Here is a 72,089-nt window from a genome sequence, read left to right as displayed (position 1 = left end):
AAATTGGTAAACTAATCTTGCTAAAAGGTTGGCTTTCAAGCACTTGATGATTTTGTGTCATATTTAATTCTGATAAAAAAGATTTGATTACTTTACTGGATTAAATTAGTAGGGGAATTGTTGCTCCCATAACATGAACAAGGTCTGTTGAGCACTAGATTAATTAATATAGAATCAAAGCAACTGCATGAAAGCAGTATGCTGGAATCCTTTTTTTATGCTTATGGAAAAAGGCAGATTCGAATTCACCATTTAGTTCTAGCTCCATACCCTACAAAATGTTATATCATCAAACTATTAGTTGAGCTAAATTTTCTAAATAAAAATTTGTCTAATCAGTAATTCTACATCAACAATATAACATAGTTTGCTCTTTAGGGTTTAGCAAACCTATATTTTATGCTGGAATCATTCTTATTATCAAGAAAATTTGGTAGAGAGGGGACAAGCTGGGAGTTTCAGGGTGTAATAGTTATTTTTCTTTTGAGGATAGGATAGGTGTGTATAGCACACGCCGATCAATGAATAGCTAACCTCATTTAATTCTTCATTATTTTTATCAAAAAGTGATATTATATATGTAAGAATACTATATAGCTCGAGTAATGCTCTTTGTTAGACTTGAAAATTACATATTTAAGAAGAAAAAAAACCCAGTTGATTAAGAGGCCATATCAAGTGTTGAAAGTTTGTCAAGATTTTCATCGGGTATATGTTCGTTTTCTGTTAGAAATTTAGTTTGTGACAATTAAGGATATGTGGTGTCTAATAGTCCATGTCACTAGGAGGGGCTTTTTAGTAGGAATTATTGCTTTGTAGGATATAAAATTGGGAAAAGAAAATTGCACTCCACAAAAATATTTTTTTTCTTGGTTTAGGTTCTGATGTGACAATGAAGCCAATTAGTAGGCTAATATATAACAATATGCTTCTTTACGTGAGCCTCCACTTACAGAGAACAACAATACGAGGAAGGGGTTGGTTAGTAGGTTACTGTCTTTTGGAGAAAGAGAAAACAAATGTATAAGGTATATGATTCGTTCCTGCTGCTTCTTTCTTCGAATTTTGTTACTAATTAAAGTATAGTTTACAATATTTGGTATAGGTTGACTAACTAAATATTCATTATTCACAATCACGTAGAAAGACAGGAAAGAGGGGTCCAGCTCAGCTAGCATTTTGTAGGAAACACAAGCAAGCATGCACTACTTTTTTTTCCACTTTATATTTTGACAATATATACTTATATATATATATATATATATATATATCGTTTAAACTTTAAAATTAGGCAATGTTTAGAGGTCGACTTTTACTAAAGCCTCTTTGGTTGAAGGGTCTCCCATATGCAATAGTAAAGTAACAAACTCATTATTTAATTACTGGCTAGGTAAGATCTACAATATCTAACTGGAAAGCTTTTGCCAAGTTCAATATATAGTGTAACAAAATAACTTGACAACCTTAATGAGGCTTACACTGGCTCTTGAATAGTATCCTTCACAAAACACAGCATGGAATGAAGTTTAGAACCTAAACCCAGACTGATTTTATAACCATGACCAACCAAATAAGATAAGTTTTGCTCGTGGATCTGTATTACATCCTAGTCCAAATCAACCCTAATGACATTCTAATAATAAATTCCAAATTTCAATCGGTATAAAATCCAAATCAACCAGCAAACAACTTAATAGTTAGCAATTTAATACGACGTTAACTACTCGTTTAAGTCAACTATATTAGTTTAATCTCTCAATTTGAACCATTCATACTTTGAATCTTCATTCAAATATCACTCTTGTAAATTTACCCATACTGAAAATCTGTTAACAGTTCATATATTGTTTGGTCATGGCTATGAAACTTAGAAAGGGTTGTTTAATAACTATTTCATTTTCAGTTTTCACATTATTTTAAAACTGAAAACTATTTCTTGAGTTTTCAAAATTTGGACTTGAGTTTTACTTTTCTTTTCTTTTTCTTTTTTTTTTAAATGAAAACTAAAAGTAGTTACGAAACAAGATTTCAATTTTCAGTTTAAAAAGAAAATGAAAACTGAAACCCAAAAACTAAAAACTAAAAACTGAAACTAAAAACGAAATGGTTATCAAATGACTCCTAACATTTTTTTATCAAAGTGAATTTGTGTAGTAATGACCTTTTTTTGAAAACCTAATAACTTATCGATTTAAATTATAAAAAATATGGTGGAGTGCTTAAAACAACTCCATACTAAGTCATGAGTTAGTTACAGATTGAACGCTTGTTCGTGCCTGAAATAACATCTTAGGCCGAGATAGGTTGGCTCGAGGACCAGGATTCTCAACCGAGTATGCGTCCTTTAGGCCAATGGGTTTTTATCCCATAAATAAGATCAACCGAGTCCTTATGAAGGAAGGACTATGAAGAGATCGAGCATGGGTAGTTCGGCTGAGTCCTATATAAACTGAAATTGCTCGGATGACTCAACGAATGTTGACCTGGTTGCCTTCACCCCTGATTTTTAATTATATGCTTTAGCCCGTGGAGTTTTGAAGAAAAGAATGTTGCAAGATGAGGGAGGCTGAACTTACATGTTAGGATGTGACCTCTTGGTCTAAGGTGCCAATTTTGACAGCTTGGGGATGAAGTCTTCACTCCTCAGCCATGACTGGTTCATTTAGATTAGCGGTCAGAAGAGATTTTCTAATGGGAAGATGAGCAGCACCAATCTTATCTTTCCCTTTATCTTGATGTGGTGGGAGAACATGCTCAAGTCTAACATTTTCTGCTTCACCTTATAGCAAAGATGCAGTTTCGAGCCAAGCACAATTTACTTTATCCTGTGGCAATGAGGCCTTCCCTGGTTGGACATTTTTAGCCTTGTCCTGCTATAGATGAATGTCTTTCGAAACAGCTTGGGTTTCTTTCCCTTTGACTTGCAGTGAAAGGAAATTTCTAGCCAAGTGCCCCTGGCCTCATTTTGCAACTAAGAAGCACCTTTTAACCAACCCTTCGACATTAGCACAGACCTTAGTAGAGGCTTGGCCAGGCTGTTTTTATCTTTTTAAGGAACAAACAAGTTACAGGAGTAAATGGCGAAGAATTAACAAAGAAAGGGTAAAGATTACCTCTACACTCACTCATCTCTCTCCCATAACCTGAACAAAAGAAAGTATAACAACGCCACTCTAGCGAAATGCTTCGATGTCGCAGTCGACTTCATTGACTGGGATGATAAAGCTCAAAAGGGAACTACTGATTTAGATTATGCCAAAAAGGCCGACCAAAAAAGAGGCGACCAAGATACCCCTCCCTCTTCCCAACATCAAACAGATAGAAGAAGCTACTAAGACAAGCAGACTCTACACACCACCATCGACAACATCATCAAAATAAAAGACAAACCATACCTCCGACATCCAAAGCCACTCCCTGAGCATTTAGTGAAGAAGAATCTGAATGAGTATTGCTTCTTCCACAAGAGTATCGACCACGCTACTAAGAGCTGCCGTAGGCTAAAAAATCACATTGAATAACTACTGGATCAAGAACATTGATGAGACTTTGTCAGGGGCAAAGTAAGAAAAGAAGACTTGGTTAAATCAAAGGACAAGGATAAGTTTGATAACCATACCGACAATGAGGACGGTGCCCAGCAAAAAAGCCCACTCTTAACATCAACTGTATCTATGAAAGACACAAGGCCCAAAGAAGTAAGGAAATGGGTGAACAAATTGCAAGAAAAGGAATCCCCATCACCCTAAGATAAACCCCTAGCAGACGCCTTCAGACCCATTAGAAAAGTCATCATCCGAACTACACACAATTTGATTCTCTTTCCAGGATATGTAAGTCATCCATTCCAGACTCCATCGCAAAGCCGCCGTCTGCACAAAGACAAGTCTATGGAGAACTCAAATCTTCAACGCCACACCATAAGTTATTCGTCAAAGATGGTCACTAATGTAATACTTATATTATATCATCTTTTCTTAGAACTACACCAATTATTTGATTCTCCTTCCCAGAGATATGTACGCATCATTCTCGATTCAATTACACCTCATTATCAAAACAACCCTATTTCCTTTATCAATAAAGAAATTATGAAATTTGTTTATCTTATGATCAATGTTTATTTCTTTCTTTTTTTTGGTGATGCAAGGAATACCTTAGTCATTTAAGTGAAACATAAACTTTAAAACTTCACATGATTGCAAGTTTAATAATTCAGAGTAACACTATTAGAGAAGTGTATTTTAGCTCATTCCTTATTATTCGGTTAGCAGCTTGAGAAGCTCGAGGCATAATAAGTGCGGTTACGACTAGCGGGCATATGGTGCCCTGACTGGAAGTTCAGTGCATCATCTGACGAAACGTTATGCAACCAGAAAGGTTGTGGGTTATAACATTCATACTTGGGCTTTACACCATTCGAGGGAATAGTCGAAAGGGCAATTCGAAAATCATCCGAAGGTGGCTCTAAACTCAAACCCTGAGTACAAGTAACAATCCTCTTTGGCGATGACTTTCCTTTGAGCGGAAGTTGAAGGATCTACAGGCGCAGTAGTTGACACATCATCCCTGGAATCACACTTCTCTTCTCGCTCCACTTCCAAATTATAAACCTCGTTCAACAAGTCTTCTGGGATGGGAAAATCAATGTTTCATATTTCTTCCAGAACTTGTAGACATCCCAGCCTTCTCGGTGACCTTACCGTGCATAACCTGAGAGATATCCGAAGTTGTACCCTTCTATGTATTCCTCTTCAGATGTTTTCTTGTGAAAAGCATACATGCCTGCTAACTCCAACTCGTGCACATCCGTGAGTTGCTAAAGATTTAAGACTGAGCCCTATTTTTTTTGCTCGATCTTCTAACGGTGTTTTTCCATCTTTGGTTGAAGGCCAGTATGTTCCACTTCCCAAGCATTCCGCTTCGAAGACATTACTCGCTCTATTTCAATTGTGTCATGGCTTGCTCTACCGCAATTTTGGCATTGCGCTCCAACTCCAACTCTTCCCACACCTTAGCAAGATCCTTCTTGTACTCATTCGCTTTAATCTCTTTGAAGGTAGTTGCGTCAATGTACTTCTCTACCTCTTTCTCATAAGCCTCCTTTATAGCCTGTTAATTTGCCTACATCCTCTTAAGCTCCAATACTTAAGCTTGCAATAGTTGCTTGAGCTACAACTTAGCTTCCAATTCAGGTGAAGAAGATCGCTCGAGATGACAGATTCGTTCCTCTTGGGGGAAGAGAGCCGACTCTGTCCAGATGTGAGCCTGATCAACGTAAGTAAGGAAAAAGGAAGGGCAAAAGTTACTAAAGTTATTCTGTAACAGAAAAATGAAGGATTGCCTCACAGTGGATCTCAGGACATCATGATGTCTTCATAGGTCATGTAAACTTCCTTCTAGTCAACAGAGGGAATCATGGTGCCAAGAAGAGCCTGAGCAAAGTCCGTGTTTTAGAGACTGCAAACATCTGAATGAGGGGCATCATGATTTATTAAAGGCCTAATCACAAGCAAAGGCTACATTCTCTATTCAGGTATAGTTAAAGCTTTCAATGGAGGAATGTCAACCTTAGAGGGCCCCTTAACAATTTTAGTTGAATTCCTTGTTATTAAATGAGTCAAAATTGAAGTAGTTGAAGATTTAAGGATTTGAGCTTTACTCGAACACAGGGACTGAGATTCATGTTCTTGCGAGGCTGGTGATTCAAGTTTTTGAATTTTGGTGGTTGTGTTGGTTCTTGGAGTAAAAATGGAGGAGACTGAGGTCCACCAATGAGTAGCAGCAGAGCAGTTGTCTCTGGGTTTGTAGTTGTCGGAGCAGTGAAACGTCTCTTTATCCTCCGCAACGGGAATTCCTCCTCATCATCGGGATTCTCTGATGACGCCTCTATTATTGGTAACTAAGCTTGAGAATAGGCACCTAATAACATTGAAGAGGTGCCCTCAAACCGATTTCGTTTCTTTTTTGTTGGAATCGGAGAAACTTTGGGTCTAAGGAAGTAAGTATCTTTATTAACCACATCTGCTTCAACCTATTCAGGGTTTGGAACAGGAAACTTAGAACAATGTTCGACGACTACATTTTCCCGCAATATGAGAATTGAACTAAGGAAGTCAGCCAGTTCTCAAAAGGGATTTACATTGCCCAATTGATCAATTCCTATTAACATACACCAATGTCCTCCATATCATTATTGAGATGAAGGTTAGAAGAAGGGGTGCATTTAACACTAACCCCTGAGATGTCTCATTCCTAGTGCCATTAACCACCCAGACATCCTTGAACCAATATTTATCTTGTGACGAGACATCCAAGATGTAAGGCTCCCAGATAAGGCTAGGTCTTGGGGTGAAATATTAATATCCATCAAAGTTTTCTCGTGCATTGAACAAGATTCTAAATCTTAGAGATCATGGTCAGCCCCATACCATTGATTTAGAAGCTTAAAGTAGGTAATGAACTTGAAGGCAGTCGGGGCTAAGTCACAGATAGCCATGCTGTAACTAATCATGATTCATTTCAAGAGATCAGTCAAAGGAAACCTTAGGCCTAAGTCCAATAACCACGGATGGATCCTTGTGCAAGGTCGTTGAGGATCAAACGAAACAGGGAGAACGATCTGAACATCATGCTTGGGTTCCCACCAAACCCTACGTTAGTGTTAGAGATCCAGATGACTCTCGACGAAGGCTTGGCCTTCTACTTGGCAACAAACCCTTGTTAGTGGAAGATTGTATCGTGAAATCTTGGGCGATTTGGAAGTTCTGCTCAAAGAAGCCATTGAAGAAGATTGAAGAAATTGGGGAAAATATTTTAATGAATAAGTGAAGAAAGTTGGAGCCTTTTTCCTTGAATGATTATGGGATTTTTGAAAGATGAAGATAAAAGATTGAGATTATATAAATGGCACGTAGCAGAGTCATCTCGCCATTGAATACAATCGATTTCTTGCACGATCAATGAATCTAACGGTTAAAATTAGTGTAGAATATCATAGGTAATTTCTTGTTTTTCGTGCACACACAACAAGGGCAAACTTCATCATTACAAGCTTTATGGCACGATGTCCGAGACCACATATCTCTATCCAAAACATCTCCACTACACCATAAGAGTCGAATCACAAGTAGAAGATAGAAGACTAAGCAATACAAGTGCCTTTGAGATATATAGTTAGGGGCAATTGTGGGACTATGATTTTCTTGGGTCAGAGTAAGTGGATCGAAATACAGTTACCTTAGAAGTCTGGTCAGGGACTCAACAGGAACAAGTGGAGCTGGATTAACGAAGCAGTGGGCCACTATCATCTTGTTCCACAGCAGTGGGCTAAGTCTAAGCAACGTCATTGAGATTGACCATGCTTATCCCCCAAAAGTCAGGGTCTGATCCAGTATGGAATCAACCTGATCCTCTATATATCTTGAAATTCCTACAATCTAGGAATTAGCGTTCACTGCAAGTAATCACTCCTAAAGTGGATACAGTATCTACTTCTAGATATTCTCTAAGATTCTCCATCTCTGGTAATGCATTCATCACACTCTACTTCTCTTGCTAACTTCTTAAGTCTTATACTTAATTACTAACTTGACTGTCGAAGAAGCTTTGGCCAGCACACATCCCTTATCTCAGTATTAGGCTTGGTCACGGTTGTTTACTATCATACAAGCTACTCAAATTTGTGTCTCCACCACTCACGACGATGCATGAATTTGGTTCTAACAGTATTTAAATTTGTTAACATACAAATTTTGAGTGTTAGCATCAACAATCGACTACATATTCAATTTGGACTAATAGCACTAGAGTCGTTGAATCAAGCGATCAAGGAGCATCTTCAATTTGGACTAACAACATTGCTTCTAGTTGGTTGGTTATCTATTCAAGTCTCGGTTGATGAAGAGGTTTTTTAACTTATTCACTGTAAGAGGCCACTGCATTAGCTTCCCAGCGAAGTGGAATGTTCTATGATTGATTAGTCTCAGGTGCATTTTGCAGTTCAACATTCAAAAGGCCGAACCACATTCATCATCAAAACGTTCATCTCCTTTGAGTACCTATGTTCATGCAGCCTAATACCGATTCGACGCACCTATATCCTCGCGAATATAATCGAGGTGGCAGAACCTGGTGCAAAAGATCTTGAACTTCACAGTGATCTAGGTAACCTTGTCTTCAGGTTCTAGAGCCCAAGGTCGAAACATGTTCTTTCCTTGGTCATAATCACTTGAGTACAGAAGTCAACAGTGTATTCGACACCACCACCACCACCAGATCTATTCTACTTGCCCGACTGAACTCGGTTACGAGTTGGCACGCCCGCATTCGCAAGAAGGGTGTAATTAGCTTATATTTATTAGATATGCGCGTCATGTAAGCTTTGTAACTTTTAGAATTAACAATGTTCTTATTTGAGAACCTGAATATAATTCAACAGATAGTACCTCAACAAAATAAAATTCTACTTTTTTGCGTTAATTAATTGTTCTTATTGGATGCGAATCCGTAGTTTAGAATTGAAACAAATTCTTCTAAACACCACCTCTCAAAGTTGGGTTCTTTTCAATTTCAACCGAACTTATCACTTCGTTTTTTAAAGTAAAATACCAAATTATCCACAGACCGACTTGTTACAGGGATGCCAATCTCCTCTGGCTCTCACGATTCCACACTTCACGTGTTAGGGTTTTGTGGAGTGGGAAGCCATCGGACAAAGTCATTACATGGTGGGGGCTCGGAATTCCGTACGTGGGACACTGTTGTCAAAGCATGCGGTCAAAAGGAATAAACGAGACCTAGCTGGAAACACGTGCAGGCCAAGTAAAAGTGCACGTGAAATGAGAGACAGAGAGGGAGAGAGCACCGAAAATAGTAAAAATTGAGGGGTGGCATGGGGCCAAACCGGCAAGCTGGTTGTGCCCGGTTGACCGGGGACAGGAGGGTCACCACCAACTCACTCACAAAAATTTACAATGGGGCATGGCTCGTGGTCCGCGCTGTCTCTTAACCCAGCCGTGTGTTGGCTAAACGACGCCGTGCTTAATATGCCTCTGCTGCTGCTGCTGCTGTTCATCTCTGACTCAAGTTGGATCTTTATCTCGGATTTATCCGGCAGCAGGTAAAACCGAAACTGAAAACAGTACTTTTCTTTTTCTTTTTTTTATTTTTGTTTGCGTTTGTGTTCCCACCTGGTTCCCATTTTCCACGAGGTTGCCAAGGGTATGCTGTACTGGAATTTTTTTTGTCCCAAAAAAGGAGGAGCTCTTTTGGTAAAGGGGAAAAAGCGAAGGTAAAAATTGGAATAGTGGCACAGTGGATGCGTTAGTTGAGGAAGGACTGCCTTTATCCAAAGTGTTGTATTGGTGGTCATTGCGGTTTTGTATTAAGAGTATGAATCTCACATTAGTAGAAAAAAATAAACTTTACTTGTGTTTTTTAGTTTCCTTATTTTCTTAACAAAACATAAAGAGTGCTGTGAAGGTAATAAAAGTAGTAAGGAAGGAACTCGGTGATCCCTTACTCATTTGGTTTGTGACCTATTTAAGAGAATTGCCCAGAGCTTGCTACATGTGAACGTTTTTTTAAATCGATTTTGCTAAAGTGACGTTGTTTTGAATTGGGTCTTTAAATCCCTTGAATTATAGCGATTGTAATGGAAGATATATAAAGCAAAACAAATTGTAGCATTAGTGTAAAGCAGTTGATGTTATACTCTCTCATTCTCTCATGCGAACTTTTTGTTTAAATGACTTTGCTAAAACGACATTTATTTGAGCTTAGTCTTTAAATCTTTTGATTTATAGAGGTTGTAATGGGAAGATATATAAAGCAAAAAAAAAAATATATATATATATAGGCCCTTTACGTAAAGGAATCCTCATTTAAAAAAAAAAATGGGCATTAGGTGTGGGCCACTCTACATAGAATTTTAACGATCCGAATCATTTATTTTGTTAGTCTCGATTCATAGATCATTCTTGCAAAAATTCAATTCAATCCGAAATCATTTGCCTATTTAATTATCAAGATCAAATTTCATTGTTTCTTATATAACGAAGTATTCGTTCATTTCTTTGAACCCAATTAGATGTTTTAAATATTTCCGATTTGCAAGGATGATCTATGATGTACAACTTAAAACATAGACAATTTGGATAATTAAAGTTCGATGTGGTATGGACCCCATAACTAATCCTCATTTTTATAGAAGAATAAGAATGCATTTCCTTAAAGGCTTCCTATATATATATATAAAAATTAAAAATTGAAATGTGTAGTTGTTTATATTAATGAGATTTTAAATTAGAACCATAATTTGTGGGATTAAAAATATTAAAATATAAATATACTATTGTGTGTGTGTGTGTGCGCGCGTGTGTGTGTGTAAACATGGCTACATTCATCAAAATTAACAAAGAAATTATTGTACCAAAACATGGGTACATTCTTCAAAATCACAAAAAAATTAAAAATTAAAAATAAATAAAATAAAAGAAGAAGAAGATATTTGACTTAATAATATTAGTAAATTTCTTCAATTAAACTTGACATGAATAGATTCTCAAATCAAAGAAAAAAGAATGTACACATATTGTAACATCCCACATCGCCCAGGGGAGTGATCCTTAAATGTATATTCTTATCTCTACCTAGCACGAGACCTTTTGGGAGCTCACTGGCTTCGGATTCTGTAAGAACTCCGAAGTTAAGCGAGAAGGGGGCTAAAGCAATCCCATGATGGGTGACCCACTAGGAAGTTGCTCGTGAGTTCCCAAAAACAAAACCGTGAGGGCATGGTGGGGGCCCAAAGCGGACAATATCGTGCTACAGTGGTGGAGTGGGCCGGGGAAGTAATCCGCCCTGGGCCGGGATGTGACACATATAAGTTTAAAAATGGATTAGAAAATAGTTGAATAGATTTTATATATAAAAAAAAAAATGGTACATTTTACATATAACAAATTTGTATATTTAAGAATGAGTACATTTTAAGATTAAAAATTTGAAAACATTTTTATAAAAAGCTAATGAGTACAAACTTATTCTTATTTTTTTTATTTATTTTGGAAATGTTTTTAATTGAAAATTAGTTAGGAGTTTAATAAAGGTGTGAGTATTAAAATTCTAAATCAATTATTAATTTGTATTTTAAAAAATTATGTAATTGACATGTAAATTCATTATTACATCAATGCTAGGGACTTGGATCAAAATCTGAAAACTAATAAAGTTTTAGTCAATGAATATTAGTTACTAGGAATTGGATACTAATTTTTCCTATATATATATATATATATATACACACACACATATATATATGTATGTATGTATATGTATATGTTTATATATATATATATATATATATATATATACAAGCTTAATTTCAGTTACAGAATTTCATTAAAGTTAAATCTAATGATCAAGAGGTTGTCCCCATTTCTTTTGAAAAATGGGAATCCCTTCCCTTAAAGGTTTCCTACATACATACATACATACATACATACATACATACATACATATATATACATATATATATATATATATATATATATCATTGACGTAAAGCAGTTGATGTTATACTTTCTCATTCTCTCATGCGGCCTAATAAAGAAACTGGAGACCAATCCAATCGTATATACAACGTCTCTTGATCTCATCATGTAATCAAATAATTCATTCTCTTAAGTTGACCCGTAAATTCCATTGCTTCTTGAATTATTTCTTTCTTTTTTCCTTCAACCCTACATTTTTGTTAAGAAATGTACGACATTCATTGATATGATTTAGCAAATAAGTACAAATTAGAGGATATGATGTAATTAAGTGGACCTCAATAACAATTTTGCCGATAATTTCAATTCAGTCGAAGAGAAAAAGAGCATTCTACACTAACAACTATAAAATCATACTATTCTCAATTGAAAAATCAGTGATTACATCGAGGGTTCCATAGATAGCCCAACTCTTGCCAATTTGTGAGCCACCCTATTAGCTTCTTGTCGTGTGCAGAGAATTTTGGTATGAGGGAAGGAAACAATGGAGAAAAGTTTGAGCATATTAAGATTTGATTTTCTTCTTCTTCTTTTCATAATCTCACCTTTGAGTATATAATGAATATATATTATGAGATTTGTTTATTTTTTGACATTGCTGGCCTTAGCGTGCGCAGTTGATTGAGTAGTAGTAGAAGTTAGAAATAAGATCCTACAATTCCAATTTCCAGCAATTTGTGTGTGGTCCACTTAATCAAACAAACAAAAACATCGTTTCTTTCTCTTTCTAATTTCTCTTGTTTGTATTGGAGTCTTGAGTGTTGTCTGTTCAATTTTGACCTTTGACTGCCCCCACTGCCACTACCCACGCTAATATCACAACTATTTACGAACCTAATTATAGTTTATCCACACCACCTATTTTATATATGCTTCTATTATTCTACCGTTATTATAACTATTATCTAATTGTGATTGTTTAAATTCCAAAAAGATTTGATTTCTAAATTATTCATTATTTTAATAATTCTTTTTCTATATGATTATCCTTACTTGGAGGGTAAGTTAATCATTTCCTCTTGGTTTATTATAATTTATAAATAAAGGCACTGATATAGACAAAATCATAATAATCCCAAAGCATTCTACCATTTCTTGTCTCTCTCTATATTGCCGCACCCTCTCTTTCCCTCAGATAAAATAGACCACAACACGTTATCAGCACGCTCCTACGCTGTGTTACAGAATCTGAAAGGAAATTTTTGCTATAAACCAGTTCACCAATATTATCACGCAATTCAAGTTCTTAAACATGGTCTTAGTTGTCAATATTTTCTCAGCCTGACTGCATGAACATCCACCATAATCTATGAACCCAACTTTACGTTTTTTGATTCTGCATAAATTGTGTTTGCATTATATTAAAATATTTTATTTCGTAAATTGATATTGTGACAAAAAAATTAAACAAAATTTAGGGTTTTGAAAAAATTCCTGAGCGAGCCGTGACTTCGAGTCGTATCGTAGAGCTATGCAAGCCGCCAGCACCAGGCAAGCAGCCTACATTGAGCCCAATCGTCGAGCCACGAGCCAAAAAGCCATCTTCTCCAACTAAGAACCAAAACAACGTCATTTTTGGCATCGTCCCCAAAACCCAAACTTGCTTGCTTGAAGCCAAGCCACAACTTTACCATCTTTCTACAAATCACAACATGCGATCATGTTTTTTGTGACTGAATTCATTGTCTCCGATGATGTTCTTCGAAATCTAGAAGAATTTCGTTGATTTTCGCGAGATTCCAATCTAAGCCATACGATTCTTCACACATCCGACGTCGAAATTAATTTTTCGTCGAAAACCAAGGGTTCCAGGTGAACTTGTTGCTTACCCGAATGGACCTGACTTAGAACCAGGTTGCCTGAAGCAACGCCGTTGATTTTTTCGGCAATAACACACATGCAATACAACTTGGGTGGTCTAGATCGAACCTGAGCCCAAATGGGCCTCGATTTTTCCTTTGGGCTGCAAAGTAGCATCACTTATCTTGGGCCTCTGCCTATGCCATAACAACTCAACCATAAGAACAAAGCAACCTTCTATTCTATCTCGGCCCTCATCAAAATCCAGCCTAGTTTTAGGCTTGGATCTTATTTCTGTCCACCCAGCCTGTGTGGGCTTAGGTCCAGTTTCAAACCACCAAAATTTCAACACCTGTTTTTTTAAGCATTATTTATTAGGTTTACACTTTGGCCTGTGTCACATCCCCGCCAGGGCCCCCACCACATCCCGAGCTCGACTCCACCGTAGCACGATATTGTCCGCTTTGGGCCCCAACCACGCCCTCACGGTTTTGTATCTGGGAACTCACACGAGAACTTCCTAGTGGGTTACCCATCCTGGGATAACTCTCATGCGCTACTTGTTTAACTTCGGAGTTCCCATGGAACCCGCAGCCAATGAGTCCCCAAAAGGCCTCGTGCTAAGTAGAGATGAGAATATACATATAAGGCTTACAGGATCCTCACCCCTGGTGATGTGGGATCTTACAGCCTGTTTCTTCTTTGTTGCTCAGCAATCGAAAACAACCAATTATCAATTTATCGTAGGCCTTGAAGACCTACATGCATTTATCTGTTGCATACTTCTGGTATATGTTGCATTTTCTTACAAGAACTAATAAACTTGAAGTTTATAAAATTCAAACTGAAGTTTTTGAAAAACGTAACACGAAAACCCACAATTTTTCATGAAAATGTAAACCAATACATGCCTAATAGAACCCAAATGTTCTACTCCTTGTGTATGGATTGATAATTTTTTGTCTATATTGCACTAACGACACTCTTGTCTATTTTTTCTTTGACAAAGATATATTGTATTTGAATAAACTCGATTTTACTACTTTGGAAACCTCCAATAGAAACTATTTAAAGTGGGTCCAAGATGTGAAGCTCCATTGTACTGCTAAAAGCCTTAAAGCTACCTAGAAGCTGAGACGGATGTTTCAGTTGGCAAAGCTGACAAAGCCACCACCATGGTTTTCATACTAAGGCATATGCATAACGTATTGCAAACTAAGTACCTCACTCAGGAGGAACCATGAGCTTTATGGATCTCTTTGAAGGATTACTTTTATCACAAAAGAGATATATTCTTGCCTGAAGCAAGACAAGACTGGCAACACTTACCCTTCCATGACTTTAAGTTTGTGACTAAGTACAATTATGAAGTTTGTCGAATCTAGTCACTTCTTAAGTTCTGTAAGGAGGATTTAACTTAAGAGGATCTCTTGGAGGATTTAACATAAGTTCACTCTATAAAGAATATATCAAAGGAGACAACACCAAGCATATTGCGCTGAAATTCTTTTTCTCTCATTAGTAACAAGAACATCAGAACATTGAAGTCAAGCAAATTCGTTCCTATGACAATCTGGCCAACCTTTTCACCAAGTCACTGCCGAAGTCTACTTTTCAGAAACTTGTTCAAGAAATTGGTATGCGTAAACTTTATGAGTTGTAACATTATTAGCTCTTTGGAACTATGTCAAACTCAAGGGTGTATCCTGAAGTATACTCACTTAGCCTTATGTACTATTTTCTCCTACGATTAGGAGCATTTTTTTTCCTTTAGGTTTTTGCTACCTGATTAGGTTTTAATGAGGATGTGCACGAATTATGAGCTGGTCATACCGTTGTGTACGTCCTTAGGCGTTTAAATTGGCTTTGCATCCAACTCACCATTTTCCTTAAACTATTGGGTTTTATCATAGTTGGGTTTTGTGAGGCTTATTTCCATATGCAAGTTCTATGTTTGAGGCTAGCGTTTTCCTAGATCAGTGCCGACAACTTGACTTCCTCAATTTTTCCGAACCTGATGTTACACCTAAACCCTTGTTATAAATATTACCTAATTATGATTGTGTAAATCCTAGATAGATTTGATATTTAGATTATCCATTATTCTAATGATTCCTTTCCTATAGGATTGTACTTACTTGGAGAACAACTAATTATCTCCTATAGGGAGAATCACAACAATTCTTAAGCATTCTACAATCTCTCTCTCTCTCTCTCTCTCTCTCTCTCTCTCTCTCTCTATATATATATATATTTTTTTTTTTTTTTTTTTTCCGCATCCTTTCTTTCTCTCAGATAAAATAGGCCACAACAACCCTATTATTTTTCTCTTATTTCTATTATTCACTACATAAATCCATATCCTTTATGCCCTTGCTTATGTTGTCAACTTCACCAATTTACCAATATAAGTTTGGAAAAAAAAAAAATCATTTTGGCACATTGTTTCTTCTTATGTAATTACACACCTCGACCGGAGTCGAGGCATGCTGGCCATCATCCAAAGGTGACATAACCAAAAGTATGAGTGATGCAAAAATGCGAATAAACTAAGGGAATTGTTATTGGCACTCCAAAAATCTCATTCTACACTCCAAACTTTCTATATTTGGAAAGAAAAATACACTTGTGAAGAGTGTAGAATGAGATTTTTAGAGTGCCAATAATACTCCCTAAACTAAAACCGGAACTAGAACTTATTTAACTAATAAAGTGAGTGCGCAGTAATGGGTAGAACCCATAAAATACAAATGTTCAGAGCATAGATAGCATAAAAGTAATGCAATCGAGACTAGAAAAGTGTTGAATACACAACCAGGAAAAGTTCCTACATTAAACAGAGATATGTCAGAATCGCCAGATATTCCTCGAATGCCACAGAGAATTCAGCTGACAAGGACCTGGATGGGCAAAAAACAGAAGGGTGAGTGGGCACAAAAATAAAGGTTTACAAAATTCATTTATTTTCTGAACATACTAACCCCTCGCTGTAAAACATGTATAGTTTCCAAAAAATCATACTATGTAGGTATGAAATCAAATGCAAATTAGCAATAAATCCAGAAGTATCCCCTTTTACACTCATCGAAATGACGGTTATTGCATCTGTGACAGTGCGGAGTGTTGGAAATGTGCCCTAAAACCAATCATATGATGATACTTTATGGACATTTCACATGTTAAACTAATCTAGTTTAATATTAAGGGCAAACATTATTGTTTGAACCGTCTCATATAAATGTTATATGCTTAAACGATAAGTCCAAGGAATATGTGATTGGAAGAATGCGATCTAAAGAAGTTAGATTCATAAGACCATTCTTTCGTTGACACATCCTAAACGTTCCTGATCATAGGATTGTCAATTGGGCATTAACAGTCCGTTAAGATCAGTACGTGCTATGTCTTCTCTCAGGGAGACTGACTAGTCTCGAGTCATTGGTGTGTGTGACATCAAGACAAGTACGTAGGTGCTCAATAGAGAATGAGTTCACTGAACACGATCAATGAAGAGTTTTCATATTCATGTCATATGAGAACTCATGGTTAGGATAATGCAAATTAGTCTTTTGACCTGAGGCATCACAGTTGTCTTGTGGTTAGGTCCTTAATCTTTGATTATGTCAAAGTCACTCCATCATGAGGGTGTCCATGGCATCGTTGGGGTTAAGCCACTTAGCCATTGAGGCAAGTGAATGCGCAACACGGGATCTCTAACCTTCAAACTGTTTGAGGGAGAATACTCTATGATATGATTTGGAATCTCTGGCTAGAGTATGAATGAGATGTTGGAATGCGTTCCAGATGACATTCAAGGTAATCATATAAGTACAAGATTCACATTGGATAGTAGACATGAATAAACTATCAAACCAAACAATGTGGTCAAGAGTATTGTTTTAGAGAAAGACCGTATTGCATTTGTAATCCTAAACTGAATAGGTTCTCCACCTCTTCTGATTAGCTTGGGTAACCATGACATGCTGCTAGGCGTCAACCATGGTTTGTGGAAGCCCTAAAAGTGTATTATCACTAACGGGAGAATTGAAAGTAAGTTTCAATTCACAATCGATTAGAAAGAGTTTTAATCGCCCACTGCCTCGCTAAAAGGAACCTAATGGATCGTTCACCGAGTAAGGTAGAGTTTGAAGAAACAACGGAGATGAGTAAGAATAATTAAATGGTTTAATTATTTATCTAAGGCTAGGATTAATTAATATGTTAATTAATCAAACGAATAAGTTAGTTAAAGACCTCGGGTTAGTTTTGGGCCGCAAGGCCCAATGGGATTTGAATGTCAAGCCCATTAACTCAAGTTGTATGACAACTTGAATAAAACAAAGGGCTTGAAAGCCCAATAAACCTATAGGCCGGCCATGTGTAAAAGAATAGGGCTTTTGGTCCATTAGGTCACTTATTTGAAGGGACTATATAAAGGACTTTATAGCCTAAAATTTACTAAGGGTTAATTTTGGGGAAAGGATGAGAACACAAGCTCTCCTTTCTCTCTAAAATTTCGGCCAACCTTGGAGGGATCATCTAGCAATCAAACTCCTCCAAGGTCACTCATTTCTTCTTCATTATGCCTTGGTGATGAATAATTAGAGGTTCTCAATTTTGGGAACTTGGAGAAACCTTTTCATCCATCCAAATCCATGGATCTAAGATGCAAGGAATGAAGGCCCTTTCTTTGGGTGATTAGCCTTTGCTTATGCAAAGAGGAATCTACAAAGGTATTGATTTCTCAACTCACTTTGTTTTGAGTTGAGTCTTGGTTCACCTATCTATTAGGCTTTGAATTTCATGGGTAAATGTTTTGTTTTTAAGTGCATACAAGCATGATTCCGCCTTTAATTGTTAATTGCATGCTATTGATGTTGCTTAAATGAACATGTTTTTCACAAATCTTCCTTCACGGAGCACCAAAATTGCTAGGGTTCCTCTAATTTTGAAAGCAGGAACTACCTACGGACTTGCCACCCCTTTGCGGCGTATTGGAATTTGAACCACCGCTCGACGATCCAAAACTATTACCACTTCTCTTGAAATTATGAGTCTTTTGAGGGCCAAAAGACAATTGCCCCCTGTTATTATTCCTCTGAGTATTATTATTGTTATCCTTTTCATCATTGTCATCATCAGGAGCATTCTTGGAATCTTCAACACGAAGCAGAACCTCAAAGAATTCTTGGTAGGTAGAGCAGAGAGTAGAGGTCGCCATAGAACGCAATCGCTTGCAAGTCCCCTTCTTAAAATAATGGAGCATCTCCTTGGGATTCCCAATGATCTCGAGATAATAGCGGGATAAGTCTATGAACTTTCGGTGGTACTCTGTGACTAATATCTTCCCTTGCTTTAGGTCTATGAAATCCTCTTTCTTTCGATCGTTGTACTTCGGAGGTGTGAACCTAGCCTTAAATAGGCATCTGAAGACATCCCAATCCATGGCCTCTTGAGCAGACAACTGGCATGACTCCTGAGACCATGATGCTGCTCCCAAATGAAAGAACCAAGTCGTTGTCTCAACCCATTTCTCCGCCAGAAGGTTTCCTTGTCGCTGCATAACTTGGAAAGTCTTCTTAACATGGTCAATCCAAATCTTACATTTCTCAGGTCCCTTATTGCCAAAGAAATTATTTATTTGAAGGTGGGATACTGTCTCCAAGGTAATCCTTTGGGGAGAACGAAGTGTAGACTAAATAGCACTAGCAATAGCCTCACCATGTTGTCCAAAATCGGAAAAATTAGTCTCAGCAGGGACACGTGGCTCTCTACGAGGTGGCATGATTTTGACATAAGAAACAAAAAAACTATTAGAACCTATAACACATACGAGGAATGCAAGACTGCCTGAACTTATGCTCTGATACCAAACTGACACACCCCGACCGGAGTTAAGACATGTTGGTCGTCACCTAAAGGTGATGTAACCAAAAGTGTGAATGATGCAAAAATGCAAATAAACTAAAATCGGAACTAGAACTTATTTAACTAATAAAGTGAGTGCGCAGTAATGGGTAGAACCCATAAAATACAAATGTTCAGAGTATACATAACATAAAAGTAATGCAGTCAAGACTAGAAAAGTGATGAATACATAACCTGGAAAAGTTCATACGTTATATAGAGATATGTCAGAATCGCCGGATATTCCTTGAATGCCACAAATAATTCAGTTGACTAGGACCTAGAGGAGCAAAAAACAGAAGGGTGAATGGGCACAAAAATAAAGGTTTATAAAATTCATTTATTTTCTGAACATACTAACCCCTCGCTGTAAAACATGTATAGTTTCCAAAAAATCATACTACATAGGTATGAAATCAAATGCAAAACAGTAGTAAATCCAGAAGGCCAAATCACGATATCACAATAGTAGCATAAGTATAATCAACTACTCAACAATCTATGCTAGCACACAAGTCGGAGTCGCCTAATGCGACCTGTATGACTGACTTAATGGTCCATCAATCTATGCAAGCACATGAGTCAGAACACCTAATGCGACCTGTACAACAGGACTGGGTGTAACCATAATATACGTTCTAGTGCTACGATCACGTGAAAACCGGCGCAATGCGTGGTCACCTACAAGTCGGAGTCACCTAATACAACCTGTACGATAGGACTGGCACCTGCTTGGATCCAAGGTGAGCATGCAGTGCAGAAGTGAAAATACACGTGAAGGACTGGCCTGGCCCAGGGTGAGCACTAAAACTGGGATGCAACAATGATGAGTAGATTACATGAATATAAGCAAGCCATGATAATTCAATAATTCCAATCAACATAATAAACTTACTAGAACTTACCTGCGCATCTTGTAGGATTATTTTAGCATTTAACAATAGTACAACATTGATGAGCATGTAAAATGTATATGAATATGCCATTACCATACATAAATCTCAACCACATAACCGCATTTTCAGCCTCGTTTCTCCTTGAACGTCCTCGGGGTAAGTCTCCCCTATATGCAAAACAACTAATGATAATTAATTAAATAACACATATACGAAAAAGCTAGGAAAAAATTCCCCATAGCTTGCTCAAACAAAAGGTTTAAATATACGAAAATGTTCTACTCGACGTCACGAACCTGTACATGTCAAGCACTCGTCAGCCTGAGGCTGAACGCGTCCTCACCCGCCAGCTAGCCCGCGACCACACGTGCGCCCACGCGCAAGTCAGTGACTGACAGAAGTCTAATGAACGTTAGGAATATTTCGTTAAATAGTAATGGCGTTAGGTGAGTCTCGCCGTCCATTGGCTGGTTTCGCCGGAAACTAGAAAAATGTCGCCGGTTTCTGGAAAATTTCAAAATCGCATAACTTCTTCATTTCTCAACCATTTTTGACCAACTTTATATGGAAATGAAGCTCTTGAGGAGAAGAACAAGATTATACCTTTCAAAAGCCCAAAAATGGATGTAAAATGGCTTGAAAAAGCCTTGAAAGTCTCGGCCTAAAACTCGACTCCTTGAAACAGTGATTCTTAATGTTGTCTTCACTCCAAACTTAGCCTAGGGACTCCAGGGAGTTGTGTGAAAGCTTCCCCACGTCCTAAAACCTTGTAACTCGGCCTGAAACTCGTTGAAGGAAAACTCACCAAGTTGGATCTTTCGAGTTGATGGGTCAAACCTTGATCAATTGAGAATCGATTAGTATGGCTGGGTTTATGAAGATGAGAGGATTACGAGGGTGGTATTTTTAAGTTTGATCTATGAGTGTTTGATGAAGGTCCTTGTAGTTGTAGAGAAAAGTGAGGTATGGGTGAGAGAGAGAGAAAGAAGATGAGAGAAAGAATGACAGCTTTTCTGAATGGTAGAAAAGTGAGGGAAGTTGTCTGGTTGGGTGAGAGAATTAAGGAGTGAAATTGATTGGTGGTCAGGGATTTGAGCGCCCAGGTCCAATTTTAAAGAAGAAAACAGATAGGGTTCGTACAATCATAATTAGATGAAATTGAATGTACCCTCTCTAAAACAGTAGTTTCCAGTACTAAATAATTAACACACGCGTGTACAACTCTGCCCGTTGTTAATGTACTTTAATGTAACTTGACTTTTTCATTACAAATCCGATTCTGGTCTAATTCGTGTTCATGCGATCGTAACAACGAGTACAATTTAATTAAAATAGTGAGGAAAATAATTTAAAGCTGCATAATCATGTCCACATCACTTTGCCAACAAGGGCATAAATGTCAATTTACACACTCGGGAGAAATTACATAGAAAATTAGTGACGGGTCGTCACATGTAACATCATTTCATTTTGGAAATTTTTATTTGAACTCGTATAACGTCTCTCTGCACCCAATTTAAATTTTAAATTGTTTTCGAAATTATATTTGAACCCATATAACTTCTCTCTACACCCAATTTAAACTTTAAAAATGAATTTTTTATTATTCTATTGCATAATTGCCATCAAGTCCAAGATGAAAAGAATAATTACCACCATATAATCTTTTTTCAACATTCTATTCTAGCAAAAATCCTAAGACGCTCTCATAGAGAAAATAAATGTTATTTATTTATTTATTTATTTATTTTACAGATGGATGGTGATTTTGAAGTTTTGGATCCTCCAACTAAGGTATGAATCGATTTATGCAAGTTCTTTTTGTTTTGATTTCAATTCTTATATGAGGCAAAACAAAAATTCAGCTGATGCCTATGAGGCTCTATTGCACTTGCTTCAGTCAATGTCCTATCAGTGAGTGTTAAGAGCTTTCAATTTAAGAATTTAGCTTCTTTCTTTTTGAATTTGTGGTAAGTTAGTAACATGAGTAAAAACCATGTTATTATAAATTGATTAGCAATATTTTTTTATGTTTGTGTTCATGTTTTTTCCTACTTAATCACTGGATTTTTTCTGCTTAACAGTTCAACATGACTCCATTGAAAAAAAAAAAATGTTTTATTCAGCAAGATACCATCGAAAAATTTAATTTTCAACAGCATTTAACTAAATACTTATGTTTATTCCAGTTGTTTGCCACCGAATATAATTTTGTCTTTTTTTTTCAATAATGGTGATTTTTTTATATATTTATTTTTAAAATGAGTGTAAAGATATTACATATTTAATTGAGTTTGTGAGAATAATTTAGGTATTTTGGTTTGAAGAGATTTGATAGTTTAATTAAAAATAATATGAATGAAGAGAGTAAATTGGTTGTGGAGAGAAATTATATGAATGTAGACAGTTAACTAAAATTATTATGTATACGCAAATTCTAAGAAAATCCTTTACAATTAGTTGTAGTGTAGACACAATTTTTTTTTTTTTGAACAAACATTATTATCTATATTAAGGGGGAGGGGTATGTTTAGCCTCACAATGAACTAGCAATAATGCAATTCAAATTTGTCTTTGGTGAGAATCGAACCTAAAACTTTTCACTTACAAGTAAAGAGAAATACTACTAAACCGTAGTACTAAGTGACTTATAAACGTAGGTGGTGCACAACACATGTTTAACTTTCTTGAGATACTTTAGATTATCAAATCACGCATACTTCATGGTAGCCACCTTAACTAAAGGGATGTGTCTACGCCATACATATTCGAGTTTAATATCCTATCAGTGTAATTTAAATTAGTTTAAAGTAAAATACAGTTACATAATTTTTATTTTTATTTTTATTTTTTAAGAGAATCTAACTGTTTGATGAGGAGCATGAATGCAGAGACCACCACCCAGCAACCCACCCATAATGAATGAATGATGCTGCTTGCCCAATCAATCTCCTAAAACAATGACAGGCACACGTTAAAACAAATCCACGATGTATACAGGAGTAAGATTTTATAAATGAGCCTATGGCTACGAGAAATTTATATACAGGGAGGTCCCACCCCAGTCGTCCAGTCCACTCCATTCCATTTGACCAAACCTTAACCTAACCACGGTCGCACTGTTTCACATAGAGGATAAGGTTTTTTTAGTGTATCGGAAACACGATCTAGTACATTATACATAGATATACATATACAGAAATAATTTTTTTTTTAACAAATAATATTATTTACATTAAAGGAGGTGGGAAGATGGGCTAACCTTCATAATGGGTTAGGAATAATACGATTCTAATTAGTCATTGACAAGAATCAAACCTAAAACCTATTATTTACAAGTAAAGAAGAGAATATCACTAAATCATAATATTAAATGCTACTAAAGTGATTTTTGAAATGTATTAGAAACACGATTCAATAGAGGTATACACATAGTGGATAAGTTGTCCTCCCACCAAACACCCCACACGTGTGGCCAAAGTTGGAGTCAGATGTATGTGGAGAGAGAGAGAGAGAGAGAGAGAGAGAGAGAGAGGCCTGTTGGGTTTGTCCCTCTGTTCCACTTGTTGTAATATAAAAGCCACCATATACCCAGCAAAGCGTAACTTAGCCAAATCCAAATCAGAATTTGCAGAGACCCCCAAAGATTTAGCAACCAACAGAGAGAGAGAGAGACGCACAAATGCCCGGGAGTTTAGAGCCGTTGGATTTGGGGGTACAGATACCATACCACTTTAGGTGTCCCATATCCTTAGAGCTCATGCGCGACCCCGTCACGGTCAGCACCGGCCAGACCTACGACCGTCCCAGCATCGAGTCTTGGGTGGCCACCGGCAACATCACCTGCCCCGTCACCCGGGCCCCGCTCTCCGAATTCACTCTTATTCCCAACCACACCCTCCGCCGCCTCATCCAGGAATGGTGCGTCGCCAACCGCTCTTTCGGCGTCGAGCGCATCCCCACTCCTAAACAGCCCGCCGACCCCACCCACATCCGCCACCTTCTTGCTCAATCTGCATCGAATTCCAACCCTTACCCGACCCGAGTCTCCGCCCTCCGCCGCCTGCGCGGCCTTGCCCGCGACCTCGACAAGAATCGCTCCACCATCTCCTCTCAAAACTCCCGCGAAATTCTCCTTGAGCTCGTGTTCTCCGATACCAATTCCGAATCGTCCGAGTTGACTCACGAGGCGCTCGCGCTTCTTGTTCTGTTCCCGCTCCCCGAGTCCGACTGCGCTGCGGTGGCGTCAGATCCTGACCGGATCGCGTACCTGTCTCACCTTGTGCAGCACCCCTCCATGGAGGTCCAAGTCAACTCGGCCGCGTTGATCGAGAACGTCCTGGCCGGGTCGCGAACGGCGGAGCTACGAGCGCAGGTTAGCAATGTGGACGAAATCCACCACGGCGTCGTTTCAATTCTCCGAAATCCGATCGCCTACCCGCGCGCCCTCAAAATCGGCGTGAAGGCGGTCTTCGCTCTGTGTCTTGTGAAAGAGACCCGAAATAAGGCCGTATCGGCCGGCGCGCCCGAAACGTTAATCAACGTCTTGGCGGATTTCGAGAAATGCGACTCGGAGCGTGCACTCGCTACGATCGAGCTGCTATGCAGAGTCCCCGAGGGTTGCGCGGCGTTTGCTGCGCACGGGCTGACTGTGCCGCTGCTGGTGAAGACGATTCTGAAGATCTCGGACCGGGCGACGGAGTACGCGGCGGGAGCGCTGCTGTCGCTGTGCTCGGCGTCGGAGAAGAGCAAAAACGAGGCCGTGGCGGCGGGGGTTCTGACGCAGCTGTTGCTGTTGGTGCAGAGTGATTGTACGGAGCGGGCCAAGCGGAAGGCGCAGCTGCTGCTGAAGCTGCTTCGGGATTCGTGGCCCGAGGACTCTGTAGGAAATTCAGACGATTTCGTTTGCAGTGAGCTCGTAGTGCCCTTTTGAAATTTCACTTTTTCTGTTTTTTCTTCCGTTTCTCATTAATTTTCTTAATCTCAAATTTTCAGATTCTTAGTAGAAAAAACAAAAAGAAAAAGGAAAGTGAAAATTGAGGTTGTAGGTTATTGGTATATAAAAAAATTGTAATTTTTTTGTGTATTTTGTATGTAAGCATTTTTGTTTAGATGATTAAGAAAAGTTGCAAATTAAAATTTCAGAGGACAAAGTTTAAATGTGTTCTTCTCGTGATTTTTTTTTATTTTAATTTTTCAGGAAAAAAAAAAGAAAAAACGAATGTTTAATTAGTTTGTTAAAGGCAGATAATATCGTTTTATTTTAATTCGTAGCATTTTCATACATAGAACTGCACTCTCATAAGTGAGACGAAAAATCCATTGGAGATTATGAAATAGTGATTGTCATTGGCCACCCTAATTTCCACTCACTCGTTTGAATGATTGGTGGCACATCAAATCATTCATAATTCTTGTTTGTGACCAGCTTTGACTGGGCCCTTTTGTTTGTGGAATTTTAAATACTTATAATTCAGTAACACCATAACTTAAGCCCTTACAAGCCCAATCACTAAAACCAGAGAGAGAGAAGAGGGAGGGGGGTTGGGGTGGTTTAAGGTTTCCAAAGATGGTTAATGGTTAGATTTGGCAATTTCTTGAACCGCCTGTTAATCCGTTATGAAACGATACGAAAATAACAATATAAACATTTTCTCATATAATGTGGCTTGAAAGTATTGAAGATGATGGTCACATGTTTGTGGAATAAAAGCATTGTAATCACATGGCTTTGTTCATATTCTTTGTGTTGTGATGGCTACTAGTGCTCACATGCCAACCCAACTTTGTTTGCTACTCTTTTAGTCACAATAGCATATGGGGGTTCAATTTGTCCACCAATATGATATATTACAACATTTGGGTCCCAACCTCATAATTTCTCTCTTCTAACTTTGTCAATAAGTAGGGGATTTGTAACCCTTTCTGTTATGCTCTCCATCTTTCCATCTTTTTCAACCATATTTTTTTGACGACATTCTTTAAGCTGTTGAATCAAATTTACAGTTACCTAATCACAAATTGTAAGTTGTTAAATCAAATTAAACGATCAATTATGCAACGACATTCAATGGCTCTAGGCTCTAGGTCTCGAAGAAAAGTTGCCTCTTTCAAGGGTGAATTTAATAAAGTGTTGTTGAGGAAAAAAAATCCAAGATATCTTGGGTGGTGGGCAGTGAGGACATGATACTTGACTCATTGAGACAATTTTTGCTTAGTTAAATGGTGTTTTTATGTCACCTAATATTACGGTCTAGTGATATTCTTTTTTACTTATAAGTAAGAAATCTTATATTTGATTCTCGCGCAAATTTGAACCAAATTATTGCTACCCATTGTACAGCTAAGCCCAGGATTCCCCTCCCCTTTAGTGTAAATAGTATCATTTGTTCAAAAATAAAAAATAAATGAAAATGGTGTATTTATATAGATCATTTCTACATACTTCATTTTACTCGATGTGGGATTTGGACTACACTAGTAGTCAAAGCAAACATTATATTTATATGGACTTGAACAACTCTTCTTTTCACGCGTGAGGCTACTGCTAGAGTAGAGTGCTCACACACTCTGTAGTAAGGTCATGCACTATGTAATGCATGACTTATGTAGAACAACCATATTACATTTCTTTTGGAAATATTCGACCAATGAGATACGGAGAGGAGAAAGGAGTAGAAATCAAATAGCTAGGTTTGTTTACAGCTTACTGTAAATGATTATTTACTTTGGTAGTTTTGTTTCACTCTACAACGTACAATTTCTAATTATATATGGTTCTGTTTTTGTTGCATAAATTTAAGTTTGTCCAATTCTTTGGGACAAGTTAAACTACACCCTATGCTCTTTAGTTAGTAAATTGATGGATCTCAATAGATAATGTTAGTGAACCATCACAGGTTAGCCTATTGGTTGGGGACAAAGTTTAGGCCTGTATTTTATACAACATGTTCTGGGTTCGATTATTGGTGTTAATGAATCACAAGATGGTGGTCAGGAAAAGGCTGAAATTCCTCTTTGAATCTTCCCCACCTCTTACGGGGGTTTACTGCCCTAGACTGCAATGCAATGATAGTTGGGGTTATTCATTCAAAACGGAGCTTTAAGTAATTTTGATTATGAAAGAGAGTTTCGGAGGATTTACTTCCCATGAACCCTAGATTTAAATTTAACTTGTTCCTTTCGTTTTGAAAGAGATGATGCTTCGTTGAACTAAACAAGAATACTTTCATAAAATAATAGGTGTTAAATAAAATCTAGAAGCTTATCGCATGTTTTAAGTTGTCAGGAAGTGGATCAACTATGTTCATCAGTGCTGTGAAAAAATAATGGTACGAGATGATAGCAGCAAGATGTTTTAACATCCGAATGCCCCAACAAACAGAGCAACATGTTCAATTGGAAATATACCACAACCATTTTGCTGTAATCATGACAGAGCCTGGTATTACTTTGAGTTGTTTTTGCTGAATGCGGACGGAATATTTGAAAACCCAAGATACGTGGGTTCTTGAGAATCTAGCCCATTAGTTGATTGGGTTTAGTTTTGAAAAACTGGGCTCCAGTAGAGATTTTACTTTTATTTACCATGTCAATTGAACTAATAATTCTAGTAGTATTCTTCTTCATTTGTAAGTGAGAAATGTTAAGCTTAATTTTTTTTCAAAGGAGAATTTGAACCACATAATTGCGAGCCCATTGTGAGGCTAAGCCCACCCCATCCCCCTTAGTTTGGATAATACCGGTTGTTAAACTATCCCTATCCTCCTTAGTGTAGATAATATCCATTGTTCAAAAAAAAAAAAAAACAATTAATAATCGAACTAAAACACTCTTGAACAAACTAAATAGTTACTTCTTGATCCACACACACTCTAACCCTTGTCTGGAGATATTGTCAACTAAAAGCTTGTTTGGTCTCCACCCTAGAAGTGGTTTTGGAGTGGACAAGTCATGGAATCAAAAGATAAATTGAAAGTAGGAGTTAATGATTTTTCATTTGATGGGATTAAAAATGGATCAAACATGAAGTAGACTTGTCACTTGTAATTCTACCATTTTAGAGGGATTGGAATGGGTTAGTTTTAATCAAACTTTTACTTTCAAGGTGGACAGAAATTTCTTCCTTCAATATGCCTTCAACACAGTGGGTTAGAGACACCAAGTGAGGCCTAAATGTTTAATCCGTTTGGTTCCTCACTTTTTAGCTTAAGCTTTTAAAATGGTAATCAATAATGATATTAGGGCAACTTCACTTAGGGGATAAGAATGAAGGGGGTATGAGAATGAATGACTATAAGAAGGAATGAGTATGAGATAAACAAACCCTATATATATATCTTCATTTTTCAGGTACATTTGTCATGGTAATGAAAAGTAATGGTGTGAACACGGAAAATTTCCTGAAAACAAGAGATAAGAATACGTGCACAAAATAATATTTTTGTGTTTTAATGATTTTGGGGTTACGATCTCTCAAATTTGGTCATCTGATTCGATCTCCGTAAGATGTAGATTTGTTGATCCAAGGGCCGTCGAGGCTTGATCTTGGATGAACAGTTATAAGTTTCTTCAAGGGCCTTCGTGGCTTTGATCTTGAAGGTTGATGGAAGTTTCTTCAAGGGCTTTCGAGGCTTGATCTTGAATGAACAGTTGGTTTTCTTCAAGGGCTTTTGAGCTTGATCTTGAAGAATGGTTGGTTTTCTTCAAGGGCCGTCGAGGCTTGATCTTGAATGAACAGTTGGTTTTCTTCAAGGGCTTTTGGGCTTGATCTTGAAGAATAGATGTGTGGATTTGTTTGTTGATCCAAGGGGCCGTCGGGGCTTGATCTAAGGATGAACAGTTGAACACTTTCTTCAAGGGCCGTCGGGGCTTGATCTTGAATAATGGTTGTGTGGATTTCTTCAAGGGCTTTTGGGCTTGATCTTGAAGGTTGATGGATGAGCGGATCTTCAAGGGCTTTTGGGCTTAATCTTGAAGAACGATTAGATGTGTGGATTTATTTGTGCTGTTGATCCAAAGGGCCGTTGGGGCTTGATCTTAGGATGAACGATGAACACTTTCTTCAAGGGCCGTCGGGGCTTGATCTTGAAGGAGGATTTGACGAAGAACGAAGAGTGCTTTCTTGATCCTCCGAGATTTTCTTGAGAGCTTTAGAATTTAAGGCTTCAAGGTTTTGGTGTGTAGAGAAATGTATTTGTGAATTGGTGTTTTTTCCTCTTGATGGAGAAGCTTATTTATAGGCTTTGAGAGTGAATCACCACCACAAAATTTTCCCACCCAAGCACTATTACCTAATTTTCCCACTTAATGTAATATTGAAATTGAAATGGTCTAACAAATGGCCTAATTTTCCACTTAATGCAATATTGAAATTGAAGTGGTCTTCTTTATGGCCTAATTTCCCACTTAATACAATATTGAAATTGAAGTGGTCTAACAAATGGCCTAACTTTCCACTTAATGCAATATTGAAATTGAAGTGGTCTAACAAATGGCCTAACTTTCCACTTAATACAATTTTAAACTTGAAATGTGCTTGCTTTGTCATTGCCCAAATGAGAAAAACTTGCTTTGATCCGTAATGGATTGAAATGTGCTTACCTTGTCATTGCCCAAATTGAGAAGAAAAACTTGTTTAATCATCCAAGGGTATTTCTTCCTATTTTGTTGAGTCACATGCCATGTGTACAATTTGTACGACACGTGGCGTATGTCATGTATGCCCTGACACGTCAAAACTTTAATACGTTGGTGAACATTTGTTTCACCGAAATTTCGATGTCTACAAATGGCCCACTCACTTAATCCTTTTATTTTAGTAAAGAGTAATGCTAGGCAGACTAAATTTTTTAAACTAAATTTGTAAACCAAATGATATGGTTGTAGATAACTAGATTATTAACCAAGTATCGATCAATGTGCTTGTTTTTTTATTAGTGACACATCATTTAGTTTATAAATTTTATTTTTCTAGCATTACTTTTTAGTAAATACAAAGATATCAAAGATGCAAATCCATTTCTTATAAGTAAACGTTCCAGAAAAGAGAGACCATTTGTTCATGTGTATAATGCTGGATATAAGAGGAAGTGTTGAGCACGAAGTACTAATCATTTTAGTTATCTCCACTAGTTATAACTTAATAGGATGTGTGCGCGCGCGCGCGTGTGTGTGTGTATATATTCACTTCTAAGTACATTCCATTCCTTTCTCTACAACCTCTTTCTCCCTTTCCTTTATTTCTTTTAAATTAAGTACGTTATTCATTGATAAGGAAAGGAATACGTACATAATTGAGGATATGATGCATACAATGAGCCTTGATAAAAACCTTATTGGCCATTTCAACCCGGACGAAGGGAAAAAGAGTGTACCCCCCCCCCCCCCCCAAAAAAATTACAAAGTAGTACTATTCTCAACAAAAAAAAAAAAAAGATAAAAAAAATTACATCAGGAGTTAATTGATTATTTAAAGACAAGCTTAATCTTTGCAATCGACGTGCCACCTTGTTCGTCTCTCTTCGACTAAACGTGATCTTCCAATGGGGAATTGAGTGCATAACCTGGCAAGCATCGTTCAGAATATGCCCGAAGGAGCAATATCATCTGCTCCATCCCGGTGCAATGCAGCTAGTACCATCATCACGTCCCCCTTCCCACACCACCGGTGTTACAGCCTGATCCTTCGCGAATAGCACCATTGGTCGAGCAACCACTACATCTAGGAGTGGGTTTGAAAAATCAAAAATAAAAGAAAATCGAATCAAACACCGAATCGAAACCGAAAAAAAAAGGGAACTGAATTTCAAAAACTGAACTGAATCAAAATTGATTGGTTCGACTCGGTTTCGATGGTTTGAAAACTGAACCGAACTGAACTGAATAATCTCTTACCCTAAAATGACCTTTTTTGAGTTTTGACTTTGGTTCCTATGCTCACAGATCTATTCATTTTAGGTGATGATAAGATTACAAAAAGGATGCAATTGTATGTTAAAAGGATCAGAGTTCAGGTACATCATCTTCATGCATATAGTGTGGATATGCAATTGTATGGCCACTTACAAAGCTAAGCAGATTTCTCTTACATAAGCCGTTTCAGTTACAAAAAGGATATGAATTACAAAAAAGGATCAACTTAGGGCTGACGATGCATATCCACACTAATTGGCCATAGAATATTTCATAATTTCTAATGCTCAGTATTGTTTGCCTACCCTTGCAGATTTCTGTTGCACAAGCCATTTTGCTCCACTCTAACCACTAAGAAGAGGGAACCAAACCGTAATAAATCAAACCAAAGTTAAACCGAACCCAAAAAAAATGAAAGAAAATTGAACCGAACCAAACCATATTTTTAGTTTGGTTCTGATTTTGGGCAAAAATTGAACCGAACCGAACCCACCCCTAACTACATCCGCTAACAGCGGCCAGGAAATCCTGACATGCTTCTGTGCCATTGCAGCCACGAACTCCCCCTTTTCGTTACGTAACACCACACCAACGTCTACGAGTTCTCTATGTTCATTCCAAGCCCCGTCAAAGTTGCATTTGAGCCACCCAATATCTGGTGCCTTCCATTTCTGTGAAGTAATCATCATGCTGGTTATGGATGCAAATTTCGGCTATCTTTTCCTTGACAAAAATGCACCTGCAAAATAATAACACCTAAGATTAAGGCCAAAAGCCTCACGTGCCCATGATGAATTGGGGGGTTGGGGGAGGGCTTTGGCCAAAGAATCTCCGATGCCAAAGTTAGAATTTTGAAAAGAATGTATTTAAGTGTTTGTGGGAAGTAAAAAGCCTCTTTAGGGGTAGCTAAAACTTATTGAATTTTGGAGATAAATGGAGTATTTATAGGAGAAAACGAGGAGATGGGCCGACCCTCTAGGGCTCAGGGGTGGCCAGTCCTATATGGTATTTTAGGTGAGAATATTCTAAGGTATTTGTGTAAATAAATATTTTGGAGTAATTAGGTAAATATCCTAAATAAATGGAATTAGGATAACCTACTTGAACGAGGTTTTCTCTTATTAGGAATGTATTAATGATAAGAATAAGGGATTATTCTTTCATAAAGACCTTTGACTTTTCCTACAGGCAAAGGTGCCTTGAGTAGTCGTTGATCTATGACTGCTCTATCTCAGTTGCGCGTGGTGAATGAGACTGCTCCCAAATCATTTAATAGGGGCATTCTTGTTTTTTCTTCTTCGAGTAGCCTTCTAACAATTTTTCATTCCGTAGTTGTAGAATTCTTTCAAACATGTCTTCCTCGAGCCACAAGAATGATGAATTTATTTCGTCGTTGTATCGCCAGGGCGGATCTATAAGTAAGCTAGGTTACTTCAAGGTTTCTTATGTCAAGGTAGGTTCTAATGAGCAGTTCAAAGACTTCCTCGAGATGTTTAAGCACGCAATCCTGTTTAGGGTTCGCGTGGAGCGGGTCAAGGATGGTAGTAGTCGTGAACTGTGTGGGTCTAAGAAAGCTATCAAGTTTCACCCCTATTACTTCGTATTAGGGTTCACCTTTCTTATAGCTCGATTCTTCCAAGAGGTGATCTGCTCCATAAAGTGTGCTCCTACTCAATGCTCTCCAAACACAATCCTCGTGATGGTAGGGTTCCACAACTTGAGCACGTTCTTTGACTTGGACCTGACTGCTAACAAGTTTTAGTACTTCTTTGACATAGGCCACATCAATGGTGTTGGCCAGTTGAGGACCCATCATAAGATTTTTCATCACTCGAGCAAAGATGATCATGACTGGTCTAGAGAGACCCTAGAGATCAGCAGAGAGTGGAAATCCTACTCTTCGCCTGGGCTGCGTATTCCGACTGCTTTTATCGATGGTAAGTAGGCTGTTTAGTCTTTAAGCTACTTTGTACCTTTTGTTGAGTTGCCTTCTAGATTCAAAATTTGAATCAACTCTCAAGACTTCTCCAAACATGAAGAAGGTGCACATCGCTTAGGGGATCCTTGCTAAATATCGCAAGTGGCATTGGCTACTCGGTCTTCTTCGTAGGGAGAAAGGTGGGCTGCCCCTATTGGAAGAGATTAGGAGGATCAAGGGTAAGACGTTTGCTCGTCCGATCACCACTGTGGAGCTTGTTGGAAGTAAAGGTGGGAGAAAGAGATCTTTGTCACCTGCTCGAGAGCTGTCAGTGAAGAAAAAGCTAAAAGCTTTATTTGCTGCTCGCAAGGGTTCATCCACTAATAGGAGGCTCGTGATTGACTTGACTTCTTCCAAGGGGAAGAAAGAAGCTGTTGGACCTGAGCTTGTGAAGCCTATTGCTTCGAGGTCGCTAGAACAATTACTGACATGATTGGGTAACGAATGAGTTCTGTTGTACCCCCTATGCTCAGTTTTATTCCAAGACAGCCTTCCGTGCCCAAGTCAGATCCGATTCTAGAGGTTCATGCAATAGTGAAGAGCGAGGATGGTGATCCCACTACCAAGGTGGTGCCAGGGCCGACCCTTCATGCTGAGAATGAAGCATCTACCTATATAAGCACCGTGATTAATTTTCCAAACCAACCTTAGGGAGTTTTTCAATATCTATGTGATGTTGAAGCCCAATCTGTTTGAGGATATAAGAGCATGTGCCAAGTTTATTGATGGTGTGAGCAAGGTTGTCGACTCTAGTTTCTTCGTAAGGCTTGAAAATCAGTCACGAAGGGGTTCCCTGCTTGCTATGATGCAGAAATCTATGATCTTAGTAGCCAAGTATATGCGTATAGAGCAGGATAACGCCAAGGCTATTAAGAAGATAGCAACCGTCATGGTAGTAGAAGCTTGCTCGGCTGCTGATAAAATTAAAGAGTTGGAGTCTGAACTTATCTTTTTGAAGGGATCTGATGTCTCTGCCCCCTCAACAGCTTGAGACTGCTCACCAAGAGATCAGTGACTTGAAGGCTCAACTTGACGCAATCCAAAGGAAGTATGGCATTGTAGAGAAAGAGATTGAAGTCCAACTGTTGCTAGTGCAGGACCTTGAGTATACCATTTCAGAATTTTGGTCTGCTCATGATGCCAAGGATATAGAACTTCTCGCCATGCATAATGACGTTGTTTGACTCAAGAAAAATGTTGGTAGACTTGAGTCCAAGGAAATTGAGCTGCAAAGAGCGTTGTTTGCCAGTGAGAACCTAAAGAATGAACTAGATGAAATGCAAAAAGCTAATGCTGACCTAACTGAGGAGAATAAGCAGGTGAAGAACGAGAAGTTCAGTCATAAGGTTGTCCTTGCCCAAGGTTAAGCTAACTTCTACAAGCTTGGCTATATAGATAATTTCCTTGGCATGCCCTCTGACTACGTTTTTTCTGATAAGGACTTCAAGCTTTTTGCTATTTATTCTGAGGATTTGTTTAAGTTTTCCTTCGAGAAAGCTGTTAGTGGAGCCGAAGGTTGTGTCGCCCAGGCAGGGGCTGTTAGTGACAGTGCTGCTTAGGATAGGTGCAGCTGTAGATAAAGCGCAGAAGCTTGATGCTAGTGGGAGCGATGCGGCTACTGAAGATGTCTAAGCTGATGAGGAGTAGTCTTTTTAGATAGACTTTAGGATTTACTTTCTTTTCTTTTCCTGTTCTCCTTTTTTCTTTACTTGAACTCTGTTTGCCTTCATGCTAGTTAACCAATTTGCTGGAAATTAATAAACTATTTTTCTTTGCTTTACTTCATCCTTGTCTCTTTGTCTTGCTTCAAGCTTTTGCCGTATAGTGAACAATTGAGCAAGCTACTTTGAACAAAGCAGTCAAACCCATCTCTATTGCTTTAGGCACCAACTGCAAGTTGTCGGGTACAAATCTTTGCTTGCTTGAGGCATCTTTTGAAACTTCTAACTTGCAAGGCCGAATGACCTCCATAGTTGCATGTTTCATGTCGTGGTCTACTAGATCTTTAATCAAAAGTTCATTAGCAAACTTGCTACTTTTTAATAATAGATGGGCTTGAACGACCTACTTGACTACTGAACTAGGCTTAGAACTTCTACAAAGTTGTTAACCAGAGAGTCAATAGCCAAGCGCCTTACTTACATAAGTAGGTGAGTTTGCATGACTGCTCGATTGTTAACTTTGATCTTCTAAGGCATTGAATTGTTGAGCCTTGTCTCGTGTTGTTACACTCTGACCATTGGTTGCTTAACTGGTTGTCATTTTTTTAATCCTTTAAGATGTGTGGCCTGCTTCACAACAAACTAAAGATTGCTAAGACACAAAATTCCATACCTTTTCGCATCAAAAGTGCGTGGTTCTATGGAATTTTGTGGGCAGTGGTTCAAAAGAATGATTTGCACTTTATGTAACCAATGTAGGCTGCGTAGCAAGTAGCACGACACTTTAGAAATTTGTGTGAATGCAAGGGGTTGTTCTGCGCTAGGCAAGTCAGATATGCGCTAACATGTTAACATTTCACAAGATTGTGCGGTTGTATAGGTTTATGTGGTTAGCTGCTCGAAGGGTGTACCGTAGGCATTCTTCCAGAAACTATAGGCTATTCATTGAGTTGGCAGTGGCTTTAGGTTCTAGGGATCTTCTAGAATTCATAGGCTGCTCATTGAATTGGCAATAACTTTAGATTCATATGTATCTTCCAGAAACCGTAGGTTGCTAGTTGCATAGGCAACAACTTTAGGTTCCTAGGGATTTTCCAGAGACCATAAGATGCTCGTTGCTTTAGGTTTCCAGGGATATGCAGAGATTGCTAGTTGGTCACATACAAGATGCTCAGCTATTTACTCTAACTGGTCATATGAAGGATGCTCAACCGACTAAACCCTGTGTGTGTAGCTAGAGCTAGAATTTTGTATCCTAGTAGAGATCACCTATGTATTGCACTAGAGATGCTTAGCTGCGAATGCTAGCTGGTCACATCACGAATGCTCAAAAGGGATGTTCCTTTAACGAGTAGGGGGAATACTATTCCGTAACACGAAGATCACTAGTTGGTCACATACAAGATGCTCAGCTGGGGGTTGCCATCAACTTGTCACATCAAGGATGCTCAACTACGGTCTATCTTTATAAACAACTGTCCAAAGGGCTAGCTGCGATGCATGCCTCTTTTGTCTCTGAAGCCCAGGTCCCCGCGGATTAAGCCAAAGGCCTAAAATCTTTCAATCCAACTAAGCCTTGAAAAAGATCATTATGGCTACTTCTAGGGATGCCGGCACAATCGATCGTGCTTTAGTTACACCAAGGCAGCCCGACACATCCATGTCTAAATATTCGAAGTACATAGTTTAGAGAGCATGGTTGGTCTCTAGGAGGCGTAATTCTTGCAATAGGTCCCTGATTGAATGCGATCTTCAATAAGAGCAGGATTAGACAGTTCTTGCAGATACACAATTGAGCTAAGTGATGAATAACTTCAAAAATCTTCATTGAAAAAATGAGAAGAATGATATCGAACTTAGCTGAAAGGTAGAAACTGTGTAACAACTAGATAGTCATTGGCTTGCTAGGTAGTTCTTGTCGAGCTACTTGAGTCTTCGAGCTTTATTTCGTCCGAGCAGTGCTCAAGGAGCAGTGGGAGGTCATGTGTAGTACTTATGCAGGTTGTAGGTATTCCAATGCTTGTCAATCTCTTTGTCGTTCATGGTGGTGAGGGTGTAGCTACACTTGTCGCCTGCTCTTCTAACCTTGTACGAATCTTCCCAAATAGGATTCATCTTTTTGGAGCCTTCTTTTTAGGCAGTGATGAATGCTTTTCTTAGGACCAGATCTCTAGGCTGAAACTGCCAGATCTTTGCCTTTTTGTTGTAGCTGAAGATGAGTTGTTGTTGGTAGGCTGCAATGCAAGTGAAAACCTTCTCGTGTTCCTCCTCTACTAGATTTAGATTTGTGTCCATCTCCTTTCTGTTCTGCTCCAAAGTTGACAGTATGGTGTTGATGCTCGACGCAATGAAAAAATATGCAAACGCTCGTAGTCGCATCATCTACGCTTTGAGGATGGGTATATGATCGTTTGAATTTTTAAAACCATACAAACTCTAATGCATAATATTTTTAAGGGAGTTCAAAATAAACAAAATTCATAATCATTAATGTATAAGTCTGAAAGATGTCAAAGCATAATAAACGTTCATAATTGCATCCTCAACGCTTAGACGTTGGTTACATGGTTGTTTAGATTTTTAAAACCCTCCAAATCTCATAAACAATGTTTTTTACTTGAGTGCAAAATTAATAATAATTATTGTAGAAGTGTGAAAAATGTAATCACTCATAATGAAAAGCTTTACAACTTTCATAAAGGGGTCAACGCCGAAATTTAGTATGTGTATACTAATTTAGTATTATGTTTTACATTTTTTTTGGGTCAAATTATGTTTTTCATTTTCATTTTTATTGATTTAAAATATATTTTTCTTAACGAGTAATGGGTCGAGTTATATTACCTGATAATATTAACGGGTTGATTTAGGGTCGGGTCATATTGCCCGTTTATTTTAACGGGTATTACACGACATGACCCGTTAAGTTATCGGGTATGACATGAAAATGATACGAACATGAGAAACACGACCCGAATGCCAGGTCTAATACTTTTGGAAGAACTTCGCCAAGTATTTGCCCACGAATTGCGAACCGTTGTCGGTGACGATAGATTGTAGGATGCAAAATCGGCAAATAATGTTCCTTTATATGAAGCGCTCTATGTCTAATTAAGTAGTGGTGGTGGTCTTGGGCTCGGCTTATACCCACTTGGTGAAGTAGTTGGTAGCCATGATCATCATGCCCTTGCCCCTAGTCGCGGATGGCATGGGCCCTACCAAGTTGATTGCCCATTGCATGAATGGCCATGGGCTTGTCTGCGGGTGGTGCTCGCTGGCAAGCAGTGCGAGTACAGGCTTAAAGGGTTGGCAGCTATCGCACTTTTGAACAAATTCCTTAGCATCTTGATGCATGGTGGGCCAGTAGTAGCTGGCCTTGAAGACCTTCTGTGCTAAGGATTGGCTTCCTGAGTAGTTTCGATAAACTTCTTCGCGGATCGAACTTAGAACTTTCAAGTCTTCAGGAAGCGTTAGGCAATGGAGATGTGGGCCTGAAAAGAATCTTTAGACGAGAATGCCGTTCCACATGTACTAGCGTGTCACCTTTATTTGGAGCTTCCTAGCTTCTAATCTTTTTGCAGAGAATGTCTCATTGACTAGATAATCGATGATAAGGTCTTGCCAGCTTGAGGTTGTGTTGCTTGTAACACCTCGGCTGCCAGGTTCTTCTTCCATACTCAGTTTTCCTAAATACTTGAACAGGATGAAGCGTTTGAATTGGTAGTCCAAAGCGGAGCCTAAGGCTGCCAAGGCGTCTGCATGAGCGTTGTCTGCCTATGGCACCTGTGTACAAGTGTAAGTCTGAAATGCCTCAAGGTGCTTTCATACATTCTCAAGGTATAGTACCATCATTGAATGCTTTGTTACATACTCCCTAGTAGTCTGGGTAGTGATGAGCTGAGAATCAGAATGGATTACGAGCTTCTTAACTGCCAGATCTTATGCCATTCGGAGCCTACCAATAAGGCCTTATACTCTACTTCGTTGTTTAATGCCTTAAAGCCTATAGTGAATGCTTGCTCGAGCATTGAGCTGTCTACAATGATGAGAACCAAGCCTGCTCTAGAGCCCTTGTAGTTGGATGAATTGTCGACGTGCAGGCGCCAAAAGTGTTTGTCAGAAAGGGTTAGTGCGGCCAGGGTATGCCCGATTGCTTCGACGACACTTTTGGGTTATGTTGTTATGTCTTCTAAGCCGGAAGTGAAGTCTGCTATGAAGTCTGCCAAGGCTTGAGCTTTTATCGCTGTGCGGGGTTGGTAAACCAAGTCGTATTGGCCGAGTTTCATCGCCTACTTCATCACTCGTTGAGAAACGTCTAGACCATGTAGGATAGATCGTAAAGGATATTGAGTCATGACGACAACTGTTTGAGCCTAAAAGTATAGTTTAAGCTTCCGAGCTGCAACAATTAGCTCCAAAATTAACTTTTCAATCCTCGGGTATCTTGTTTCCACATTGAGAAGAGCTTTAGAAGTGTAGAATACTATTAGTTGGGCCTTCAACTCTTCTCGTATGAAGGCAAAACTTACTGCTACGTCTGAGATTGGCAAGTAAATGGATAATTCCTCGGCTCCTTCCGGCTTGGATAATAGCGGCAGTGATGTCAAGTATCTCTTCAAGTCTTGAAATGCTTTCTTGCACTTGTCGTCCCACTTATCTCTCTGGGCCTTCTTGATGACCTTGAAAAAAAGCTTACATCGATCAGTTAAGCGCGGCTGCTCGTCCGGTCAGACTTTGGATCTCCTTCAAAGTGGTTAGGGATTTTATATCCAAGATTGCTTTGACCTGGTACGATGCAACTCGATTTCTCTTTAGGTTACGAGATACCCTAAGAATCGGCCTGAGAAGACTCCAAATGTACATTTGGCAGGATTAAGCATCATCTTGTACTCCTTAAGGATACTGAATGTCTTTTCCAAGTTTCTGAGGTGGTCTGACCATTATTTTCCTTTTACCATGACATCGTCGACGTAGACTTCTATGGTAACCCCAATCTGCTTTTTGAACATCATGTTTACTAACCTTTGATAGGTAGCTCTTACGTTCTTGAGGCTAAAAGGCATAACCTTATAGCAGTAGGTGCCTCGCTTGATCACAAACACAGTTTTCTCTTTGTCGAGCTCAAACATGGCGATCTGATTGTTGCTGGAATATACATCCAAGAAGCTAAGTAGCTGGGTCCCTACGATTGAGTCCACCAATAAGTCAATTCGGGGGACCGGGAATGGATCTTTTAGGCAAGCCTTATTGAGGTCAGTGTAGTCTATGCATATTCTCTACTTTCCCTTCTCTTTCTTCATTACCAGCACAACGTTGGCTAACTATACTGAATGCGCCACTTCCTCGATGAATCTGGCTTCTAGTAGCTTGTCTATCTCTACCTCAATGATCGTTACTCCTTCTAGAACGAAGTGTCTTCCCTTCTGGATCATTGATTTAGCAACACGGTCGATATGTAGCCTATAGCAGGTTATCTTGGGATCAATGCCAGACGTGTAGGAAGGTAACCATGCAAAAGCGTCATGGTCTTTCCTAATGAAGGCTATGAGTTCTTCCTTTTCCTTTGGGCTTAGTCGTGAACCGATTCTAGCCATCTTCTCCGGCTTCCCAGGATCAAGAATCATATATTCAACGTCCTCTTCTAGCATCTATCATTTTTCTTCTTTCGGTGTGTCATCTTAAATGCCATCATCTTGATCCACCTGTTATAATTGTTATTTAGTTGTAAGATCGTCCTTTTCAACCTCAGTAGTTCCTATAGGGGTGAAAGACTTATTCTTTGACTCTTTCAACATTTGCACTGTGCATCATTAGGATGCGGCTTAGTCAAACTTAATCTCTCCAACTCCTTATTCCAAGATGTAGAATTAGATTTTCTAGTACTCAACGGAGGTTACGGAGCCTAGTTTCACTAGCCAGGGTCTTCCTAGAATCCCGTTATAGAGAGACGAGTCGCTGACTATAATGAATGTCTACTTTGAGACTACTATCAATGTTCTCACATCGAGTGTTATGTTGCCAATAACAGTTAAGGTGTATCTGTTGAATCTAGTGAGTACCTTTGCTCGGTGTATTATTGTGATTTCCAGGCCTATTTTCTGAATAATGGATAGTTGAAGTAGATTTACTATACTTCCATTGTCCACCATCACTCTGTCGACTATAGCGTGTACCAATTACACGGACATTACCAAAGCATCGTCGTGTGGGATGTCAACTCCCTTAGCATCCTGCTCGATAAAACCAACGATGGGCCCAGGTTTGGCGTCTGCTACTTGAACCTAAGAGATTGCTATAGCCTGCTGGATATTCCTCTTCTTCGAGTTGTTTGTGGCCCCTAAGTATTCGGATTTGGCGAAGATGCCGTTGATTCTGATGGTCTTGGCAGACAGTTCTTCCTCTACATCTACATTCCTCCTAAGCTACGGAGCTGGCTAGTATAAGTATCTGTTGCATTTACCCTCATTCACCAGCTTCTTTAGGTAGTCCCTCCAAGTATAGCAGGTGTTGGTCGTGTGACCAGGACCTCGGTGGAACGCATAGTACTTAGTGTGATCCAGCTTTGAGGTGTTTACTTTGGATTATCTTGGCAACTTGAACCAAGGCTCACTCTTAAGGTCATGAAGGATCTAGTTGATCAGGATCGAGAACTTAGTATAGTTCTTGGTGGCCTAACTTCCTCTTACCGGGGACCGGTCTCTACGCTTGGTCTCCTGCCTGCCTCGATCGTTGGACTGTTTCTTGTCTACGTTCTTCTAAGTTATCTCAAACTCCTTATAAGGCAGCTCAAGTGCCTTATTTGCTCGTTGGGCCTCATCCCAATGTGCATGCTTCTCTGCTAAAACGAACAAGTCTGCTAGAGTCAGGTATTCCTTCATGATCAATTCTCTGAATGGAGGATGATCTGTTAGGAGTCCCTTTTGGAAGGCTGCGCTAGCGATCGAGTCGTTGCAGTCGACTATCTTCGCCTTTTCCGCCTTGAACCTTTTGACATAGTCGTGGAGCGACTCCTTTGAATTATTCTTGATGTTGAAGAAATGATTGGACTTCTTCTTGATCGAATGGTAAGATGAGTATTCCTTAGTGAAAACTACGGAAAGTTTGTCGAAACTCCAGATAGACTATGGAGGCAGGTATGGAACCAATCTTGCACCTCACCCTACACAGTAGTGGTGAATGTCTTGCACATTAAAGCAACGTTATCTCTGTAAAAGATCATCATGCTACAGAAGTGCTTCAAGTGCCTTTCAGAGACTCCGTCTCCCTCCATCTGCTCGATCTCGTCCGTGAAAAGTGATATACCCATACGTGCCACGTCCCTATAAAAGGCCTCGTCTGTAATTTCGATGCGTTGGAATCTGCACAATCACTTAGTTAGGAGCCTCTTTACTTATTCCTAAATTTTCCTCTACTAGAGCAGTGCGGCTTCTGGCTGCCCCTGGTTTAAACCTGCTGGTCTCGGCTGCTCTTCCATATGCTCAGCTCGTCTATTCCGTAGATGAGGTGCATGTGGTACATTCCTGGCAGGTGAGTGGATTACTCGTGTGCTAAAACAAGAGTATATAAGCTATCTCGAGGGCCCAGACGGGAGTGTACACTGCCAGAATACTCGGTTTGTGGTTGGTCGAAAGGCTGCTTGTTGGGACGCCGCTAGAGAGAAACATCATCAACTGCCCTTGTCCTACTTCAAGACACCTCATATGGGCACGCTACATCTCAGTGCACTACAATAGCTGATTCACCAAGGTAGTCAACTGCGCGAGGGTGCTTCTCAGTTCGGCGACTTGTCGGCATAGGTGTTGTTCGCTATTTGGAGTGAAAGAGTTGGGACGGTAGACGTCTGCTTGAGTAATGGAAGTGTAATAGACTCCGGGTGTAAAGCTTAAGCCAGGATAGGTTAGATCTACAACAAGGTGGGGTGAAAATACCTTGGTTCAACCGTCAATCTTGAAATCAAGATTTGGCTGGTTGAATTGATCTGGGACTATACTGGACCATCTAGAGGGCTGCGGGAGTAGGTCAGGCACACGGGCACTAGGTCGCCTCAGTTGGCGTGGCTTGGGCTCCTCAGTCTGGGCAACTCGCTTCCAAGTGAAGGTGGTAGGCGCCAAAGGCTGCTGTCGAGGGCGAGCAGCTGCTTGGGTCTGCGCCTGTTGGCTACTTATGTTGTACCTGCCCTAGGGTTTACTTGCGTTGAGTGGAGGCTGCCCCGTGGGCCACTATAGCGGCAGCAACTTTTACTGGCATGGCCATGGTGCCTCGTGGTGGCAAAGGTGCAATCCTTGCCGTGGTGAGCCTTGAGGAGCGATGGTGTGGAGCCACGTTGCAATCTCCATCGATTGGTCCATCAACGTAGGGGGTCCCATTGGTTGTAGTTTCTGAATTTCCTTCTATCGTAGTCGTAGATCTACGAACGAAGGAAGTTGAAAGCGAGAGTCTTTTTCAAGTCTTTGGATCAGAGCTCTCAATGAAAGCACCAATTTGTGGATGCAAATTTCCACCGTCTCTTCCTTTGACGAAAATGCACCCGTAAAATAATAACATCTAAGATTAAGGTCAAAAGCCTCACGCACCCAGGATAAATAGGGAAGAGGGGCTTTGGTGTTTGTGGGAAGCAAAAAGCCTCTTTTGGGGTAGGTAAAGCTTACTGAATTTTGGAGATAAATGGATTTATAGGAGAAAAGGCCCTCTAGGGTTTAGGGGTGGCTGACCCTATGTGGTATTTTAGATGAGAATATTCCAATTATGTAAATAAATATCTTGAAATAATTAGGTAAATATCCTAAATAAATGGAATTAGGATAACTTACTTAAAATATGTCTTCTCTTATTAGAAATGTATTTATGATAAGAATAAGAGATTATTCTATCATAAATACCTCTGACATTTCCTACGGGCGAAGGTGCCTTGAGCAGTTGTTGATCTATGCCTGCTCTACCTTAGTTGGGCGTGGTGAATGAGACTACTCCCTGCTTATTTAATAGGGGCAATCTTGTCTTTCTTGAGAAATAATCTATGTATCAGCTCCATGATTTTTAAGATTATTTATGGCTCCACACTGGTCTTTTCCAGGTCATGCCATTTTTAGAATTCCTACAACCAAGCTTGTGTTTCGCAATGAATATCCAAGGGGTTGAAAGCTGAGCCTCTCAACAAAAAGGAGTTTCACTTTTCCAAATGCTCCAGGAAATTTGGTGAACGTCCATGGATACCTTGGGTGCTGACCCTCCGAACTTCGATGAATATTCATGGATACCTTGGGTGTTGCCCCTTTAAAGATTAGATTTGGCTTCATACATGATAAAATGTCTGAAAGAAGAGTGAATGAAATGATGATCTCAGTGAATAACAAAGCATCATCATTCTTGGACAAACATATTAATGGGATGCAATGATATTTGATGCGAAAATTACTTGACACTCAAATTAAACCCTCGTTTGACAATTGTAGTAGAATGGATAAGTGAGGGATCGTTCTAGACCGGGGATTAGGAGGGCTTGCTAAAACCTTCTAAATTGACTTAAAAACATAAAAACTCAATATAAAACACTATTTAATGCTCGAAGAAAGCAAAACTAAAAATAAGAAAGATTAAGACTAAGACTTCAACGAAATAGGGGGAATTGGATTTGGACGAATTTAAACTAAAATGGATACTTGGAAACAAAACAAATTGTAAATATGGATAGATTGCAAACAAGTGTTGTGAAATTAGATGGTTGGTGAATTAGCTAGAGGTTCTTTCTCCACACATGATATTTATGCATATGAATCAATTTCCAGTTATTCCTTCATTGAATTATGAACGACAATGCCCCAAATTAACCGTGACATCACTAGTTAACCCTCAGATTTTCCTTAAATTATTGGATTGGATGGCATCATTCGACAACCCAAAACATTCTCAAAAGTTCCCTACATGTCATCATAATAGAGATACAATCGAAGATCATTAAGAATAATGAAAACCATAAGCATTGACAAAGCACTTGCAACTATGACATCATGTTACTCATGCTAAGAATTAAACTTAACGCGATCGTGACAAGCGACCTTCACTACTTTCAAGTATAAGTTAGTAACGATTATGTGAAACCTTCTTAAACTTTAGCCACATATTCATGCATGCTAATTAAGTGTCGACCCTCAATCAACAAACACAAATAAGTTAATCATCAAATAGTTAAGCCAATTGCATTCACGAATCAAGAGTTCATAACCGGAATTCATCAATTCATATTACATAAATAATCATGGTATTGAAATCACCCCTAGCTAAAAAGGGTTTAGTTCCTCATAACTTTGAAATCAAAGAAACACCTAAACATTCCAACAACTCAAACGTGAATTGTATGAACGTTTAGGCCCTCTTATCTTCCATTCCTCATATTACAAAACAAAGAGAATTGAATTTAAACTTTGAAATCAAAGAAACGCGTAAACATTCCAACAACTCAAACGTGAATTGTATGAACGTTTAGGCCCTCTTATCTTCCTCTTTATTGTGGCACAAGAACTAAGGGATGTTGTAGGTGTGTTGAATGGATTGGGGGATTATGGAAATGGAAGAAATGGAGGAAAAATGGAAGAAAAACTCACGGCTAGGGAGAAGATGGAAGTGTTTGTGGTGTGTTGTGTATGAAATGAGATGATGAATGAATGAATGAATGCAAGGGTATTTATAGGAGTAGTGGAGGGAACATATAGGGAGAGAATGGATGGGAGAGCATGTGAATGATAGCTAGGAGAATGATTAAAGGGGTGTGAATGGTTGGAAATGCATGTGGGTGAATTGGTGGTGCAATGATGAAAGAATAAGTGCATGTGTGTGTTTTGTGTTGGAATGAATGTGGATGCATGATGAAAAGTTAATAAATAATGCATGTAGGGTTAGGAAATAAAATCATAACTTAAAGGGGGGATGATTAAAGGATGTGGCTAGGTTGGAAAGGTGTGGAAGATGGATGGAATTAGGGGGAATGCATGGCAATGATGGGGAGTTCTTTGGTGATGAATGCAATGATGAAGAGTGAATAAATAATGCATGTAGGGTTAGCTAGGTTGGCTTTGTTTGGGTGCATGTGAGTTAAAGAGGGAGAATGTGGTGAAATGATGAAGTAGGAAGGTGGAAATGCATGTGAATGCATGTGAGTGCATGTGTGTGTGAATGGGTGTTTCTTGATGGTTTTGGGGTTGTGATGCATGTGAATGCATGTGGCTAAGGCTTGTTGATTGGGCTAGAGGTTTTGCATGGCTCAAAGGATTGTTTGATTGGGCTAGGCCCTTTGTTTTATGTCCAAAGTGCATACAAGGCTTTCAAATTCGTCCAACACTTTGGCTCCAAAACTATGTTATCCATTCCAAGCCCAATTTTGCTCCAAAATGCTCCAAAATGCATCTTTTTGCTTCCTTAGCCATATGAACCTAAAAACACACGAAAATGGCTTAAACTACTAAAACAACTATGAATTAACAACATAGATGCACGAAAACAAGCTAAGTAAGTCGCCTAAATATGCTCCTATCAATATCAAACATTGTTAGTATGTTCAAGATAAGTGTGTTTCTTTGTTAAGCATTCATATGGAAGCAATCTTGGAACATGTTAGTTACTCTCACAAATGAGGCATTAACAGGTGTGCATTATACCTTTTCAAATGACTTCAGGCCTACCAAGATTAGATGAAATGGCGATATGCATGCTATTTCTGATATAAAAAAAAATTTGCGTGCTATTCTTACTGACCCCCTAATATTAGTTTTTGGATCCGCCACTGACTAGCACCTTGTTGAAACTATTCCTTGACAAAGACCCTGCTAAAGCATACCATACCAGCACTCTCCCATGTCTATCGCCCCAAATCCTAATCCGCAGCGGGCTACAGAACCAAAAGTAGCTGACCTCGGGCAAACCCTACGTACATGCTCAACTGTTTCTGCTCCCCCATCATAAAATAAACACGACGCATCCGTAATCACTTTCCGTTTTCTCAGGTTATCCCTAGTTGGTAGCGCATTCATGCAACTTCTCCAAACACACACCTTAACTTTCCCAGGCATACGGGCTCTAATCAAAGACCCACTGGGTTCATCCCCATTGACATCCCTGCAAGAACGTGCTAGGTGATATGCATTTCTCAGCAAGTGGTCTTTTACCATAGTGGTGAAAAGGTGTTAAGCCCTTGAAAGACGGCGTGGGTCCAAACCCCGTCTGTAGCTAATCTAACATCTATATAAACATTCCAAATTAAGGTATCAGACGGTTTGAAGATACTTAAAGGGATGCACATTATCAACCTAGCCTCCTCCTCGCAGAAAATGCTACTGATTACCTCCATATTCCAGGCAACACCACCATCATCCTCGATTAAGTTATTCACTGTGATAGAATATATGATCCAACCCCGCAGGGATAGGGCTAAGTACTTTGAAAAAGTTCTTCCTAGGCAACCAACTATCGCCCCAAACCTTTATATATGAGCCATACCCCACCCACCATCATGCTCTTAAACGAATAACCTTGCAAGCCTTTGCAATTCTTCTCCAACAGAGAGGGATTTGTCTTCACCAGGGCCTACCAAAAGTCAGTATTTGGATAGTATCGAGCTTTGAACAACTGAGAAGCAAGTGACTTGAGTTGTTGTATAAGTCTCCATCCTTGTTTAGTAAGCAAGGCTAGGTTGAACGCACAAAGATCTTTGAATCCTAATCTGCGCTCACTCTTGGATTTACACATTTTACGCCAACTAAGCCAATGAATCTTTCGCTTACCTTGTTCTCTTCCCCACCAAAACTGAGCTACAATTTGATTCAATTCTTCACATAGCATCATAGGTAACAAAAAAAGTTTGCATGGTACAGAGTGGCACAGCTTGAGCCACGGTTTTGATCAAAAGCTCCTTCCCTTTCCTCTAGTTGAGAGCCCTAATCAACCCGATTTGAACAGCCAGATTCCATATCATCAGTTCCGACCTCCGATTAGGTGGTCTAGTCTGGCTGACTGGCAAGTCAAATTAACCCTAAAGTTTATTCAAGGTAGAACAAAATACATAATTCACTACACCAACCAAACTTGATCTGTTTAGTAAAATTTCCCAATGAACATCATGCATGACAATAAAGACTTAAAAACCCATAATTTGTTCAAAACATCCTTACCATGCATTCATACGAGCAGAAAAAAAGGGCAAATGAAAACCGACAGTCGACCAGGAAAAAAACAAAAAAGACAGACAAGTTCATGTACATCGCCATAGCAAGCTAAGTACGACGCTGAACTAGTCTTCGAAAAAACTTGAAACTACCAACGATTTGAGATGCAACTTTTGGGGACTTAAGTTTCCAGCCGAGGTTTGATCAACAACCTTCGACCACTAGCATTATCTCTGCTACTGCTTGTCTGAAAATTTCCATTGCAGGAAACACCTCAAAAAACTGATCTGGAGCTCCCCTTGCCTGCGAAGCGACACAGTAATTAAGTATAATTGCAACATTTAATGTTGAAATGAAATTTAATCAGAGAAAAACTTCTGTGGTGCGGATGCAAACAGGTGCAGCCGTGTGCTAGGCTTCCCACAAGAATAGCACATGACCCGTAAATGGACAATTCGTCCGTCTCACCTAAGTTATTCTCAATTCAATTATTAAAGATATTTGCAGTGATATAAGCTTCACAGATCTAACTTTCTTAGCAAACTCAACAATTCATGTATGGAAATGAAATTAAAAGGAGAGACTTCTATGGACAGACAGAACTAGCCGTGGGCGTGCATCGGCTTGTCACAATAATAGCATGGGACTCATAACATTTCTGTAAATCCAAAACCAAGTTATGTGAGGGGCGGATGCGCGACGCACCCATCCTAATGAAGGTTTTTCTCAATTCAATTAATGATATATGTGTCTATGCAGTCATGTAATGAAAAATACCATATTACGACATTTCGACCTGAGCAGAACTACACAAAACAACTTTGCAATGATATATGTGTCTATGTGTCCATGCAGTCTATGCAGTCATGTAATGATATATGTGTCTATGCAGTCATGCAATGAAAATTTCCATTGCGATCAATAAGATAGGAATGAATTCAATGATATTTCGACCTGAGCAGAACTACACAAAACAACTTTGCTTCAACAATCTTCTAAATTCTCTTTAATATCATGGTGTCTCTAGCTAGTTGCTTTTTCGATGTAGTTCGTATCATGTACTGAAATTTCACACCATGTTGCGATGGAACTACTGAATGCTGCCAACTTATAACCTAATAAGGTTAATGCTAATAGGTACTATATAGTATGGTGTCTCTATAGGTATATGCACGTCTTTCTTTCATTTTAACTACTAAAATTTAGTATTTTCTTGATTTGTTACAAATTAATAAGGAGGCTTAAAGGCTAAATAGTTTGGAGGGTAAGAGTCGATCTCGTTGTAAGTGTGTGGGCATATGCTCTACCAATGGAACTACGAACCTTATGGTGAAAATTTAATTATGGTTTCTAGGTACATAATTCGCAAGAGGTCTAGCGCTGAGGAAAACTTGCTTACTCCGCTCATAGGCGTAACCAGCTGGTTTTTGTACAAGGCCGGATCTCATCCCATTTTATGTAATTTCCTCTTTTTTAATTATTACATTTTTTAATGGAATCCTAATCCAACACAACTATCATGCTAACCCATCTTCATCCAATCTCACTCCATCCCACGCTAAGAACCTAGTTCCGCCACTGATCTCCTATAGAATACATTTGCTTCTCACGTGACGCAAGAGGCGACTCAAACAGTGTACACAATGGGTTCAGTCATTTTTGGCTGGAACAAAGTCATGCAAAAATTTTCAATAGCACTTTAATTAAATTTCTGCAAATGTAGACATTTTGCTTATATATTAACTAGCATTATAGAGTAGCACAATCATAATGAAATAGAATTTAACTACTTACGTGAGTATGAATCATGTACATGCTACGATTGGAGTCCGAGGTAATATGAGCTGATATCACACCAATGTTATATTTCTCCAAAAGGAAGCATATAGCGGTAAAGAGACTGGGCTTCTTTGGAGTGCACACACTAATATGTGCTTCTTCGCCGCAGATGTTGGCTACGACATTGGGTGAAGTCCAAGTTTGAAAGTTTATAGAAGCAAAATGCGAGGCTGAGAATGAATTGGATGGGTTGCTTGTTGGGGTAGTACTAGCAGTGGCCAAGTTACTGGACCCATGATTAGCAAGGAATGCCTCTCTCGAACTGAATGCGACATCTTGTGTGTTAATTGATGGGTCTAGGTCCAGATTGATGGTTGTGACACCTTGGAGCCTTTCCACCTTTTGTTTTTGTAGCTTTTGGAGAGTCTGCTGTAGGGTTTTGACGTAGCTCACTGCCTCATCTACGATGGTGGATTTGTCAGCCTGTAATAATATATATGTAATCAGAGATTATTAGTTGTCTATATAAAAACAAAAAGAAGAAAGTAGATCTATAGTTGTTCTTGCTCTTCAGATCTATACTTTTCCAAATCCTAAAAAATTAGATGCCCTAAAGTAATCATATGAAATTAGCGAATTGGTGTATCTAGCTAAGAACTCACACTGTCTGAGGTTAATTAGCGTGTGCCCAAACATTTAATTTGAATTGTATGTTTCAGAATTCAGCTAGATGGGTTGTATATATCTACCGACTCCATCTTTGGTTAGATCTTAATTTGATATATGTCATGGCTGACAAACCCTTACCTTTCCAGAGAAACCCCTCTTTTTTTTTGTTTTGACATGAAAGTTATATCAAACATATAGTTCAACAAAATGAGTAATTAAAACATGTTCAATTCTCCTCAAAAGCTATGGAAGAAGGAGAGAAAGGGAGAAACACAGAAAGGAATAAAAAAGAAGGAAAGCTTTTCTCATTAACTGCCCATTATATGCAAAAAGGCCAACCAAAGCTTTGATTCATCTAAAGAGAGACGCAAGTAGAAAGGCTAGTCTCTTTTTAAGAGAGAGAGAGAGAGAGAGAGAGAGAGAGAGAGAGAGAGAGAGGCCTAAGACATGCAAAGGAACAAGGCTCAGTGGTAACCCTTAATCAATTTTAAATGGTTAATTGTATTACCTTAGCTGGAAGCTGAGGAAGCAAAGCATGAAGGTTAGCAAACATGTTCCTCATCTTCTTCCTCCTTTCTCTCTCTGTCAATATATGCATCTCATGGTCATCTGACTCATTTCCCCCTGCAACACCTTTTCCTTTATCACCAGTTCTAGTACTCCCCTTCCCCTTCGCCTTCACATTCTTGCCCACACCTCCTCCTCCTCCTTTCCGCTTCTTCCCCGCTGCAGGTGGCGGCGGCGGCACTGCCTTTTCCTGATTATGACCTTCTGCACTAATTTCCATCACAGCTGTCTCCTGCTCCTTCCCCAAATTTTTCTCTTCATCACCACCACCACCTGAGTTGTCAGAAATAAAATACAAATTAGCCCATGACTGGTTTTCCCATAACAGACCCTCAGTGAACCCTCCTGCTTCCCCTTCAGCCATTATAGCTAAACAGAGAGAGAGAGAGAGAGAGAGAGAGAGAGAGAGAGAGAGAGAGAGAGAGAGAGGGAGAGGGTATGAACTATGAAAGATGGAGATGAGGTGAGGAAGCGTTTAAAAAGGTGGCAAAGCAATAGGGGGGTGTGGGTGTGTAAGAGAGATGTTTTTGGTTGGCAAAGTATGAATCCAAAATACAATCATTTTGCCATGCCGTTACTATGCGTCAAAACAAAAACGGATAGCCTAGGCTATGCGTATTCAAGGGCCCCACAAGGTCACTCACCGACCCCATCTGCCCTAATACCACCTGATACCCAAAACCAAATTACCCTCGGCCCTCAAATTAAACCCATTTTCTCATTTTTCTTTTAGGATTTTTCAACAAATCTGAGTAGGTATTGGTATAGGAACTATGTATTAACAATCCTTAGTAATTGGTATTGGTATAGGGTCTCTGAATCAGGGATACGATTTTGCTCGTACTACTTTAAAAGAATTCGCCGTTATAGTAGTTCTGTACTGGACATAACGTTTTTAAAATCATTTTACATACCTTAAAAGACAGAATGAGAATAACGCTTTCAATATACCATAAGTCTGTTATACGTAAGTACCGGTAAGGATAGCTACGTCTTATTTTATTAATGACGGAAGACAAGGCAGTGTATCCGGCACTGTTTGATACTCAAAATTACGTGTCGTTTTGATATCGTAGCCTCCAAAAGATACTACTAGTGACCACTTATACTCTTTGGATTAGCATATATGAAACCACCACTTAGTTATGAGCTAATGAAGTAGTGATTAAGTTGAATACTGTATATGTCTAAACGAAATTGTGATTTTTGAAATTAAGCAACTCAACCTTTGTACTACTTCCATCAAATTTTCTGTTTTCCTTTGTCAGAAAGCGGATACTTTACCTAATTTATAGGTCGGTGCTCAAAGTACGCACATAGAAATGCACTTTGTTTAATGCGTCTCTATTTTGCTCACCCGATTATCTCTATAATCAATTGGAAAAGATGCGAACGTTACAAAAGTATGTAATGATTGCGTTCGACTTATTATTAAAAATATTGTAAGAGTATTAGTTTCTGTAAATAATTTGTCCAGAGACTGTTATAATAAGGGGTTTTAGGAAGCTTTATTATATATAAATCTAACCCAACAACGTAACTAAATCTAGGCGAATTTAAACAATCCAACTTGGTCAGGGCCCAACATGTGTTTTTCCTCTTGATTTTGGTTTTAGAAATACAGTAAAACCTCTATATTGCCATAATGTTGGACTAAATCAATTTTATAACTTTAAGAAGGTTATTATTTAATAAAGGTGTAGTTAAAAAGAAAATTATTTTTTGACTTATCCTTAATGAAAATTAGATGGATGCAAAGAACTACTAGTGGAGCGTGTCAGTTTTCAAAATATAATATTAGAAAAAGAAAGGCATCAACTCTTTAAAATCTAGTGCTTGTATGTATGTAGTGCTCTTTAATGTTTCTCTGTACACATGATTGAGAAGCTAGAAACATTATGGCTGCACCAAGAAGTTGTCCATGTTGACGAGGTACTACGTATCTGCAACGTGGTATCAACTTTAAAAAATAACTCATTATCCCAGATAATTAAGAGAAATATTTTAGTTCATCGTAAACTTTTATTTGTGACATTGCATATTTTTGTATTTATTAATTGACAATTATCGTTACATGCAGGTGAGATTCTTCAATAATAGACATAGAAAGATGACCTATTACAATGCAAAGTTTATTCTTATCCAAAACTAGTCCAAGTTAGACAGAAAATTTTTATAACTGTAAGAATGTTATTTCTATATAGATAATTACTATAGATCAGAGGTTTTATTGTAGGTGTAATTATATAATTATATTTCAGAGTAAATAAATAATTTGGTATCCAACTTAGTATTCACGAAATTTAAACTTAAAACATCTCGATTTCAAATAAAAAGAATATCATTAAAAAGAATGCGATTAAACTGTAGTAATGAGCAACATTAATATGTGCACGTTAAAAAACCCTAAACCCCAATGTATTATATACAAGTTTAGAAACCCGCCTCTACCCATATGAAGATACACAACTGAAGAACCCAAGGAACCAAAATATGAAGAATTTTTCATCATCAGCATAGCATTGATTTCAGTGACAACGACTAACAAAGAAAAAAAGCACCTGTTTCTATTTTTATTTTTATTTTTTTGAAGGAGAAGGAAAACGGAGTTTTGTTGCTTAGGAAACCAGGAAGAGATTGTCGTGTAGTGCTTTTGAAATTTATAGGGATCAAAACTCTGCAACTGAAAGACAAGAGGCAGCTAAGATGTCTTACTCACGCAACACGTAAAAAGCTACAGTTGCATGCAGCAAAAAACAACGCATCTGGATGGATGGTAGCTTCTTCTTCCATCTTCATAATGGTGATGATGATATAGTTGAGGAAAAAAGTGGAAGCGTAGTCATAATTTACCGGTAGAAACTGCAGAATTTGCACAATTAGGTTACTCTACAGTAGGATTCTCTTTTTTTTTTTTTTTTTTTTCTTTTCTTCTCTCTTATCTTATTTGAATGGTCACGATATGCCACGTTAACATCTTATATTATTTTTTTATAAAAAAAAGAAAGACAAAATAAAAAATCTGAGAGAAAAAGATAAAAGATGATGGTAATAAAACGGGAGAGAATCCTAATCCTACTCTGCTTAACTGGCTCAGCCATCCCTATATGATATGTGCGTTATAAGTAATTAGATATTATATAATAGTTAGTGCTTCACTCTTCAGTCTTCATGAACATTTAGAGCATGATTACGACGTATACAGATTAATTTTTTATGTTTTTTGTTGTTAATCACTAGAAGTAATTAAGCCAAAAGCATTTGTTTCAGTTCCATTAATTTGTTTCATCAGATATAACCTTACATAATTTGTATTGTTTTCGTAGTTGATAATCTTGCATAGTTTATACTTATGAAAATATGACTTTGAACTCTCAATTTCAATTTTTTTATATAAAACCTTACATAAATTTTTTACTCAAAAAAATCCAGTGACTAAAATCTATATAAGAAAATTCATTAATTAATATTGTTTTACCCATTTTACATTTTTGAAATGCCTAAAAGATTCCTAAAGCAGATGGTAAGGAGAGAATAAATGATTTTGCAAAATTAAAAAAAAAAAAAAAAAGATATTAATGTTAAAAATTCATTGCATATTCAAAGCCAAATCGGATTAATGTCCCTATAGTGATATGGTATTTGAAAGATAGCACTATGGTTAAAAAGTTAGGATTTAAATCCTTGTCATGAAGATTATTAGCAAATTTAACCAAAAATTTGATTTTTGTCAAATCTCAATTCAAGTTGGGATAAAAATGTCTAACCATACACTTTCTTTCAATTCAATAAACCATGTAATAAAGACACTGGAAAATAAAATAAAATAAAATAAACTTTCTCTCGTCTTTAGTTTGTAGCTCGCGAAGAGTAGGTCAATTTGTTCCCAACCTTCTGGGTATTTCATTTGGTTAGTCATTACCTTCGGCATTTTCTACCTGTTATCAGTGGCAACGTATAAGTTCAAAAAAGTTCAATCCGAAGCAGCAACAGATTCAACAAGAAAAGAAGCCGTTTCCAAGAATATATTAATTAGCAAAAATCGTAAATGAAGGGCGCCAGCACCGGACCCGGGAGTTGAAACTGGAGCTTTTAAGCCAATTTTCCCAAGTCGAAAGTGTAAGATCCCACATCGGCGGGATGGGGGTTGGTCCATGGCCTTATATGTAAGATCTCACATCGACCAACAGAGAGGGGGTGATATGCCTTATATGTACATGTTCCGCTCCCTATAGCACGAGACCTTTTGGGAACTCATTGGCTCCGGACCCCATAAGAACTTCAAAGTTCAGTGAGTCTGGGGATAGCAATCCTAGGATGGGTGACCCCCCTAGGAAGTTCTAATGCCGAAACCCAAAAACAAAACCTTGAGGGAATGGTAAGCCCATAGCGGACAATATCGTGCTACAGCGGGGTCAAGTTGGGATGTGACAATTTGGTCCCTGGTCTTATATGTACATGCCCATCTCTTCCTAGCAAGATGCATTTTGGGAACTCATTGGTTTCGGATCTCATAAGAACTCTGAAGTTAAGTGAGTTTGGACGAGAGCAATCCTAGGATGTGTGACCTCCTAGGAAGTTCTCGTGCAGAAACCCAAGAACAAATCCGTGAGGACATCGCCCAAAATAAGCAATATCTTACTATACGGATTGGGATGTGAGAATGTTCATATCAATTTTCAAATTGAGAACTATACCAAGTCCAACCAGGAATTCCCAAGCAAGGATATGAATATTGTCCAAAAGAAAAAGTACAAAATAAGAACAAACCCTAATGTAGTAGCATGAAATCTGGATAATAAGATATGATTTTAGTTTCAAGATCATTATCAAAAGCAATTAGCTAGGAATGAACTCCTAATACAGTTTCTAGAAACCGACAGAAAAAGCTCCTTAGAAAACAGGGTACAGGCAATGCTTTTATTGCCTCTTCCAAAGGTTCAGATGATTCGAAGGACACAATGGAGTCACCGGCCATGGTGTTGTGATAGGGTGGTTGGTTGTGAGTTTTGTTTTTGTTTTTGGAAGGTGGGCTGGGTGGATTTAACAAAAAGAAGGGTAAAACTGGAATTATATAGAAAATTTCAATTATAGGGTGTATTCAATAAATTATGAGATGTTAATAAAACAACTCTAATTGAAAATGTGATTTTTAAGTCAAATTAAGCAACTCAACCACGTACCGTACCACTTGCATCAAATTGTACTTTACATAATTTAAAAATCGGTGCTCAAGGTAGAAACGCCCATACGAATGTACTTTGTTTAATGCGTACGTCTCCATTTTGCTCAAACAATTCTCTAGGTGACAATTGAGTTCCCCATACCCTTCTAAAACCATTGAAATAAGAAATTGCATGTGTTTTTTCTTTTAAAAAAAAAATGAATCAGTGGATTCGTCACACTAATCTACTTTTCCGATAAAAATATGGTAAGAGTTACTTTCTATTAATTTGTTAGGCAGCTTCATTATATATAAATCTGACCAAACAAGGTAACTATATCTGGGCTGATTTAATACAATATAGAATCTGTTCATGGTCCAATGTATGTTTTTTTTTCTCTTAATTTTGGGATTGATTTAAGAAATCCTAAACCCTAATGTAATGTATTTAAGAAACCTAATTAATGAGCCAAATATGAAGGAATAAGTCTCACTCCTAAGTGCAAATAATATCGTTTGTTAAACAAAGCTACTCATGGTGTGCAGAGCACTGATTTCATTGACAACGACCAACAAAGATTAAAATAAAAACTTGTTTCTATTTTTATTTTAGAAAGGAAAGAAGAAAGGGTTTAGTTACTTCTCTCTGCCTCTCTCTGCCAAGTCCTAAACCTCATATCAACCACCACCACCAATGGCGGAGCCAGAATACTAAATTTGGAGGAGTCTTTAAGTCATATGAAAGATTGTAATATAACTAATGGGAGAAAATTAAAAGTTTTATTTATTTATTTATTTTGTTTTGGCATGGAAAATTTTAATCAAACAAGAATGGTAGAGCTTTAAATTTTGTATGAAAAACCTAGTATTGAAATGATTATATCATAAATCAAAATTTGTTTATGAGCTTTGATAAAAAAAAAATTAACGCATTAATTACATTCGAACAAAAATTTAAGGTCGTTACTTAAAATAAGATTCTGCTCTAGACTGTATAAGCCTTTGTTTTATACAAATGGCTAAAAAAGGGGTATGATTTTTATATGTTAAAACATAAGGCTTTTAAAAAACTAATAATAAAATAAATAAAGAGCTTAGTTTAATATGGTAAAAAATAAGGCAAATTATAAGGGCAATTTTATTCTTTCAATTTAGAAACATCTAAAAGATTGCAGCATACCAGCAAGTCTCGCACCATGGACGCTTGGAATTGCAAAATCCCACTAATTAATGAGCATTCTGCAAAAACTTGCATAAAGTACATACAAATGGCTGAAATTCCAGGATAGGCCTGGCCACTGCTGGGCTCTATGTGGCTCCGTCATTGACCACCACCACTTAGCTCTTTCTCTCCCTTCTTACAAGATCCATCATTTGAATGGATCACGAAGGATGGAGTGGGCGGGTCGCAGAGGAAGATGTGAATGGTTCGAATAGGATGGGCCGTGGGCGGGTGGCAGTTGATTTTTCTTCTTCAACTGATTCACTAGGGCATGCAGGTCTGCATCTTTGAGAATTGCAAGATCTGCATGCAGGTCATCTTTTTCATGAATTTCAAGATCCGTATCTGATTCTTCATCTTTGGGGCATGCAAGCTTTTAATCTCAATTGTTTCTGTCTCATTCCTCATCTTTATGGCACGCAAGTTTGATTCTTCTTCATTTTTTTTCCGCGTGAATCTTAACTTTTTCCGTCTGATTCTTTAGTAGTGACTAAGCTCATGACTTGGGAGGAGCAGAAGGGGCCGAAAAGAAGAAGGGTATAGAGAAATAGATAGTGGCAGACAGAGAAGAGTAGGGAGAAGCCGTTTGTATTACAAATGAATTTCATGATTTGCTTATCATATTGATACAAGATATATACAAATCTATAGTTGACTTTGTACAACATAAAAGGTAACTAATAACTCTTGATTATTTACATAAATAATATGGAGAGAATGGTGGGATCATGTTTTGACAGCAGATGTGGTGGAGAGATTTGTGGTGGATTCAATACTCTTGCCAAAGGGAGGGGAAGGTGGGAGGGGAAGGTAGGATTGCCATTTAAAAACTTTCATTAAAAGGTGACTGTCCAAAAAACGCATGAGACTCTCTCTGGTTTCCTAACTTTGCAAACATCCTTGCCGCCGGCCCTAGCCTTTGGCTTGGGTGCTGGTGGCTACCCTTGTCCAAATCTCCTTGTTCTCCTCTTTCCCTCTTTCTCCTGATCTCCTTCTCTTTTTTTCAATTTTTCCTTGAGATTTGTCTCACTTTCCTTGAGCTTTGTCTCAATTTTTTCATGAGTTTGTCTCACTTTTGGACTTCATGTCCCTTCTCTCCACCCCTCCCTCTCCTCTGGCTGTTCTTTTCCAAACCGAAAACTCCATCTCCCCTCACTTTTTCCCTCTGCTTCCCTTCTCCATAAACCATCCCCACCCCGTCCTTTGCTCTGATCTATAGACTTCGGGCCGAATATGGTTGCTAGATTTATTTCCCTCCCTCACTATCCCTCTCCCACTGTCCCTTTCCCAACCAGCATGCCGGATTTTCCTCGAGGCCAAGTGTACTGTGGTTTCAGCCAAAGTAAGCGTATTTTACATACCCTCTTAGCCTCACCTTCTGTCCATGCATGTGCTACTATGTTTGTATATATTTGCAGGGATTCGTGAATGGAATTTGGATCTGGTGACTATCTTTTTGTTCGACGTCTTTGGTGAAGAAATATGGATGTGGTGTGCTCCTAGTTACAGGTTTGGTACTTTTGTGTTCTAATGTCTTGGTCGTTTTCACCACTCGGTCGTTTTCTCTAGTGTTGCTGCTTCGATAGCTGCTGGTAAGACTTTCGTGACAATGACGGCGACAGATGCTGCTTTTTGCAATCGGAGATTAGGGATTTGGATTTTCGTTTTAATTTATTTAATTGGGCTGAGCTTTTATGTATATGTTTCCCTCCAATGTATTTGGGTTATTTTCCCTTCCTTTGTGTTGGCCTATAATCTTCTATCAGATTAATGAAATTAACTTTTCAAACCAAAAAAAAGGTGACTGTCCACCCATGTTTTAGAATTAAAAATTGCTTTTTGAATAGCTGCTTTCACTTTTCTAGAGTAGGATTCCCTCCTCTCTTAATTTCTCTCCCCTTCCCTCTCTATCCCTTCTCTCTTACTTGAACGGTTACGGCTAAGCCATATCAACATCTTATATTGATTTTTTTATAAACACAATAGACAAAAAGTAAAGTGTAAGAGAAAATAAGAAAAGGAGATGAAAATAAAAAGAGAGAGAATCATACTCCTGCTTTTTCACTTTTCCATCCGCGTTTTTGGAAATAAGCGCCATTTTTTTAGTTACCAAACATATTTTTTGGCCCTAAATAAACGAAGTATGATGTGTTACACACGCCACACGTAAAAAAGCTACAGTGGCATGCAGCAAAAACCATAGAGTATGGATGGATGGTAGCTTCTCCTTCCTTCTGTGGTTATGTTGATAAAGTTAGAGGAAAAAAGGTGGAAGTATAATCATATTAAACCAGGAGAAACCGTAGAATTAGGTTACTTTACCTCACTGACATAACCATCCAATATGATATGGGCATTTGTGTTATTCATATTTATTTTTATTTCTCACTCTTTTCAATTTTTGGTCATTGTATTTAATGAATTGAAGAAAATCAATGACAACAAATTAATAAGGGTATGTGGAAAGTGAAAGTGAATGTATAAATAACATTAGAGTGTGTTTGGGTTTCTTGTCGAATCTAATTATTTTGTTTTTGAAAAAGTGACTGAAAATAAAAATAAAAAATAAAAAACTGAAAATGATATAGCTATCAATTTATTTTGAAAGTTAAAACACTGTCAAATTGAATACCAAACAGAAAGCGGTGTTTTCCAAAATAAGTTTCACATCAGATTTAAATCAACCAGTATTTGGTATAAAATCGAAAAAGAAGTGGCAGTGAAAGACAAATAATTAATTCTTTCTGTGTACTTGGTGCATATGGAAGTTACTGAGTGAAGAGATAAGGCCACAAGAGAGAAATTTAGATCAGGTTTTTTTTTTGGGCCTGCAGCAAACCTCCTCCTTCTGATCGGACAATTTTTATGCGCTCCGGCAGCAGCATTTGTGCCAGTTGGAGGGGTTCTCATGGATTGTAATGCACATTGGATCGAGGCAGCGCCAGGTTCTCAATGAGAAATGTTTTAAATGTCATCGATACTTGGTATTAAAAGTTTACGTGTTAATATGAATAAATAACATGATTATTGATACATTATGGACTTGATCCGGTAGCATAACATAATGGATTAGTAATACTAATTGTACATACTCAAAAATTTAACGTGGTTAAGGTTAAAAAATTATAAACAAAATTCCACGACCATTTTCTTTTTATGCACATTCTTGTTTATTTATGCCCCTTAATTCTACTTTAATTTATTCAATTCAAATATCATAATTATCCACGCCGTATGTGAGCACAAATTGGCGTACAAAAATCACTTGTAAGAAACTATATTCGTGATGATATTTCTAGTTCCAAACTCAAGCCTTCCCGCCTTCCCGCCTTCCCAACCAGATCATAATTCATCCAAAGATGCTTCCCTCTTCAGACAACCACAGCTTCAAAGTAGCACCATATTTCCAAACTCAATGAATCACAGAGAGAGAGAGAGAGAACCCATCTCTGAAACTCAAATTCAACAAATCAGCTGATCGAATCGACAATTTGGTTAACCATAAACGAGAACAAAATATGAGATTGCGACGGCGGCGACAATCTAATATAATCATGCGTTGAAGTTCAGTAAAATCAATGCATGTGACAAGTAACAATGAACATGAAACAGTCAATCTTCCAATTCAGCAAAGGCTTCATAAATCCAGAAACATTATTCAAATACATTCATTATTCTCATAGTGATAAAAATAAAAAATAAATAAAAAAAAAATAAAAAAATAAAAAAGGTACCCTTGGCCAGCTGATATATAAATCCCTTCATGACCCACGCAGCAAAGTTTCTTCTTTTTATTTTTTTCCAGTGACGGCTGGTCTTTCCGCTTTTTATGAAACCATGCAGTTCATGCACAAATAAAGCTAGTTTCAGACAAGGAGGGAGGACTAGATTCTCCCCCAACTTTCGGGTTTAATGATACAGCAGCAAGAAAATCAAATTTCAGGCTTGGACATCAATGGTTTTCCCTTTCAAGTAAGCAGGGCTGTTGTTTTACAAATCGGGCACAGATTCTTCTGCATTAGCCATTGTTTGATGCAGCTGGTGTGGAAGTCGTGCCCACAATCTAGCGTGCCGATAGCATCCTCATCAGCATATACCTCCTGCCATGATAAGGATTCAAACAAGGGAACAAGAATAAATAAATCAGCTGCTTGAAGTAAGCGAAAGCAACTAGCTGTGTTCTTGTGCGGATAGAGATAGTCACATAGCTCATACCTGACAGACACAGCACGGTTCCATATCTGCTGGGGATTCTTCTGAAATAGCAAGAAATTTTCGCTGTTTCATGCACTTCATAATAGTCTCCTCACTCAGTCCAGTGCTAACATCTCCTATACGTTCCCCCAATGCCAGCAGTTCCTATTGTCCAAAAGTACTCTTATTAGAACTGCTCTGAAACAGAGAAAAAAAAAAAACCTATGGAAAAATACTTGCCCCCGTTTTACCTCGTAAGACATGTTATCAACATCAAGGCGCATGTCTCTGTGCCTGTCATGCATCTCAGCCATGCCATGATATATGAATGGGTCAAAGAGCATATAATCCTGACATCACCACATGAATCTTGATTGTCAACTAAATGTAATCTGCTGTATTCAGCAATAAGACAAGCTCCTTTCCCATTGTTCAACAAAAGTATTTAACCGTAGATACTAACAGAAAGAACAATCAAGCCTGTACCTACTCATAAACATACCCAGATGCTTGCAGCTTAATTATGCTGCTCTTACAACCATAACTTTCATCTTGCTCCCCAACTCGATAATGTTTTCCCACATACCATTTAATCCACCCCATCAAATTATAGTCCACTTCATGGAGATCGCAGATGACTGATTATCCAGATATTTTATATTCTTACTCAAGAAAAAGTCGTAATGTTATGCTGATGCACAAAACACCAATGTCCAATGTGCCGCACCAAAAAAATTGGGGGCGTTGAACAGTAGAATAACCAGTATTCCATGCTGCCTTCTTCTAAAGACATACTTTTGCTACGTTTGGATGTTAACTTAGTAAAGCAGACAGATCTATTGCAAACGGGCATATATGATAAACTGCCTACCTTCACAACATATCAGAAGACTGTTTATGTAGAAATTGTTGTAGTAAATTCATTTCTAATGGGCTTTTTTCATGTCACAGCTAGTGTACCCATTACTCAAGCTAGTTTGTGTACATGGTGGCAGCTAAACTGTCACCAGATTTGGCCACAGAAATGGCATAAACGAAGCTCAGTGTCTTCTATGGAGTTCAAATGTACTTATGGAGAATGGAAAATCTAATTTTAAATCAATCATAAAATATGACAGCCGCTGCATCCAAGATATCCAACCTTGTACCTCCATGTTTCCGTACTTGTCAAAAGAAAATGACTGTCAGCCTAAGCCAGCTACTAAAACAGCCTTTTGCAATTGCAACAAAACATATAAACTAAAAGTTAAAGCAAACAGAATTAATGTAGAGGTCAATAGCAAACCTCGACGCGTAAGTTCTCACCCCTGCGCATAGCATTCAAAACTTGACGAATCTGGTACACGAGAAAATTATAATTGTTAGTTCCAGAGGGAATGATTCTTTTGTAAAATCTAGTGGAAATAGAAGAACAAAACTTGAAACACTAATGCCATCGTATCACTAGTCAGAGGCAAGAACCATTCAGTGGTATCCAAAATAAATCCACTCAACCCCATATCCAACCATAAAACTGATCCTTAACGTGCAAAAATACCAAAACAGTAAAGAATAGTTTAATTTTCCCAGTCAGAGGCCAAAGATAAGTACAATCTGCTTTAATGTAGCAGTACAAATTAGAATTAGCTCCATAAACACATAAAATGTTATTTTACCATTAACGCCACCATTTAGTACCCACTCAATGCAGTGCGTATTCACTCTGGGAGTTTCACCTTACTTCAAAGATAATACTCGTAAGAAAAAGAGAGGCGCCGTTATGACCCCTATTTATTTACCCAGCCACCTTGTTTTGCCACCCCCACAAAATTTTGTATACTATTTTTATTTTAACTAAATTACCCATTATTCCTACAATATCTCTAACTTAGCAACTCAACTACCCACCATATAAACACTTTTTGTAACCTTCAAACTTTATCTTGATAGCAGATGACAGTGCTCGCCTTTAGCAAAAAAAAAGGCCAGTATGTGTACTGGCTTCTTGTAAATGGTCTCCTTTAAAGTAATTTTGTGAAATGCTAAATTTGTAATAAAAGTTACCGGGTGGGTAAAGTAGATTGGGAGGTTGAAATAGAGCTCCTCAAAAGAAAAGGGACCACTTTCACAGCAGAAGTATCTTATTTAGGAAACACAAATTGAAAAGTGGAAACTTAATACCTTTATTGTCCATCAACAACTGTGGGAATATGTACAATATTATAATGAGAAATTTTTGCGTGAATACTCTTATTCAAGTTTAGCATGCAAAAAATTTATGGGGCGAAAGATTTCAGTAACTAAGAGACATTTCAAAAATGTATAGTCAGACTCTGAAATCTGAAAATCCAAATGACAAAAGCAACTGAGAAAAGCCATTGCAAAATTAATTCCAAAAATGTAATATCCATGATATACACCCTCCAAAGAGTACATGTACGATGAGAGTGTACTTGAAAAGTGGGAAGAAGAAATAAAAACACAAACCTCAGATATAAGTCTGCGCCTCCCTTCGATGTCGGCTGCCAATACCCGCAGTGACTGGGGCATATTAAGAGCATCATCACCTTGTCTGTCCAGCAAGAATGCTGACCTAGGATGTGGTAGATGACGACCCTGGTTATTAGATCCAGAAGAACTTCCTGAATCTTGTGAGGAAGCAGGTCCTGAAGGTACTGGGTTATAATGACTATGACCTCCGGGTTGAGAATCAACAGAAGGAAACAAAGACCAATCTATTGTTCTTTGATGATTTTCGGTAGGAGGGTTATTGGCACGGATCAATGCAGGAGTAGGCACAAAACGAATGACCGAACTGGAGCCAATTGTTGAAGAGGAAGGAGCACCTACAGAAGAGCTAAATTCTCCAGGGGCCAGACTCCAAATTGTGGGATCCTGTGCTGAATTTCTCATATCAGTAGCAGTTGCAAACGTCGAATGCTCGACAATGTTTCTGGGAATGCTTCTTAAGTTTGATTCTTCTCTTAACTCAGCACCTCTATATCCAGACATAAGAGAACTTGATAAGCTGCCCACTCTTGAACTGGAAGCACCAGTCCAAGGAAAAGGAAGCATGTCTACTGACGAACCACTCATATGCATAGCAGGAAACTGGCTTTGGGGACCGACCGAATTTGTTGCAGCTGCAGTTGTTGATCTCCCTTGTGATGATAAGTTGGATGGAGCAGATTCTTGCTGAGGCCCAGGACAACCCCCCCTACAAAAAAATTCCCGCAGTGAGCTTGCTCCATTTCCTGTTGCACCTAATGAAGGAAACGTATCAGATGTCCCAAGTCTCAAACCAACCCTGGTTCTTGAGCTTTGTTCTGAAGGACACCCACTAGGAGAACTACGCAAGGGTGTAGATAAACTTAAATTACTAGGACTGTAATGAGCAGGACCAGTATTCCATGCACTAGTTTCAGCTTGTGGAAGGGAGCTAGAACTTCCACCAGCATAACCCTGGCCTGAAGTTCCCTCAAGGGCCTTTCGCTTGCACGATAAGCCCCAAGTTCCAAAAGAAGAACCTGCATTACCATCATTTTCCTCAACCAGAAAATCAGTGCTTCTGGATGAAGTCTCAATAATATCAGGCGAAACACTGCCAGAAGATGTCTGTTCTGTTTCTAATCCACCTGACATATCAGCTTCCATGCCAGGCGCACTATTACCACCATTTCCCACATACGCAGAATTTATATTTGCATTTTGAGAGCCCTGAGAAAAAGAAGGCCCGCCTTGAATCTGATTGCCACTTTGTCCAATACGAGCTCTCCCAGGAAAAAGGATATTTTGTTCAACTCGTCTTTCTTCTGAACTTTGACCAATAACAGGACAAGCACCATACGGAGATGACCAACCTTCTTCCATTTTCATCCCATCATCGTCCACTGGGTTTCGTAGATTCAATCTTGAGCTAGGTTCACCTGAACCACTCAAGTTCTGGGTGTCATTACTAGAGGCATTTAAACACGGAATCTCACCAGATGTCATCATATAGCTTGACAACTGGTTTTCAACAGGATTTAGCATATTATTTAAAGAAGTCTGCTGATTCATACTAGTGCTGTTGGAGAGAGATCCAAGCCCAACATCTGTGATTTCAAGGAAAGTATCAATACCACTCCCTTGACCTTGCATTAGTGTCAACAAATGCCTGACTCAGAAGACACTATAAGGTATTCACAGGTGGTTCAGATAAAACACTTGTGTGAAAGATCTGGAATATCAACGCAATGCTGGTACCCTGAATGTAACAAAACAAAATTTTAAACATTAGTTCAAATCCATTTTTACATAATATAGCAAGAGATAAAATAGGATTCAGATTTACTAATGGAAATAAGATGATATAAAATCAATTCTTTGCATTATCTGCATGCCTTCAACTGAAAACCCTGACCCTGGAAACTGATATAATAATAATAATAATAATAATAATAAATCAATATGATGAATAAAATAAGAAGGTGCATGAAACAATGGTTCTGAGACTAGTGACGTGCAGATTGGTCATTCAGGAAGATGTAAGCTCACGATTAGCAGAGCAATTACAGCAAAATACACCTCAAATGAAACAGTATGAGAAGTTCAACAAGGGAGGGTAGGACAAAGTAAGAATCAAAAGACAATTAGAACACAGAGAACAGTCAACTTATTCTCAATCGATAATCTTAATTAATTTATATGCCAGAAATCTAACCCTCTTACAAAATAGCATCTTAAATATCTAAAACATTATAAACCCTTATATAACTAGTACTATACTTTACAAGTAAAAGCCAGTTGACCATCAATTCTAATCCACATTAGTAACTTGGTAGAAACTAAACAAGCAGCTTCAAACTTGGAACATCGACAAACTTCTCCCTCTAGGATGTCATAACCTATAAGTTTTGTCTAAGAACTCTCAGCCTAGTTTACCTCCAATATGTGAACTTTTACTCAGTAGTTTAATCTTGTGATTCTTACACAATCAAGTGTGAATTTTTTAAGTAAACAGTATTAATGTGCTCAAGTCAATTCAGTTTTGCACCAAAATAAAGTTGAACTGGGTCTGGTTGACCATAAAAGGATAACCACCTCAATTTTGTCTATCAGACCAAGAATCACGTACCCCACCTATTCTCAAGCTTACTCAGGCAGACTTAATTAATGAAAAGAATAGGTCGGAGCAGGTTAGAATCTGGTTGAACTCAATAAGACTAAGTCAGCCTCAATTTGCAATCTGGTCACACTCTAGCGAAACTGATCACTCAACTGCAGCTTGGCGGGAATCAGGCAAGCTGAAGTAACTCTCTCTATTTGATCAAAAAGACTAAATCAAATGAACTTAACTTAATTTCTAAACACTCTTGCTTATGTCTAACTAATAATGAAAATCTTATTCCAACGTCATTAGACTCACTCAGACCATTAAACAATCTAAGATTATCAATGCCTCTCCAAACCCAAATCTACAAAAGGTTCTAATTACTTTATCCAACTTCCGTCGTAATTAAGATACTTATGCATGTTAAATTGACCTCCTTTTTTTTTATTGCTCAACACAGGAAAAGCAAGATGAGAGAAAAAATCCTTATATAAAGGAGAGTTTCAGAACACCACACACTACTTTCACACTGTCAATTGCATCCCTACACTCAAATGGCATCTCTATTCAACTACACTCAACTATTTATATCAAATTATGTAATGACATAACTTCGATGCACCATATAAAACAAAGTGGTGCGCACAACATGAAGAACAATTGTTACCACTACAACGAACATTGATTTTCCAGTGATTCAGGGTGTTTTGTATACCCAACGGAATGTTAACACGACAGCATAAAGAAACAAGAGAAAGGCAATTTGGTAAGCCGAAATGAGATACAGAATCATAAATCAAATACCACAAAGCCGTGAGTTAAAATTCAAGAACTGATATTATAGCAATCAATCAAATGTTTAAAGCAACAATGCAAACAGCGTTAAACATCTGTAATCGTAAATGCTGCTAATGCAAAACCTCCAACCCATGATATGCCTAGCCAAGTAATTGATCGGCTCACAAAACCCAATAATAAAAATTGCAAATGAGAAACTTGGGATAAATCGCCCAACCCATTTCTTCAACTGGGTTCGAATTTTCAGCATACCCAACCCAGGATCTTTGCAATTCTCGCCAAAAAAGCGGACCAAATTGATTTCTTTTCAAATGATTCGACCCAACCCCGGAAAACAAACCAAACCCAGAACGCACAATTACCAACTAAAATCATGGTCATTTGGGTCGGTTCCGATCCTCCTAATTCTCTCCAATTCGGAAGAAATGAAAACCACAGAAAGAAATTAAAAAAAAAAAATTGAATAAAAAATGGAAGATGATAATCCAAGGAATTAATGGTGGTAAAGAATGAGGAAGAAGAACTACCGGAGGAGATACTGAGGAGGATGAAAGATCACAGATGGAAGTGGCAGGATCAAATGGTATGGTGAGAAAACGTCTCCCCACTCTCTCTCTCTCTCTCTCTTTCTGTGTGTTCTGAGTCCAGCTGAAATTTCTTCTTCCTTCAGATACTGGTTTATATTATAATATAAAATTAATTTACTGCGAAAGAGATAACCGAAATACGACAAAGCCCAACGGATGAGAGAGAGAGAGAGAGAGAGAGAGAGAGAGAGAAAGTTCAAGGAGAGAGACTAGAGAGAGAAATACTAAGGAGAGAGATTAAGGGGAGAGAAGAGCAATGCAAATGAAAGGGTTAAAGGGTAACGTTAGATAGATGAGAGAGAGAGAGAGAAACGTATTAGAGAGAGAAAAAGAGTGATGTAATTAAATAGGGTGATGTTAGGGACTATCTATTTAAAGTATATATATAAATTCGGTAATGGTAGAGAGATTAAATGAATGTCTAGATTAAATTTTATAAATTAAAAGACGTGCAAGATGAGCCATTTAGTACTATGAGCTATTTAGTAATACGGTCTAGTAGTATTCTTTTTCACTTATAAGTGAGAAGTCTTAGGTTCGATTTTCACCAAATGCGAATTTGAATTACATTATTGCTACCTCATTTCTGAGGCTAAGCCCACCCGTTCCCCCTTATTGTAGATAATTTCATTTGTTAAAAAAAAAAAGTGATGTGCAAGATGATGATTGAATTGTTACTTAAGTGTTGATTAAAGTGCTTATTTTGGTAAACACGTCATTTAGTTTACAAATTTAGTCTACCTAACATTACTCTTGTAACTTATATGGTTTACATAGGTATTTTTTTTGGAGAATATTTTTGTTCACCATTCTCAAGTGACAGTGATGTTCATTATTTTATTTATCACCGTTGAATGAGTTTAAAATTTCAAGATTTATGTAGTGCATAGACACAAAATCTCAAACTTTGAATTCATTCATAGGGTGGCAGAGTTGACCCTGGCTTAAGACAACCAAGGCGACCACTCGACGCCCCAATAAACGAGGGGCACCAAAAAAAATTATGTTGGTTTATATAAGTATAAGGATTTGTTTTTGTTTTAGATAAATAACAAATGTTCATCACAGTTATGGATATATCTTGTATGCTAAATTGGTTCTTAGGTTCGATTCTCATCAAAGATGAATTTGAACTACATTATTGCTAGCTCATTATGAGGGTAAGCTCATCTCATTCTCTTAGTATAGATAATATTATTTGTTAAAAAAAAAATTGTGCTGTTTTTATTTTCGTGCCCACCCAGGTTCAATTCCCTCTTAACATAAAGGGAACAGATCTCCTCATGAGCTCAGAAGGTTGAGCCTCCTGAGTAAATCACAAATGTTCTTCACAGTTATGGATATATCTTGTATGCTAAATTGGTTCTTAGGTTCGATTCTCATCAAAGATGAATTTGAACTACATTATTGCTAGCTTATTATGAGGTTAAGCTCATCCCATTCTCTTAGTATAGATAATATTATTTGTTAAAAAAAATTGTGCTGTTTTTATTTCCGCGCCCACCCAAGTTCAATTCCCTCTTAACATAAAGGGAACAGATCTCTTCATGAGCTTAGGAAGCTGAGCCTCCTGAGTAAATCACACGGGTTGTTGGATTTTGATCCAACGACTACAAACAGGGGCCCCTCTAAAAGTTATAATAATTGTTTCCGTTGAATTTTGTATGTGATTTGCTCAAGAGGCTCAGCCTCTTAAGCCCGGAAGGAGATCCATTCCCTAACATAAAGGGGTTAGTTTTTTTTTTTTTTTTTTTTTCATTTTTACTTTAAATAACAAAGAAACGATAATTAGGTTATTAAATGTGGCATTTTTTAGTAGTGGTTATTTGTTTTTTTTTTTTTTAAGTTTGAATTTGCTTGCAAAATCAAGTTCAAGTTTGTCTAAATATAAATTAGGGATTTTTTATTTATTGATAATCTTTTCATGTTTAAGTTAAATAAAGTGTTGCCACTTAAACTATAATCTAGTGGTATTCATCTTCACTTGTAAGTGAGAGGTCTTAGATTCGATTTTCGCCAAAGGCGAATTTGAACCACATTATTATGGCCCACCCATTGTAAGGCTTAGCCCACTTCCCTACCCCCTTAGTGTAGATAATATTGCTTGTTCAAAAAAATATATATTAGATAAAGTGTTGTTATTTGTTTTTATTGAATAAAGTGTTGTTATTGGCAATCCAAATATATCATCCTACACTTCTTCGTATAAATATTCCCATGTGATTTTATAGATTTTGAGTTGGCTGCGCAACCTTTGATGAGAGCTCGAAGAAAGAAAAAAAAATAGTAGTTGGATTGCTATATGTGGCCTTTGGTAGTAGCAGTTTTTTGTTTTCATTTATAGCTCACGTATAAAAATTAAAGATTTTAAAATATGAAAATTTCATTTCAAAGGTCCAATAATGTTCACCCTTGCACCCCTGGTCTCATATTCAAATCTCCTTCTCTGCAGTTTTGACGAGTTTAATGTAGATTATCCTATCCTTTGTCCCAAAAAAAAAAACGATAAGGTGAAAAATGTTATTCTTTAAGGGAACTATTAATAGCACTCCAAAAATCTCATTTTACACTCTTCACAAGTTTATTTGTCTTTTTAAATATAGAAAGTTTAGAGTGCTAGTAACAATTCACTTCTTTAATTGTGATTGTGTAAATCCTAGATAAATTTGGTTTCTAAATTATCTATTGCTCTAGTTATTCTTTCTATATAGGCACTGCATAGGAAAGACTACATACAAGAATCCCTAAGCATTCTGCAATCTCTTCACTCTCTCTCTCTCTCTCCCCCTCTCCCTCTCCCTCTCTCTCTTTGAGGCACCCCTTCTCTTTTCCTCAGTTAAATATAGGCTACAACGCGGTATCAGCACGCTCCTATGTTGCGCTATGGAATCTAAAGGGAAATTTCTAGTACAAACCGGTTTATCAATATCATCACGCAATCCAGTTCTTCCAAAACAACGATGTTTATCTCGATATTTTTTTTAACCTTAATTGCATAAACCTTCACCATAATGCATGACACAACTCTATGTTTTACGAATTTTAAATTCTACATAAATAGTGCATGCATTATACTCAAAATATTACTATTATGTGAATTTCTTTTTGGTTTAAAAAAGGGGCTAAAAGTAAGAGCCCAAACAAACCTACTCAATAATAAATCTAGACCGGGACATCCTAAGTCGATCCTCACAAATAAAACTAATTGAACAACGAGGAGTATCAAAATAAAAATGACCTAAATCTATATCAAGGTTATAGGTCGCTAAACTGTCCGCCATAAAATTGTTTTCACTATAGACATGTTGAAATTCACATTGCCAAGATCTTAAAAGCAAATATCAACATGCCAACACAAGGGGACCTAAAGGATGATTATTGCCAGCAGCTTGCAACACCAAATGAACTGTGATTGCAGAAACTGATTCCACTAGTAATTCATCAATTCATAATCTTCATGCCAATTGTAAGCCCAAGCAGAGATCCCATAGCTCAGAATTGAGTATCTCACTTGTGCCCAAATTGGTGCAAAACCCAGAAATCCATTTACCATCAGAATCTCTCCAAACCCCACCTGCTCCATAGAATTATTACTTTCCTTCTTGCAACCATTAACACTAATATTAAACCAACCTGAAAGAGGAACTTCCCAATGGAGCAAAGATTCAATCCTATGTGGTTTATCAACCATCAACACTTTTAAGTTAGATAAAGTGTTGTTACTTAGTACTACAGTCTAGTGGTATTCATCTTCACTTGTAAGTGAAAGGTCTTAGGTTCGATTCTCACCAAAGGTAAATTTGAACCACATTCTTATGGCTCGCCCGTTGTGAGGCTTAGTCCACTCTCCTACCCCTTTAGTGCAAATAATATTGCTTGTTAAAAAAAAAAATAGATAAAGTGTTGTTATTTTTTTTTTATTGAATTCAGTGTTGTTATTCTTTTTTATTTTATTGAATATAGCATTGTTATTGGCAATCCAAATATATCATCCTACACTTCTGTTGACTCTAAAAATTACAAAACCTACGTGGCGCGCAGGCCGAGTAACTAATAAGCTAACTACGTCCTTTGGTTGAATGCGAGGCGTTCAACTCGTCGGCCGAGGAGTAAAATTCGTTGATGTCGCATTGAGCGCGTTGTTGACTTCTTTATCTTGCGACTACGACCGAG

General features: G+C 38.1%; 3 protein-coding genes and 1 long non-coding RNA gene across 5 annotated transcripts; 1 reads left to right on the top strand and 3 right to left on the bottom strand.

The window, feature by feature from the left end:
* Nucleotides 1–18,276: 18,276 nt before the first annotated feature.
* LOC125474024 lies at nt 18,277–21,209 on the bottom strand. The gene is made up of 3 exons (XR_007255780.1): nt 20,762–21,209; nt 20,455–20,662; nt 18,277–20,325 (listed from the first exon to the last, which is right to left on the bottom strand). It is a non-coding gene; the product is annotated as an uncharacterized LOC125474024 (long non-coding RNA).
* Nucleotides 21,210–23,687: 2,478 nt separating this feature from the next.
* On the top strand, nt 23,688–25,302 carry LOC103933376 (U-box domain-containing protein 26). The gene has a single exon (XM_018644023.2). The coding sequence runs from the start codon at nt 23,841–23,843 to the stop codon at nt 25,089–25,091; it is 1,251 nt and encodes a 416-aa protein (XP_018499539.2). The 5' UTR covers nt 23,688–23,840; the 3' UTR covers nt 25,092–25,302.
* A 16,164-nt stretch (nt 25,303–41,466) lies between these two features.
* Nucleotides 41,467–51,244, bottom strand: LOC125474041 (transcription factor bHLH95-like). Its single transcript, XM_048577467.1, has 4 exons — nt 50,822–51,244; nt 49,660–50,127; nt 48,078–48,168; nt 41,467–41,801 (listed from the first exon to the last, which is right to left on the bottom strand). The coding sequence occupies exons 1-4, from the start codon at nt 51,242–51,244 to the stop codon at nt 41,467–41,469; spliced, it is 1,317 nt and encodes a 438-aa protein (XP_048433424.1).
* A 9,640-nt stretch (nt 51,245–60,884) lies between these two features.
* On the bottom strand, nt 60,885–68,077 carry LOC103933374 (E3 ubiquitin-protein ligase MBR2). 2 transcript variants are annotated; one of them, XM_009343062.3, is made up of 6 exons: nt 67,857–68,065; nt 63,927–65,685; nt 62,746–62,796; nt 61,712–61,810; nt 61,482–61,625; nt 60,885–61,366 (listed from the first exon to the last, which is right to left on the bottom strand). In XM_009343062.3, exons 2-6 carry the CDS (start codon nt 65,577–65,579, stop codon nt 61,235–61,237), a joined length of 2,079 nt encoding a protein of 692 aa, XP_009341337.2. In that variant the 5' UTR covers nt 65,580–65,685; nt 67,857–68,065; the 3' UTR covers nt 60,885–61,234. The 2 variants fall into 2 exon arrangements, 1 of the variants encoding a protein (XP_009341337.2); XR_007255792.1 differs by lacking the exon at nt 60,885–61,366 and having other exon boundaries at nt 62,766–62,796; nt 67,857–68,077.
* Between the last annotated feature and the right edge of the window lie 4,012 nt (nt 68,078–72,089).

Source organism: the organism of the source record quoted next, unplaced genomic scaffold (assembly GCF_019419815.1).
Source record: "Pyrus x bretschneideri cultivar Hongxiangsu unplaced genomic scaffold, Pyrus_bretschneideri_v1 Contig115, whole genome shotgun sequence".
Taxonomy (NCBI): Eukaryota; Viridiplantae; Streptophyta; class Magnoliopsida; order Rosales; family Rosaceae; genus Pyrus; species Pyrus x bretschneideri.
The sequence above is the reverse complement of the archived record's forward strand: the minus strand, read 5'-3'. Positions and strand labels throughout refer to the sequence as shown.

What these genes read in the sequence shown, in the direction of transcription:
- LOC103933376 (XM_018644023.2), top strand. Translation starts at nt 23,841, where the DNA reads ATGCCCGGGAGTTTAGAGCCGTTGGATTTGGGGGTACAGATACCATAC.
- LOC125474041 (XM_048577467.1), bottom strand. Translation starts at nt 51,244, where the DNA reads ATGGCTGAAGGGGAAGCAGGAGGGTTCACTGAGGGTCTGTTATGGGAA. An exon ending in TGTACATGATTCATACTCAC is followed by an intron (nt 48,169 to 49,659) that starts GTAAGTAGTTAA and finishes GTCGCTTCGCAG; the next exon opens with GCAAGGGGAGCTCCAGATCA. An exon ending in GATAATGCTAGTGGTCGAAG is followed by an intron (nt 41,802 to 48,077) that starts GTTGTTGATCAA and finishes AACTTTCCGTAG; the next exon opens with TTTTCACTAAGGAATACTCA.
- LOC103933374 (XM_009343062.3), bottom strand. Translation starts at nt 65,579, where the DNA reads ATGCAAGGTCAAGGGAGTGGTATTGATACTTTCCTTGAAATCACAGAT. An exon ending in TTGATAACATGTCTTACGAG is followed by an intron (nt 61,626 to 61,711) that starts GTAAAACGGGGG and finishes TTTGGACAATAG; the next exon opens with GAACTGCTGGCATTGGGGGA. An exon ending in AACCGTGCTGTGTCTGTCAG is followed by an intron (nt 61,367 to 61,481) that starts GTATGAGCTATG and finishes TTATCATGGCAG; the next exon opens with GAGGTATATGCTGATGAGGA.